At 32.7% G+C, this 57797-nt stretch overlaps 9 protein-coding genes across 12 annotated transcripts; 4 read left to right on the forward strand and 5 right to left on the reverse strand.

Annotated features, from left to right (window-relative positions):
- The first annotated feature begins 4133 nt into the window (after positions 1-4133).
- Positions 4134-9156, forward strand: LOC101207845 (CSC1-like protein At1g32090). The gene is made up of 11 exons (XM_004146060.3): positions 4134-4735; positions 5411-5563; positions 5776-5911; positions 6025-6126; positions 6252-6371; positions 6499-6579; positions 6661-7001; positions 7142-7387; positions 7490-7814; positions 7987-8220; positions 8676-9156. The coding sequence occupies exons 1-11, from the start codon at positions 4422-4424 to the stop codon at positions 9009-9011; spliced, it is 2388 nt and encodes a 795-aa protein (XP_004146108.1). The 5' UTR covers positions 4134-4421; the 3' UTR covers positions 9012-9156.
- A 1599-nt stretch (positions 9157-10755) lies between these two features.
- LOC101207600 (protein LTV1 homolog) lies at positions 10756-15371 on the reverse strand. The gene is made up of 6 exons (XM_011652021.2): positions 15196-15371; positions 13794-14377; positions 13157-13573; positions 11961-12572; positions 11639-11766; positions 10756-11200 (listed from the first exon to the last, which is right to left on the reverse strand). The coding sequence occupies exons 2-6, from the start codon at positions 14253-14255 to the stop codon at positions 11197-11199; spliced, it is 1623 nt and encodes a 540-aa protein (XP_011650323.1). The 5' UTR covers positions 14256-14377; positions 15196-15371; the 3' UTR covers positions 10756-11196.
- A 1240-nt stretch (positions 15372-16611) lies between these two features.
- Positions 16612-20631, reverse strand: LOC101208330 (phosphoribulokinase, chloroplastic). The gene is made up of 5 exons (XM_004146062.3): positions 19752-20631; positions 19140-19224; positions 18951-19035; positions 18595-18839; positions 16612-17243 (listed from the first exon to the last, which is right to left on the reverse strand). The coding sequence occupies exons 1-5, from the start codon at positions 20309-20311 to the stop codon at positions 16992-16994; spliced, it is 1227 nt and encodes a 408-aa protein (XP_004146110.1). The 5' UTR covers positions 20312-20631; the 3' UTR covers positions 16612-16991.
- An 857-nt stretch (positions 20632-21488) lies between these two features.
- LOC101208570 (secretory carrier-associated membrane protein 4) lies at positions 21489-26126 on the reverse strand. Its single transcript, XM_004146063.3, has 12 exons — positions 25883-26126; positions 25115-25228; positions 24972-25034; positions 24601-24634; positions 24383-24505; positions 24038-24100; positions 23851-23944; positions 23585-23630; positions 23414-23481; positions 23186-23234; positions 22580-22645; positions 21489-21731 (listed from the first exon to the last, which is right to left on the reverse strand). Exons 1-12 carry the CDS (start codon positions 25937-25939, stop codon positions 21699-21701), a joined length of 810 nt encoding a protein of 269 aa, XP_004146111.1. The 5' UTR covers positions 25940-26126; the 3' UTR covers positions 21489-21698.
- A 2562-nt stretch (positions 26127-28688) lies between these two features.
- On the forward strand, positions 28689-31182 carry LOC101208810. 2 transcript variants are annotated; one of them, XM_004146064.3, is made up of 3 exons: positions 28689-29340; positions 29960-30136; positions 30837-31182. In XM_004146064.3, the coding sequence occupies exons 1-3, from the start codon at positions 29275-29277 to the stop codon at positions 31008-31010; spliced, it is 417 nt and encodes a 138-aa protein (XP_004146112.1). In that variant the 5' UTR covers positions 28689-29274; the 3' UTR covers positions 31011-31182. The 2 variants fall into 2 exon arrangements, with proteins under 2 accessions (XP_004146112.1, XP_031738534.1); XM_031882674.1 differs by lacking the exon at positions 28689-29340 and adding an exon at positions 29714-29844.
- Positions 31183-34497: 3315 nt separating this feature from the next.
- LOC101208086 (26S proteasome non-ATPase regulatory subunit 13 homolog A) lies at positions 34498-38806 on the forward strand. Its single transcript, XM_004146061.3, has 6 exons — positions 34498-34774; positions 35787-36233; positions 36553-36633; positions 37388-37584; positions 37661-37760; positions 38275-38806. The coding sequence occupies exons 1-6, from the start codon at positions 34625-34627 to the stop codon at positions 38458-38460; spliced, it is 1161 nt and encodes a 386-aa protein (XP_004146109.1). The 5' UTR covers positions 34498-34624; the 3' UTR covers positions 38461-38806.
- Positions 38807-38879: 73 nt separating this feature from the next.
- LOC101207353 (extra-large guanine nucleotide-binding protein 3) lies at positions 38880-45269 on the reverse strand. 3 transcript variants are annotated; one of them, XM_011652023.2, is made up of 9 exons: positions 44984-45269; positions 43383-44476; positions 43133-43270; positions 42352-42456; positions 42074-42259; positions 41348-41528; positions 40728-40966; positions 40397-40569; positions 38880-39683 (listed from the first exon to the last, which is right to left on the reverse strand). In XM_011652023.2, the coding sequence occupies exons 2-9, from the start codon at positions 44358-44360 to the stop codon at positions 39089-39091; spliced, it is 2595 nt and encodes an 864-aa protein (XP_011650325.1). In that variant the 5' UTR covers positions 44361-44476; positions 44984-45269; the 3' UTR covers positions 38880-39088. The 3 variants fall into 3 exon arrangements, with proteins under 3 accessions (XP_011650325.1, XP_011650326.1, XP_031738533.1); XM_011652024.2 differs by having other exon boundaries at positions 43383-44443; positions 44984-45245; XM_031882673.1 differs by lacking the exon at positions 44984-45269 and having other exon boundaries at positions 43383-44955.
- A 3208-nt stretch (positions 45270-48477) lies between these two features.
- LOC101207111 (vacuolar protein sorting-associated protein 25) lies at positions 48478-52503 on the forward strand. Its single transcript, XM_004146057.3, has 7 exons — positions 48478-48657; positions 50011-50129; positions 50400-50539; positions 50670-50723; positions 50828-50916; positions 51369-51444; positions 52110-52503. Exons 2-7 carry the CDS (start codon positions 50071-50073, stop codon positions 52229-52231), a joined length of 540 nt encoding a protein of 179 aa, XP_004146105.1. The 5' UTR covers positions 48478-48657; positions 50011-50070; the 3' UTR covers positions 52232-52503.
- A 1694-nt stretch (positions 52504-54197) lies between these two features.
- LOC101207675 lies at positions 54198-56635 on the reverse strand. Its single transcript, XM_004146142.3, has one exon. The coding sequence runs from the start codon at positions 56465-56467 to the stop codon at positions 54530-54532; it is 1938 nt and encodes a 645-aa protein (XP_004146190.1). The 5' UTR covers positions 56468-56635; the 3' UTR covers positions 54198-54529.
- Positions 56636-57797: the final 1162 nt, after the last annotated feature.

The raw sequence follows: 57797 nt of genomic DNA on the forward strand, positions 1-57797 counted from the left end.
GGTTAAGAATGTTGTTATATTTTAAATTATTTTGAATATAATTTTTACATTTGGAATGGAAATTAAATGCGGTAGCTGGGCCCGTAAAAAGTGAGGGGCAGGGTGAAGCCCAAACAAAGTTGAAGCCCGGCCCAATGTTAGGCATTTATTTGTAAGGAATAAAAGAGAATTGCGCGTGGTCCCAATTGGGGCGGTTATGGAGAATATTTGGAGCAATCACGAGAGCGTTGGACTTTAGCACGCGTAGTGGGACCCACAACTCCACTGGAAACAACTTCTCTTTTCTTCCAAATTTTAATATTTTGCCTAATCAATTAACACTTCTTTTACTTTCTTTGTTTTTCTTTTTGGGTCTATCCATATATAGATAGGTTGGGTCAAGAACCTCTATAATTATACTTAAATTGTTAATATATATATATATATATATATATATATATATATATATATATATATATATATATATATTTCTTTTTAAAGTTTGGATGAATATGTATATTTTGTTGGAGTTTTAAAAATAGATTTTTTTTTCCTTTTTTTCTTTTTGGCTTTTAGGTTCATAAGAATAAAGTCATTTGATTATTGAGTTTTATAAAATTATTTTTTAGTTTTGATTTTCTAAATATAGGTTTAAAAGCATTTTAAATAATTATATATATATTTTAAATTAGAATAATAATTTTTAAAATTCATGTTCACTCTATAACTATTTTTAAAAAATTTAAATATCATATAATTGTTTTCAAAACATCAAACATAAAATATTTTTAGGCTCTCGTAAACTTATTTTTTAGACGAAAAATGTCAATTTTTAAAATTCAGGGACAAAACTCATATTTTCATAACACTTGGGGATTAAAAATATAGTTTTTTTATAAAAAAATCGTCGTACTTTTTAAGTAATCTTGATTAAAATGTTATTTTAACTGGGGCATATTGCATATGTAGACATTTATACTCCTATTTTTATATATTGAACTTCCACACATCGGATGTATCGAAATATCGTTATTTTATAATAATTTTAACTTGATATAAAAATAGGTCCAAGTGTTTGTTTTCGTGACTTAACATTTCTTTGAAGTTAATGTTTTTGTTACTAGTCGAAAATTTATCTATACAAATGGTTTTGGAAGTTAATTTTATTTAAATCTATTTAAAAACAAAATTAAATATCTAAAAGTCTATTATTCAGAATGATTGTAATTATAGAAAAAATAAACCATAATTCAATTCATTTATAGTATTTGTATTTTCAACGTTTAAAGTTAGAAGCTTGATTTTCTCCAATTACATTAAAAAAACACTAACATAATAACATTTTCAATTTATTAAAAAGGTGGACCCTATTGCTTTTGTATATATATGGTTTGAAAGGGGATAAAATCAAATGAAATCATATATATAAAGTGCTTGCTTTGCTTTGCCTAACTTTAATTAATAGTGATCACATTGCAACCACACTTAGCAAACCACTTTCTCTTTTTAATGAAAAGCTACTTTCTTTTTAAACTTTGTTTTCTCTTTTAAATTATAGCATCATGGTTTAAGTAACATGACAACAACAACTCCCACACTAATTATGTTATTTTATTTAAGAATAGTACAAGAGAAAGAAAAAAAAGAGAATAAGGTTGGTTTAGCATTTTCTTTCATTAGTTGACAAATTAGTCAATACATTCAAAAGAAATATACTATACTTGTTATTACTTCATATACGACAAACTCTTTCTTGTTTAGTCGAAAACGTATTGTCTATATCAATTGAATTATATTCAAAAGTTACTTCTCTTTTGATTTTTTTAAATGTAACTTCACGTCTTTTGTTAACGTCAGTTTTCTTAAATAAAATGCATTAACATAAAAGCCTCATCTAACACCAAAATGACTCCAGATAAACAAGGGATTTCATCTTCAAAAAGCATGAGACGAAGCTAATGTACACTTAATTCATTGAAAAATCAAATGTAATAAATTTCGTTCTTCAGTGATTTTTTTTCATGGAGCGTACATTTTTTTTTCTATTTTGAAAAAGAACCCACCATAATGATATTAATCAAATATAACACCATAACCTTAAATTCACATGCCCAACTTTTTTAGGGACATTTTTAAAATAACATTAATTAAAATATTTACAAGTCATAGTAATTTTTTTTATTCTATAAATGATAGTCAATGATAGACTCTGACTGATGGAATGATATCACTAACTATAAAATATTTGTTATTGATAATATCTGAAATTTTGCTATAATTTATAAATATTTGGTCAAATTTGCTATTTTTGACAATTCTTCCATCTATCTTTTTCTTCTAAAAAAGTCAAATAACTAAGTCGATGCGCTTGTAATTTAAGATCAAATAAATCCATATAAAATTAAGTCAAGAAAACATAAATGTAACTTTACACTTACGAAATTTCAAATTTTTTAGAAATTAAATGTTTGAACTTTTATAAAAAATGAATTGCTATATTCTAAAAGGACGAGACAAAAGAAATATATATTTTTAGAAAATACATTTGAAATATTAAGAATAATGGGCCATATTATTTAAAATTATAATTAATTAGTGGTTAATTAATTTAATTATTTCCAAATCCGACGAAAGAGAATCAAAATCATGGACTCGAATTTGGTTGGTGAGGAATTAACAAACCAACAAAAGAAGAAAAAAATAAAATAAAAAAAGAGAATATATTAAAGGTCTAATTTATAATGCTCCAAACATTTATTCTCCTAAGTTTGGGTTCAATTTAGTAAACCAAAATAAGTAATTTTATCCTCAACGATTAAGTTAAGTTTAAATATGATTCATATATTCAGTATTTACCTTTTAATCTTGAATTTATTTATACGTATTATAGAGAAAGAAAAAACTCAATTGAGTTAAGGAAAATTTAATAATTTTATTATGGTTTATAAATATTTTTAATTTTCTTTTACTATATTTGTAAATATAAGAAACAAATAAAGAAAGGAATCTCGACCCTTTGAAAAACCTATGAAAAACAATGTATTTTCCTAATAAAGAAATAAATGCAACGCTAAAATAAAGTAAGAAATAAGAGAAATAAAATAATAAAAAAGAAATTGGCGCTAATTTAGGTTCCGTCACGACGACGCCCAGCTTTCCCGCCGCGAACTAGAGACCAATCCAACGTTGACAGCAACGCCGCCATAGCCATAAAGGCAAATTTTCTTATTTTCTTATTTTCGCTTTATTCTCTTTTTTCTTCTTGTTAACTTAATTTATTTGTTATATTTTTATTTATACTTCATGTCAAAGGTGGTAACAATTTGATCTCTAAATATTGGTATGTAACTCTGTAATTTTGTATTTAAAATTTGGTAACAGTTTAATTTTTATACTTTTCAATTTATAATAATTAAGTATTTAACGTTAAAAAGTAATCAAAATTAGATATCGATTTACACCTTTTGTAAAATTATTGGGTCAAAAAATACATGAATTCTTCTCAAATTATATTAATATCAATAGATAACTCAGTCGTTAAATTATCCTTTTGCATTCTTTAGGGCCAAGCTCAAGTCTCATTATTGACAATATTTTTACATATTAATTTTAAAACTAACTTATACCGTGAGGATTAAATTGTTACAAACTTTAGAATATAAGTATGGAGTTGACTTTTATTAAAAGTGACTATTTTACTAGTTTATCTGTGTCTTTCGTTAATAAAATCTACTATTTTACTAAAGTTGCTCAAAATTAATATTTTATACTTAAATTTTTAAAAAGAAAAAATGTTTTTTTTTAAATAATAAACCATTTAAACTCGGTAAAACAAAATAATTAAGATAAAATTTATTACACTTTTAATATAAAAGTAATATCTCGAAACTAGCCAAATAAATAAAAAATTTAAAGTTATTTCAAAATTTTGGATTATATCTAGACTTTATCTAAATTGCTGTAAATATTTTGTGTTTGATCATTTAAAAAAAAATATTTGTTTTTGCTTTTTCCAATTTCCTTGAAAAATAGTTGAATTCAATAATACCAAAACAAATTAATAAATAAATAAATACAACTTAGTTTTGGAAGTTTGATAAAGACTCTACTAAAAATAAATAAAAAAATTAAGATAAAAGAAGACTGAACAAAATTCCCTGTTCTCTCTGTCTCTCTCTTCTAAGCTTGCACATGGACAGTGAAAACAAGTAGAAAAATGGCGGATTGGTGAAGTCAAAAACCAAATCCCACAAGCAACTATATGCTTTCTTTCTACCACTTCAATCCTTCCATTGTTTATCCATTTCATCATTTCCACTCTGAAATTCCTCTCCATTATTCCTTTCTTCCTCTTCCTCTTCTTCTTCTTCTTCCCAATTTTCCTTTTCACTTCCATTTCAAAACCATTCTCTCTCTCTCTCTAGAATTCTTTCAGTCCTCTAATGGCGACTCTTGGGGATATTGGGGTTTCAGCATTAATCAATATCATTACTGCCTTTGTTTTCCTTCTTGCTTTTGCTATTTTGAGAATTCAGCCCATCAACGATAGAGTTTATTTTCCTAAATGGTATATCAATGGCGGACGAAATAGTCCTCGTAGTTCCAGAAACTTTGTTGGGAAATATGTTAATCTCAACATTTGCACTTATCTCACTTTTTTGAACTGGATGCCTGCGGCTTTGAAGATGAGCGAGACGGAAATTATTTCTCATGCTGGGTTTGATTCAGCTGTTTTTCTCAGAATTTACACTCTCGGGTTTGTTCATATCCTTTTTGTTGACTTCTTGTTTAATTTTTCTGATTCTCCTGAAACGATGATGGTTTATGATTTACAATCTTCTTTCTCTGTTTTTCATGTTGGGTTGATTTTGATTTTGAGCACCTTTATTATTTTTTTTTGCTGTGTTAATCTTTACTGTTTGGGTATTTAGGGCATTCGTATGATTTTATTTGCTGTTTATGGTTTCTCCTCTGTTTCATAATGATTTTGGTTTGTGTATTTGGAGATTTGTCTATTGTGTTCTTCATCTTTGTAAAGAGATTTTTGGTGTTTGATTTTGGGAAAGGAAACAGAGTTTTAGAACCTATGTTTTTTTCTTTGGCAGAATTATAATTTGGTGACTTTGTTTTTTAAAATTGTACTTTCTTGTCTTATTTTTCGTATATTCTCATCAGTGACCTGTATTTTAATTGTATATAGAAAAAAAAAAAGATATCAATGAGTACAGTAACATTTTCATTGAAAAAGTCGGTGTAAAAAAAGTATAAACAGATCTATTTTGAAAATAATTTCTGAAACAAAACTGGAAAAACGTTAGTATAAAATGATTATCATAGGATATATTTTTTTTTTTATGTTAGTTTTATGATTACTCGTAAGGAATAAATAACAATTTATAATGTATTTTTTCCTCCTTATGCTTATTGGCAGGTTGAAGATATTCTTCCCAATAACCATTGTTGCACTACTTGTTCTCATACCAGTCAATGTGTCTAGTGGGACACTATTCTTCTTAAAGAAGGAATTGGTTGTAAGCGACATCGATAAGCTATCGATATCGAACGTTTCTCCTCGATCCATAAGGTAGGTGTTCTTGTCTACATGAAAGAGGAAAAAGTGCACTTTACTATTTATTTTTGTGTTCGAATATGCTCAAATATGTGTGTTTATGTCACATTATTGAGAGGGTGAAGTGATATTTGTTTTATCACTTATTCTCAATACTTCTCTTCTCTACATGTTTGATCTCATATTATGACTTGCTGGGAAAAGTCACACTAACATTTGAGTTTCAGGTTTTTTGCTCATATAGGATTGGAGTACTTGTTCACCATATGGATTTGTTACTTGCTTTACAAAGAATACAACAATGTAGCACAAATGAGATTGAATTTCTTGGCATCGCAGCGCAGACGTGCCGAACAGTTTACTGTAAGTGAAGAATTTACTGCTTAATAGTCATCTTTCCAGGAATGATTTTACAATGCGATTTTCGGTGAGAAAAATTCTTGCACTGATTGCTTAATGTTTTTTCTTTCTGTCAGGTGTTGGTTAGAAATGTACCACATTCATCTGGCCGCTCGACCTCGGATTCGGTTGATCAATTCTTTCATAAAAATCATCCCGAACATTATCTTTCTCATCAGGTAATAATATTACTATATAAAAATATATTCAAAGAAAATTGGGCATGATTCATAGCTCGCCCATACTACCAGGGGACCTTTTATTTAGCTGGTGTTTGTTCTTTAATATCATTTCTTGTTTTTAGGCTGTATACAATGCCAACAAGTTTGCTAAACTAGCAAAAAAGAGAGCAAGGCTCCAGAATTGGTTGGACTATTATCTACTTAAGTTTGAAAGGCATCCAGATAAGAGACCGACTACGAAGGTATCCATCCGACTTCCCGAGCACTTGAATTCGACTATTTAGTATAAGTCAGTCAGTCACATAGGCTGCAAACCCATTGGTTTATCGTTATGGTTAGATATTAAACCAATTGAACTGTTTCTTTCAGACAGGATGTTTTGGAATATGTGGTAGAAGAGTTGATGCTATCGAATACTACAAACAACAAATGAAGGATCTCGACGCCAGAGTAAGTCATCAAACCAGATTCAATAGTTCTCCAGATTTAATGAATTGTTACTGATGTATTTTTGAACCCTCATGTGTACAGATGGGATTGGAGAGACAGAAAATTATCAAAGATCCTAAAGCAATATTACCAGTTGCTTTCGTTTCATTTGATTCTCGTTGGGGTGCTGCGGTTTGTGCACAGACGCAGCAGAGCAAGAATCCCACATTATGGCTCACAAATTGGGCTCCAGAACCTCATGATGTTTATTGGCAGAACCTTGCTATACCATTTGTTTCCTTAAGCATTAGAAAACTAGTTATATCATTATTGGTTTTTGCTCTAGTGTTCTTCTACATGATACCGATTGCTTTTGTACAATCGCTAGCCAATTTGGAAGGTCTCGAACGAGTCGCACCTTTCCTAAGGCCCGTGATAGAATTGTAAGTCAACGTACATTGTTCCCTCTGTATCTACACTCCATCTTTTTCGTACTTATAGTTTGATTGCGATCCATTTGAATGCCTCCTTATGATGAATCTTCAAAGACTGATCTTTTTAAGCATTGTTTTATGCTATACAGGAAGTTCATCAAGTCATTTTTACAAGGTTTTCTCCCGGGTTTGGCTCTCAAAATCTTTTTATATATACTTCCATCAGTTCTCATGGTCATGTCAAAAATTGAGGGGCACGTAGCAGTTTCTGCCCTTGAAAGAAGAGCTGCGGCGAAATACTATTATTTTATGCTTGTAAATGTGTTCTTGGGAAGTATTGTGACTGGTACAGCTTTTGAGCAACTGGATTCCTTCATTCACCAATCTCCTACTCAGTAATGCCTCACATCCTTTCAATTATATGACATTTTCCATATCACTAATATTGTATATGGACTAATGATCAAACTTCAAATGGCCCTTCAACCTGATTGCAGAATTCCTCGGACGATTGGAGTTTCCATACCGATGAAGGCCACTTTCTTCATTACATACATAATGGTCGATGGGTGGGCTGGAATAGCAAGCGAAATTCTTCGATTAAAACCACTGGTCATCTTTCATCTCAAGAATCTCTTTATGGTGAAAACCGAAAGAGATAGAGCAAAGGCAATGGATCCAGGAAGTGTGGAATTTCCTGAAACTTTACCGAGCTTACAATTGTACTTTCTACTGGGAATTGTCTACTCTGTGGTCACCCCCATTCTTCTCCCATTTATACTCGTCTTCTTCGCATTTGCCTACTTGGTTTACCGACATCAGGTTTGTCGCCCTACATTCTGATTATCTGACTACATTTCTGATTACCGACATCAGTATGTATTGTTTTTCTGATTATCAGAAGGAACACAGTTAGCGTTCAAAGATTTATTTGATCCTGTGATTTTTTACGTCTTACTGAATCATGGGTTGTAAATGTGGAATATTTGTGCAGATCATCAATGTATATAATCAGCATTATGAGAGTGTTGGTGCCTTTTGGCCCCATGTTCATAGCCGCATCATAGCAAGCTTGTTGATATCTCAACTACTGTTATTGGGTTTGCTCAGTACAAAAAAAGCTGCCAATTCTACCCCGTTGCTCGTTGCCTTACCAATATTGACTTTATTCTTCCACAAGTACTGCAAGAACCGATTCGAACCTGCATTTCGTAAATATCCTCTCGAGGTAAAATCTTAGTACTTCAAGTCTAGTTGTTGAAAAGAATCTTCACCAACATGTAATCTGATATTTTGATGCATTTCTTCATGACTTGCTGATACACGCACATAAAGTCAAGTGTAAAGGAATAATTATAGCAATTTCTCAAGTGTAATTTTAACAACCTTCACGGGGTGTTTAGGAGTTCCTAAGTCGGGAGTTGTTTAGTCTAGAGTTAGGAAACGTTAGAGAGAGAGAAAGATTGGATAGAAAAATGTGCAAAGTTCTTCTGTGACCACTTTTGAAGTCGGTAGAGTTGACTTGATTAACACCGACTTGTAAAATCGGTGGGTCAAACACTCCTTTAAAAGTTTTACGCAAATTGAATGTTTGAAGATACGACAGTAACAAACACTATAATTCTAAGTGAACTTTTATGGTATTCCTCGGAGTCTTACTTTCTACCGTTTCTTGTTCTCTAGGAAGCAATGGCCAAAGATACACTGGAGCGAAGCACGGAACCCGACCTCAACGTAAAAGCCTTCTTAGCCGATGCTTACTTGCATCCAATTTTCAGATCTTTTGAGGAAGAAGAATTATCAGAGGTTAAAGTTGAGAAACAAAAGTCTCCAGTACATGATGATAGCTCTGTGAGTGAACTCAGTTCTCCTTCCCCACCACACATAGTTGATGAACATCATCATTCTCATCCTCAGTCCCCACCCCATTATATATATCATCCTCAATCCCCTCCTCATTTTGTATATCCTTCATATCCTCCACATCAATATGCCTATAGTTATGATCCTGAGCATTAGAACAATTTAAATCAAACAATGTAGGAATTGACCCCCCCAAGCTGATAGGTTTTTTAACCAAACTTTGTGTTTTATCTTTCATTAATTGTAATTATCTCATTCTCAATGAAAAATGTTCTCAAGTTTCATTCTGTTTTTTGATTGATGAGATTGGCTACGTTCTGTTTTATCTCACTTAGGCAATGCCCAAAGTTTCATTCTGTTTTACCTTTCGTTAATTGTATTGAGTCGTTTGATATAACAATAACCTTTAAATTTAATGATTTGATATATATGTGTGTGTATATATACAAGGGAAAAAAAACATATTTTTAGATTTATGCTTTAATTTTTAATTTTTTAGAAATTCACACCATCAAAATTATCTTTGTTAACATAATTTTAGATTAATTTTGAAGTTTGTCTTTTTTATTAGTTAAAGTTAATAATGAAATATTAGTTCTCACAAGTTGAAATTTGAATGTGTTGTATGATTCTCTCAAATCAATTGTGTATTTTTTTTAGTACTCAAAATTAGTTGCATAATTAATATCTAAAAAACTACCAACACTTATTGTTAATCTTATTATTAGTAATTAATTTAAATTATAATTAAACATAAAAGTAAAAAGAAGAAAAAAAAATACAAATACTATAATTAGGGCCCCTTTATTTTGCTCATGTAATTTACATTATTCTTAGTATCATATTTTTCAATAATAATAGTATTACGCTAAATTTAATTGACCTAATTTCACATTTATACAAACATTTGTTGTGTTTAAATAGTCATACATAATAAAACTTTACATGAACTTTTAATAAATAAGTCACATTTGCGACTTCTTTTCAAACAAGTGCAAGTAGTCAAAACCCGTGCTTATAAATTGAAAAAAAAAAAGTTAAAACATCTTTACTTTTAAATGATTTCACACAATTTAAACTTAGGTCACTGTTTGGTTCTAATGTAAGAAGGAACACATCTCAAAGAAATAAAAAAACTGAGGAAGAAGGGATAAGGAATTCATTTAAAACTGATAGCAAAATAGATATCTCACATCTTCTAAGTTAAAAAAACAAACATGTTTTCAAAAAATTGAGCGAAACTGTTGTTGGCTCGTAAGCATTCCATGTTTAATAAAATACCGTGTGCATGAAAGAAACATGATATGTCATCCGTCTCGTGTGAACAGAAAATCCATTTTACTTCAAACACTAATGATGCTTATTTATAAGTCAATCTCACTTCTAATGAAATATTATGATCTAAATAAACCAATCACAAGAAACCAAGGGGAGGAGTTGATAGCACATAAATATAGCATGACAACATCCACACTTACCTCGGTTGTTCTTCGATATTTATTCTTTGGTGTAATGATGTTTACTATAATAACAACAATATCCGTAACCAATGCACCTTCAACTTATGGCAACTATGAATATCAAGTGAAGGGAGATGATGGTCATTTGAAGGACGATTCGGAAATTGTGACAGACTACGTCGACTGGAGTCCGAACCCAATATTTGGGGGAGGAAGAGCAGGCCTCATTCCCCATTAAGTACTACTTGTTTGTATGGAAGGGTTAGTTTCCCCTATAGAAATTAGTACTACACTATCCTATATATGGTTTCACTGTATTTTCCCTTCACAATCTACACTCCCACGTAGTCATAATATTATGAACCAAAGTTCTACAAAAGCTTGTAATATGCTTTCAAACCCTTTTGTCATGTAAGTTGTGTAAGAAAAGTTATAAAATCTATAAGCTTTCTATAGCTAAAATAAAATTTTATTGTTTGTATATGCTATTTTAGTCCTTAAATTGTCCATTAATTCAAATAATGTCATCTCAACTTAAATGCTAGAAAAGAACAAAAATACGAAGTATGCAAGTTGAAGCAAACTTCAGTTATAAATATGCTTTCGTTCAAACACACATCATCACAAGATGTGTTACGGACGCTCACTTCTTTAGACTAACCGTATAAAGAATCAGATCAGTGAGCAGGTTGGTATGTGGTGGATGATATCAAGAAATCTTTGAACACATTGGCTCTTTTCTTATTTTCCTCTCCTTTCTTCATAGTTTGGATCATTGGCTATTCGTTCTATACAAGTATTGTTCTGCAAACTTCTCCAAGTACTTTGATCCTTGTTACGAATGAAAACCGTGTTCAATTCTGAAGCATTGCGAAACGCTCTCACCTGAAATTAAATATTTATGATCATTATTAAAACAACCAGTAGGCTTTGTTCCTCTCTATACACCTTGCACAGTTGCACTAGATAGTGGTTCGTTTAATATACCGTTATTGTTCTCACTAGGCCAATCATTCCAAAAAACATATTAAGCTGCATAAGTCACACACCTCATTCTAACTTCCAATTAGCATTGACATTTAACACCTAACAACAAACCACTAACTGACGAAAAACAGAAACTGATGAGTAAGATTAAATTTAAGGGGCAATTGCAAATATACCAAATACCAACTATGCCTAAAGTACTAGTCGATGTAGCACAATACAAGATAATTAGTAGATGTAGAAATATTGACAAACAGATAGAGGCATCATCACACATCTTAGACATGCCAATAAAAAATTCTGGAACACCACAACATTTTTTTGGTTGGTACTTACATAAGATGAATAGATGCTGGACCAGAAAAAGCAACTACTTTCTGAGCACGATGAGCTTCCTCCTTGTAAAGGCCCTTCGTTTCTTTTTTCGTGCGGCGTGCTTCACGACGTGCTTCTTTGATAGCAGCCTGCATAAATTAAGGAGAACTTCAATAAATACCGATGAATGGCAGCACAAGCAAACTTATAACTATAATTTAGATTTGGTTTAAAAGTAGCACAAAGATTTCTACCTAAATACTGTACGGATATACATATATCCAATTCTTGGAAAATTACACAAATAAAATAAAACAGAAAAGTATAAGGTAAGCCAGCTTACCTTTCTCTCCTTCTTCTCTTCCTTGGACTCCTGACCATGCGACTTCCTCTTCTGAGGTTCAGTTCTCAAGTTGCTAGTATCTTTCACTTTGTCGACTTTTCGACCATGAGGTAGAAAGTTCACCGGTAGCTTCTCTTTCCCCCGAAGAGTTATCACAGGATTATTGGAATTAAGAGCTCCAGTGACAGTTTCAGCCAACTTCTTCCTTCTGGTCATTTCAGGAGCCATGATCTTCCCAGGATGGTTATTGAGATTAGAACATGTAGAGACAATAGTCTCACAGTCCCAAACTTCAGATTCATCACTGCTCTCATCAAATACAAATTCATCTTCAATGCCATCGTCTTCATTTTGATATTTCTCAGCATATTCCATACACCGGTGAATTACATCACTGGCAGATTGCAAAAGCTCTTTATCTTCTGCTCCTTCTTTACCACTCAATATATCCGCAGGAGCCTTGTATCCTTGCTCAAGTTCCAAATCATCCTTACTATGATTGCCAAGGGCATGATTGAGCTTTTGGGCAAGGGACTCTTCCTCTTCGGCTATACAGGGTTCATCACAATCAGTGCCATCACTGTCGCTAGATGCATAGTCCCGGTTCAACAGCTGCATCCATCAGAAACAGTGAGGTAAATATAAAATCCAAACAGAAAACTGTTGGCAGGAAATATGATAACAAATATCTGAATCAAAGAAGAAAAGGGAATGATTGGTCCCATTACTAGCTCAAAATCATTGAGATGAAAAATTGTAAGAAAGGGTTACTCCTGAAGGCATTCAAGAGCCTTCCACAACCTCCCACTAAAATATACCAGAATACTACACTCACGTTCTCTCTTGTAATTCATTGTTGCTTTATTGTCTATTAGCCCAATAAATGACTGACATACATACAAGATCGTGTGAAAAAGAAAGAGATCCCACAGAGAGTAACTCCAGTTAAAAAAACAGAAGTTTTAGACAAAAATTGCTCAAGACCTAACCTTAAATGTACTAAAAAAAATTTAGATATTAAAAATGTACTAAAAAAGAGTGAAAGTTGGCACTAAAAGTCATTATTAGTAAATTTGAGGGTGTATACTTTAAGTACAAAAAGTCAAACCACAATCTGAAATGTCAGAACAAAACGAAAAAAGTTAATAATCACAAGAATGTGAGAATCATAAGATGCATAACAATTGGGAACTTACAGTGTCGAATTGATCGTCCAAAAGCCGACGAGTTCGTGGCTTATCAACATCGCTGCCATCGACCGCTTCTTCCAAATGTTCCATATCTGCATCCTCAAAAATGTGGTCACCAAAAGATTTGTTGTTAACTAAAAGGCTTCCGGCCGTTCTCTCATCATCCTCAACCACACTAATCTTACTGTTCGTTGTGCCATCCTCCCCATCTTCACACAAGTTTGCCTGAACAACAAAGTCTTCTTCTAAGTCCTCAACATCAGAACCAAATCGCGATAAATCATCGTCATCAAGAAGTGCAGCTATTTCAGGGTCAACAACATTTTGAACCCTGACTCCAACAATCTTGGACGCAACTTTGTAGGCGTTCTCATCAGCATCAACGTTCATTTTAGAAACAATCATTCTGGAGGCATCATAAGCCTGCAAAACAATCAAAGAAATGTATTGGACGAAAGGGAAAAAAACTTATCCAGAGACAACACAAAAGCTTCCCAAACTGTTGCTTATTTTCAGAAATAGGTAACCACAGAATAATCCTGAATGTGCTAACTTATGTATCTAATCCATATAACAAATAACTATGAATACAGCCCAAATGCCAAAAAATAGTTTGCATTCTGAACAAAATAAAACAACCAACCTTCTCATCACGTGGAACCTGATTCAGCTTGGCCTTGGGGTTCTGATAAAATGTTGAACCACCACCAGTATTCTTAATCTCCCGAAGATGCAGCAAATAATTGTAACCATCATCAGGGAACCCAAGCTCCAAAATATCTTTTCTAACATTTTCCGGTAACGACGACGTTCCACCAACATCCCCACTAAACTGCATAGATGACCCAAAACCTCCATTCTCTTCCTCATCGTAATCCTCAGAAGCATCGGCAAATATTGAGTTAGGATCTTCATCATAGCAGGCAGAACCGGAAGCATCGACAGGACCATCATCAAAGGCAGGGAGAGTATAAGAGTGGTTGTCAACACGAACAAAAACACGGTCAGTGGCAGCAGTTCCATCATAATTGGGATCAGATGAGTCACGAGCAAGTAATTGGAAAGTAGCTGATTTCTTCTTGTCAAAAAATTTCTTCTTTCCCATTGCAAGTCAAGTTAAGAATGTCAAGGATCGCTTAGATGTAGAATGGACCAATAGCACCACAAAGTAGAGAGTAAAGAGCAGATGTCAGGACGCAACAAAGCTGGTGTTGCTGAGAATGGAATCTGAAAATTTTGCAGAGTTAGTTAATGCAGTTTAAGATGGCAAGATATAGAGTAGTGTTGGGAATGACTAACCTAGCAAATTAAAACCGTGTTAGAATTATAAACGTTTTAAAAGCAATTCTTCAATTAATTCTAAAACGGAATTTTCAATTATTAATGTTTAAAATATTTCTTACTTTTTCCTTAAAAAGACAACTAATGGTTTTGGAAAAAATATAGATTTTTTTTCATTGTTGTTCTTCACGTTTTTTCTGAGCAATTTTCTATCGATTCCATTCCTTTCTCCGGCGAGTGCACACTGAGTAGGGACGTTGTGTTAACTTGGGAGCTAAGAAGTATGGACACGCAACACTACACCCAATTTCTAGAAAATTAATTGACATCGTAAATTTTTTATTTTTTCAAACTAATATGTGATAATACTTGTAAATAAATTCCTCATATATGTTAGAACATAACAATACTTCTTTAAAACATAAATAAAGAACATATGAGTACTCTTTATTTATTTAAAACATAGATAAATAGTACATTAACATACAAATTTGATTAAACCATACCAAAAATTTAAGATGATATTCCAAAAAGTCATGTACACATTCCAAATTAAATAAATACAAAAAAATATTTTTTTTTTCAAAAAATGCAATACAAATGCCCAAGGCCAAAACCATGTTTTATATAAATTTCAACATCTCGGTTGGGATTAATATGAAGTAACCAATAAAAAAAGCATATACATACGCGTGCGTTCTGTCAAACCAGATGAAACATTACTCAAACATTGATACACAAAAAAGAAAGAAAAAAGTAAAAACCTTTAAACCAAAACCAAAAGGAGGGCGAGTGCGGCTGCTCTGATCGGAGTTACAGTCGCCGGCGTCGTCTGGTCGGAGTAGATGTACCGAACGTTGAAGATTGGAGAGAAGTCGAAGAGAGTGTGCACTTAGGGTTTGTTTTCTATCAAAGAGGGCGCAAGTTAAACAATAAAAGGGATGTGATTTATTTTTAAATAAAATATTTTTTTAATGATATTAAAAAATAAATAAATAAAGTAAAAAAAAATTAAAAGTAGCGAGATAAATTAAAATATTTATAAGCTATAGCAAAATTTTGGATTTTATCACTCATAGTCTTCTATCACGATAGTATATCAATTACTATTTATAATAAAATCGGCTATAAGTTGTAAATATTTTGTAAAATTTACTATTTTAAAAATTCTCTTAATGTAGATGTGTTTCATAGATTCAATAGCCTAAGTGAGTTTTTCAACAAAATTTATTAAATATAGATCAATTTAAAAACATATTGTAATAGTGATGATCTATAGCTGGTACATTTTTTAATAGTATATATTGTAGTCTGATACTTTAAAATTAATATTAAAATACAAAAACTGATAATGTGAAAAGGAAATGTGTCTCTACAGATCCATCAAAAATTCATCGATGATTGTACAAGCTTCTCAAGTATTCATTAAAACTATGATGTATTGAAATTATTATTTTTATTTTCTACATGAATTGAAATAGGCTATCGATAAAAATGGTTGTAAAAACGATCTAATGCAACAAAATATTTTCATTTTTCATTTTATTTTGATGTTTAACTAATTCAACTATGGTTTGTTTTCTCTTTTTCTCTCTTTAGATATATAAATTTATACGAGAAATTATTTTAAAAAAATATAACATTTGACAAAATATTTACATTTCATAGGAAAATCACAAATCGAGTTCAAAACGCTCAATCTAAATTAAGCGTGAGTTTTGGGTGTCTAATCTCATTATTGTACCCAAATACTCCTTAGAAGACGTTTGAAGAACTAAAATGTTAAAAAGTAATCATAATTACTGGAAATCAAAATGAGACTGAAAAGCGTGAGTAATTGAAGACAGAACGAAAATGAAAGCACGAAGGGTGGAGAGTGAAAATAGTGAGAAAGATGACTGAATTAAAAAGTGTCATGATGAAATGAGTTTTGTATTAAAAATCAAGTTCAAAATGTTCAATCCAAACATAATTATGGATTACATTACATTATAAACTCATACCACTATCGCTACCAAGTAAGAAGAAATCCTCCTGCTTTTGTCAAAGGTAATTAGCATTAGTTCATATTGAAAGTTTAATATTTCATTCCATAATGGATGTACTAAAAAATTTTCGAGCTTTACCTATTGTTAGATAAATAAACAAGTGAAAAGAACAAAAACAAATAAACATAGTTGTTATCTCAAGAGAAGAAAATTTATTGAGATAGAGAGGCAATATATCTCTTCCTAGAATGTCTTTTCTTTTAAATAATAATAATTCTCCAATATCATTACATATTTTAACAACATTTTCAATTCCCTAAATATCACAAAACTACAACTAATACCAACTAATTAACCAAACCGAATTGATAAGTTACCAATTACGTACCATTCTAAAAGTCGATATGTTCAATCTCTCAATTAACAACTTTGGAGCATAAAACCCAAAGAGACTTTTAGGCACTAAAGTGAACTTAGGCTAACAAAAACTGACACAGTCTTTCAATTTAGAAGTCGAAGATTCGATTTTTCGCCTGGTTATTGTTGTTGTACCAAGAAAACGAAGGTGAATTTTAGGTTTTTGCGGATTGAATGTTGGAGAGTTGTTTGGTGGCTATAATTTGGTGATAAAGGTGTCTAATTTTCAAGCCAATAATGGTTTGAAAAAGGCCTGTTCCATTATTACTTCCTGGGAAATCAGAGTGCATCAATATTTGTTGAGTAATTTCACCATAATATTTGGTGGAAATGTTGCTTAGATGACTTTCTACATAGATAAGCTCATCCAATTTATCAAATTGCCCATCCATCTCCATTACGGTTACCTGAAATTACCACAAAACAAATTATTGTCAGCAATGAATCTAAGAAGTTAGGGAGCCGACAAATAAAGAAAAGAGAAGAATTAGTAGAATGATTCACGTGGTTTGCCAACAGTGCGTTAGCTACATCGAGATAGAAGAGAAATAATTTTATTAACAATAGTTATTCATAATATAAATGTAACTTTAAAGTTAGAGAGTTTATAATATGCATTTCTCTAAACTCTAGGGTCATAAACATAAATAATTTAGGTTTCGAAACATCACATATCAAGTTCAACGCATTTCAAATATAAGAGATTGATTTGTAAAGACAAATTGTAATGTTTGATAAATGTGAGTTAAAAATTCAAGATTAAATTAATCTCATATAATTCAGAGTGATTTTCGCAAGTTCCATTTGAAAATTTAGAAATAAAATAGACTAAAGTGTGCTTATAATCTTTATAATATAGATTAGAACTTTGTGTCGAAACTCTAAAATTTTCATGTAATGGTTTGTCTATTTATAATTTTATTTCTTTAGAAGGAAAACTCTTAAATAGGTTAATTACATATTAGTCACAAACTTGAAACTTCGAGCATTTAGTGGATGCAAAATTAAAAATCTAAGGATTTATTGGACATCTTTTAGAATTCAAAAATCAAAGAATCACATTTGTTAGCGATTTTGTTTTTAGTTTTGTATTTTCGTATGTTTTCTCTTAAATTAGATACTAATCTATGATTCTCGCATATAGATTGAATTCTTTGTTCGATTTTACAAATAAAAATTACTTTTGTTAGTTTCTAAAATTGAACAACGATGGAGAGTGAATAAAACAATAGGGCAATTATTATCTAAGTCTGTAATAACCATATTTTGCTTCAGTAAATAATATTTAAAAGTCTTGTTATACTAAACACTATTTCAAAACTACAATATTTACTATTTAACATGCATCCTTTTTTATTCTTTACTACAATATTTACTATTTTTTTATTAAACTAAAATAATCTATACACAAAACACATACAATTATAACTCAAATTAAAACAATATGCATTCCAAACACAAATTATTCTAATCTAGCAACGATAACTTATGACTATATAATAACTCACTATTTAGCTCAAATGTTCACTAAACTTTTATCTACTAATTTAAAATATTTTTTTTCAAATATAAGAAAGTGAACTAAAATATTTACAAATATAACAAAGTTAAAATAATCTATAGGTATTTTCAGATATTTTTAATAATTTTGTATTTTAAATGGTAATATCAAATTAAAACTAATGATTTATACTAAAACAAGAAGAAGAAAAGGTGAAAGTGTTTGCATGAAATGCATGAGTGTTGAGAAGAGAATACCTCATGACCAAAGTAAGTTTGAGGGCCACAAGAGAGCCTAATTCCAGGATAAGAACATGAAAGCTTTCTTCCACAAGGAATCCATGAGATTGTTGATCCTTCGTCAAACAGGTAAACTGGACTGAAATTCTCTATTCCTTCTTTCATTATCAATCTAACTCTAAGAATTTTGCCTTCATCGTCATTTGGAATCAATCTCGTTGGCAGTACTTCCATCACCGCATCCGCGTATTGCTTTTGTGGATCTAAATCCAAATCAAAACAATCATCGCATTCAGATTATTCAAGTATGTTTTTCTTTGAATCTTGTCATTTATCTATGCCGGATTTTGGAATTTTTGTAGCTTAATTTTTACCGATATATGCGTCGAAATCTGGTTTTCGCGCTTCGATGCTTGCTTTGATACTCTCAAGGCTATGGCCTCTCTCTGCCATGTCTCTCTGCAATTGTTTTGATTTCAATTTCTAATTCGAAATTTAGAGAAAGTAGAATATTACTCTATCCTAATTTTTAATTTCGTATGTAATATTTGATTAATGTATACCTGAATCTTCCAAGCAAATTTGACCTCGTTGCTGATATCTAAGTAAATGCTGAAGTCTAGAAGATCCCTAACTCGTGAATCGTACCTGCATAAATGTAGATCCATGTATGAAATCTCATAAAAATTACTTGGCCTGCGAATATTTCCCCTCTGCTGTGGAAATGGAATGATTAGACTTTGATTGATCAGTTATCACAGAGAATATGAAAACATATGAAAATGCAAAGGGAAATGGACTATTTATTTCAAGTGATTCATTCATAACGAAGTGGAAAGCTACGTTTGGTTGATCAGTGAGATATAGAAAATAAGAAAAACACTCAAAACTTCTTTATCTCCGGTGATCTTTTAATAAGAATCAAATGCAGGAGGAAGGGTGAGGAAGTTGTAAAATTGAAGATATCTATTCAATCCCTTGGGCCCGTTTTTCTCAAGGTTGGAGAAGTTTATTTCTCAAAATGTATATGAACACAGAGATATTGATGTCACACCTAGAGAGTTTTGGTATTTCGTAACTAATTGATTAAGCAGCGGCTCAGAGATGACCAAAAAAGGAATGTTCATTATTGGACTCATATTCTAACAGGAGAAGTTGGGGATACAATAACTTACATCGGGTGCAGGCCTTCAATGACAAGGATCTTAGGAGGCTTGATAAGCTCAGGTGGATCTAGAAGGCCTGTGACATGATTATAAATAGGCTTCTCAACTGCAATTCCACTTTTGAGAGCCTTAACTTGCTCATACATGAGATCAAAATCATTAGCTCTTGGGTCAAGTGCAGTAACTCCCTTCTGTTTTCTTCCAGTTCTATCCAATGAATGATAATCATCTAAACATATCACAGTTGTAGTGTCACTTATGAGTGTGTTGGAGTCTGGATTTCCACCTCTTGGTGGCTTTGCTGCACCTCCAAATACACTAGTTAGCCTTCTCATGAAAGTGCTTTTCCCACACCCCGAATCTGCTGCTAGACCAATCACAACTGTCTGTTGGTCACCTGCTGAGCAGGTTATCAGCCATGGATTCGTGTTGGCTTTGCCACTCTTGGATTTTTTGCCACTTGCGAAGAAAACTATATGTTCTTGGTGATGTCCTAAGCTTGTTTTTGACGATGAATAGACTGAATAATGTGTGTAGATAAGGGACTTGGCTGTAGAGACTGTTGCCATGGTCTGAAGTTTAGATCTTTGGTTACTCTAATTTGGTTTTCTGAAGCGTAAGACAGTTTGGCCTTCACTTTTCCTTTCTTCTTTTCATTGAACGGGAAGTATTTAGATAGGATCAAGAAAACAGACAACAGTTTGGAAAGGAACCAAAAAAGACTTCGATGCTTACTGCTAAGTTTCTTCAATTACCCTTGTTATCTTTGTAAAATATAGATTGGAAAGAGGGATTTTGTGTGAGTTTTTGACATTGGACATTGGTAAAACTGTCATTTCCTAAGAGAAGTTGAAATGTTGGATTCCTGATTGAAGATGAAGTTCTTGATGAGTTGATGACAAACAGTGACGAGAGGAACTTTGTGGTGGATCTCATTCAGTTTTGGATATTTCTGATGCCACGTGGCAATGGTGGATTGGATGGTTATGGATGATAAGTGAGAGGTGTAGAATGAAGAAGAGATGAAAACTCTGAAATCAAAATTACTCAATCGTTGGCTCTTTGAATTGTACAGTTTCTCAACGTCCTCCATCAAAATTGAACCACAAGTTCAATGAATAGAAGGGAAGGTTTGAGAGAGAAAAACACACATATTGGACAATTTTAGATTTATATTAACATTTTAGATTGTAATTAATTAAAAGTAACTCATGCGATTGGATCTTGACTGTTATTAATTCATCAACAATGGTAGAAAAAGAAGTAAATAGAGTAACGTTGTTATATATATAACAAGTCTTTACTCACATATATCGTAGCATTTATAAAAGATATCAAAACTAGTCGTAGATATTTAAGATCGATATCGAACCTTTCTATTTATGGACATATTGATGAATATTTTCATCTTTAACTCCCACAGGTTGTGAAAGTTAGTATTTCTTGTTTTTCATTTTGTTTCACACAATCATTTTAAACATGGAATGAAATTTATTGAGAGGCAGAAAAATTGGGAAGAAATCAGAATTGATCAAGTTTACACAATCCTGACATCATCTTTGTTGCCAAAGAGAATTAGAAAATAAATTTCACCCAACTCGGTCCATGAACGCCCATCATAGCTGTTGTTTATATGAGCATAAAGATTAAACCTATATTTGTCAATTAACTATAAGACTTATGAAAGCTACGTTAAATAAAGTGTGATTTGAACGAGCATACCAAAAAAAAAAAAAAAAATAGCAATTTTCGCACAAAATTATATATTTATATCAACATCAATAATATCAATCATCAACATTAGAATCCACATCTTTCTCTTGGCTCATTAAAAAAAAAAAAACATCCTAAAATACAATAGCCATACTAACCCTATAAACCCCATCACAAGAAATGACAAACCAAAGATTTTTCCGCTGCAACATCACAACCGTTGCTTAATAATCTCCTCTTCACTCATTTGTTTCCCCTAAAATACAAATAGATTTTCTGCAAAAAAAAAATTACATAAATCAAGAGGAAAAATAATAGGAAGATGAGTGGTTAGAATATAAATATATACACACACATATATAACGAAAATTTTGCATGTTAACGATAAAAGCAAGGGCAAGACCCAAAAAAAAAAAACTTTGGATACTTTTTTAAAAAATGCACCTAATCATTGTCAAATTTGATTGACAAATTCTACCAAGCCAACTCTAAAGTTTGTTAACTTTATTTTTGGGTTTTTATTTTTGAAAATTAAATCTCACATACGAGTTTTTTTCTATTTACTTTGTCAAATTTTATTAGTTTTTTTTTTCCTACTCACTTTGGTTAAATTTAAAACAAAAACAAGCTTTTAAAAACTGCTTTGTTTAGTACTCAAAATTTGGCTGAAAATATTGATAAAAAAAATATTTAACAATGCAAGAAATTTAAGAGCAAGAAACTCAAAAGAAAAAGAAACAAAAAAAAAAAAGTGGTTACCAAATGGAGCCATAGGTTATAAAAAATGACTGAATGTAAGAGAACAAACATAAATATTAAAAACAAAAAACATTGTTACCAAATGAAGGTAAAAATTAGATGGGTTTCTTGCGTCTCACTTTCTCTGAACACAGTCCATTCTAAACTCTCAATCAAAAACAAACTAAGTTTTTTTTAAAAGTTTTTTTATTCTTTTTCTAAATGCTTTTAAAATGTTGGTGATAAATCAAGAGAACTATAACTAGAACATGGAAGTAGTATTTATAAGTTTGATTTTTGAAAACAGAAAATTTAATGGTAATCAGATGGGCCAAGAAAAAAAAAGTAATAATAAGCAAATCAGGATAAAGATAACCATGTCTTACCTGAAGGACCCACAGACTAAGAAGTGATTCCAAGCAAAAAAAGCCAAAACCAATAAGGTAAAATATCTGTGCAAAGAAAATCCCAATTATTAGTCAAACTCGGAATAGCAGGAAGCACCAACAAATAATAGGGAGAATCTGATCTTCAATTATATTTATGCTTGTATTCAACGTTTCATACAGGTAAACTTACAACAGTTCAAAATAATCATGTCACTCAATCATGTAATACTAACGAAAAAGTAACCAATTGTTATTCTGTGACAGTCCTAAAAATAACCACCAGAAGCATGTTCAAACATTTTCGTGGTTCGCTCATAGGTCTAATGGTGTAAAATCAGCAGCGACCAGTACAAAACCACACTATTGATATTGTTAAGAAACCTAGAATGACAAGCACGAGAGCCAAGACAAAGTTAAATAGTTTAAACTCAATTTTAAACATGAAACAGAACCTAAAAAGATGAATAATGAGGCGACAAAGACAGTCCAATTCGTATGTTTGCCATTTTAAAATGGATCCTCCATTCCTCTTTATAAATAAATAAAGAGAGAGGGTATGCAAGGTTTATAGTTGTTTTTTTTTTTTGTCTATTTGAAACTTACCCCAACCAAGACATGTTCAGAGAAGACGTCGATTGCTGCTAAGATACCCCTGAAAACGTTTGGAGGATATATTCAGTAATCCATGCAGCATGGAGAAAGCCACAAGCAACAATGATAAAAATAGGAGCAGCTATTATATAGGCGAAAGAATGAAACTTCATTCATTCATTCATGAACATTTTGAAGGCAAAGCATATTAAAAGGCTGAAATGAAAGCCATAAACTTACGTCAATGACTGTCCGTGAAACACAACAGGAGGCGCAATGGCAGCAAAAATGCAAAATGCAATGTGAAGCTGTACGGTGGTAGAAACTCAATTAATTAACTACTACATAAAAATAAGGGGTAAAAAATCTTTATTTTGAGGGAAAAAGATTAATAGTATTTAGAGTTCATACCAAGTAAAACATGAAGAACCAACCAAATTTCAAAGCACTATCTGTCCTGCAAAGTTGAATAAAATGAGAAATACAAAATAGTGTCAGCGATCAGAAGTTTAAAGCATACAAAATGAGCAAATATAACAATAACATCTTAGGAAATTATTAAACAAGAATATAACAAGAGAGCAGCAAAGACAAAAGCAGGAGGCCGAGGGAAGAAACCCAGTAAAGGAATTCCTCTTAACACATTTGAATGAAATATAAAGATTATCCAATCTCACCTCATAGCTCGGTATAGAGGCCTGTACCATAGCACATAGGAAAGTGGAATCCCAAGTATCGCATATATTACAGCAAGGAAAAAAATTTTGACTCCTGCCAAGTGGTGTCAACAGTCAACAAATCCATTTGTAGTAGCTTAAGGTAACCCATTGCACAAATAAAGAAAATTGAGAGTGAAGTAATTACCCCCGCCTCTAATCCAGCAGACAGTTATTGCAATAACATTGAAGACTAAGCACAAAACAATACCTGTGATAAAATGTAGAGTTAAAAATAAATATGTTGCATAATACATGCTTAGAAATGAATATGTCAAGGATGATATGGTAGGTGAGGCAAGAACCCAAGTAAGGTGAAGAGCATTATACACACATAGGAGAGAAACTCTATCAAAATGCTTAACTCAAATATTTGTATAAAGTTTATACAATTAAAAATATTTTGGGGGGTTCAAATACAACGCACCATAAGTGAATTTTCTTTGTTCTTTTTAACATTTAAAAAGGAATTGAGACAATTAACTTTGCATACCTAGCCAGCTAGCAAAAGCCAAGTACTGCAACTTCTGAGCATGTACTGGTATTTCATTAGCTATATCATGATGAATAATAGGGAAAAATGGAGGCCAGTTTCTATCATCAGCAGGGACACCAGCTGTGCAACATTGAAAAGGTTATAGACTGTCAATAGCTTCATAAAAACAAGAGCAAACAACATTCTATGTCATTTCTTGTAGCAATATCAACAACCTTTAGAAACAGCTTCTTCCCTTTTTTTGATTTCCTGGTAAAAATGAGACATAAGAACAGTTAGTTAACCACTCCACAATAACAAATACCTTTTTTGTTGGTTGGTTGGATGAGGGTTATGAATTATGATAAAGTGTGTGTATGTATAATATAAATATATATAGATATAAATCAAATAGTAAAAAACTAACGTCTAAAATTAGAATACAGAATAGAATCGAAAAAAACAAAATCAACTTGCATAAAACAAATGAGCGGGTGAACAACTACCAAAATGTATTCACATATAGTCGAGTTATGGACAGCTGTAGGTGTAGGTAGTATCAATCAGTCTTACACAGACACAAAATCATTGATGTCAAACAAATCACCTTTTCTTTCCTACTAAGTTCAGCTTCCCAGGCAGCAAGCTCTCTCTCCTTCTTCTTCGGATCCTACATGAACCAAATAAAACATTACTTCTTCAAAGTAAAAAGAATCCAAGCAAGAAAGTACAGAGTATGATAATCATTACATTCATCGTATCCAGTGGAATATCCACTGTAGCATCATGCTTCTGTCCAAAGCCCAGAGTTTCTGATACCATTTGCGGGATTCGAAACTTTGATCCAGGAGCACCACCACCTTTCTGCAAATGTTGAAATTAGTAATGACAAGCCGTACTGTTACCATTTCCATCCTCTTAAGAACAAACTTGATTTGCTTACTTCTTATAGTTTCAAATATCAGATGTTACAGATAAATAATAAGCTACAGCCAACAAGAAGAGCATTGTCAATAAACAACAAATGGCTGCTTTCAATTTATGCATATCCAAATAACAATTCCACACAGATTGTAATGACGCTCATTTTCAATCCCAAATGATGATATGAAATCATCTTCCTAAGTACTCCAAAACAACAACAACTAGTACCATTAAGTCTACGTTTAGTATAATTCAAATTCCAAATTTGAATACCTACTTCATCCTTCAACTACTTCACATCACTCCCATAATTCTCCAAAGATATTTCTCAGCGGCTATAAAATCAACCCTACTCCACCAAATTTAGCAAAATTTCCCTTAGATCCAGCTTAAAGAACAATCCAACAACCTCACTCTCACCCCCTCAAACTCAAAAATAGAAAACAAAAAAAACCCGATCGAAACACTCGCCGAATATAAATCGTATAAAACAAGAAACGAAAATGCGAAAAAAAAGTAACGAGATGCACAGATCTGAAGAAAAGTGAGATTAAGCCACAAGAGAAAGAGAAAATGGAAAAAAGAAAAGATTACCGAAAATGGATTGACCCCTTCTTCATCGAAGGGATTGGGATCGTTGTGGCGATTCATGGCGAATTTTCAGATCCCTAAAATCGAGCAATTTTGTTTGTTTGGAGAAGGCGGTGGGTGGTAGCGAACAGCAAATAGCGATAGAGTAGAGTGAAGGTTTGTTCTTGAAGTGCCTTTTTATTATCGGTGCTTGTTTGTTACGCGGGATCTGCCTTGCAAATTTTAGCCAATATTTCTTTTTTGAATTTATATTATATTCTCTCTCTCTTTTCTTTTCTTTTTCTCTTTTTTTTTTCTTTAATCAATTCAAACTTTATTTAAATTTGTTTGAATTTTTGAATTTGAAATTAGGAGTTAGGGCACTTCCAAAAAAGTTTTCTTCAACTTTTGTTGTTTTGTTTACACTTTCTCAATTATTTTTTTGTCTTTTGGTTTAACTTTTTAGTTTTTAGTTCTTTTATATTGGAAAAATGAGAAGAATTATGGTTGAAGTATCGTAACAGTTGCAATTAAATCATTGAATTTTTCGATCGTAAAAAACGAGTCTTAAAACTTGTATAAGAGTGTGTTTGTCATTTTTAAATTACATATATGATATTTGTAATCGATTAAAATCAATTTTCATTAGACGAAGAGTGTGCTTAAAAGTGTAAAATTATGAATGTATAATCCTCGAGTTTACAGAGAATATGAATGAAACGATATCGTCATAACGAGATAAATTTTGATGATATTAAAGTATATGGTTAAAAGTGCTTATAAATTTTGAAATTTAATATCTATATTAATAATGTGTTTTTTTTGGCTTAATTCTAAAAAATTTAAATTATGTGTGCTTGTGTAATTCTATGTCGAGAGGTATCTTGGAAAGTTTTATATAAGAAGCATGTGAGTAAGACAAAATATTATGAAATAATTGTTGTTGGTTTGTGAGTCACCCTTTATTAAAACATTCAAAATGAACAAAGATAATGGATAGCAAGGACATTCCGAGACTATAAGTGTAGAATTTGTCTTATAAGTTTTAGTTTTAAATTTTAGGCTTGAGGCATTAGGGTATGTTTGGATTGACTTTTCAACTGCTATTACACATTTTTTATAAAAAGATAAAAATTAAAAATGATTCAAAATAATTTTTTTCTAGTCAATCTAAACACATGGTGAGCATTAAATTCATATCTGGTGATTAAAGGTGTAAAGTATCTTTTAAAATTGAGTCTCGGCTATTTTAAAAGCCCATTTTAAAAGATTTGAGTTTTATCATTGTAATTTGATAAAACCATGGCAATTAAAATCAACCTTAAAAGTTCAAGTTTCTATAATTTAACATGTAGTTCTAAACTTGCAATTATTGCCATAAAAAAAATGGATTGTTTTAAATTTTACTTCTTTTGACGTCATTTTTACTTGAACTTACAATTTAGTGTTTAGGTCTAGAATTATGGATTCGAGTTTTGTTTATCGAGGTTGTAATAATTCATACGTTTACTACTTTTCACTTGTAATTCTTATTCTTTTGGTGCGCTTGACCAATGACTCTTCTGATTGGTTATCTCATGTTGTTGCACCTAAGAAGGTTATGATTCGAGATTTTGTTTGGTTTTCTTAATGAAATTTGTTTTAAAATAAATTAAATTTTATAAGACGTACAATCATTTAATACAAAGTTCTTTAAAATGTTTTTAAACAACTAATCAAAACATGTTGTACTAATTAAAGTTTAAGTTTGTTTTGAAATAGTTTATATATATTTTCATTTCATAGACGCTCGAACGACTATTAACCTATTTTGTATTTTGGAATGGTTTCACCTTGAAAAAATATATATTTTAGAAATACCTTTTAATAGATGAAAAAATATTGTTGTGACAAATTACATTACAAATTGATGGTGTAAATGAAGATGTTACAAATTTCTAGATTTAGTTCATATGTTAAGTTCTAAAACCTCAAGATCTTAGGTGCTACACCGGAAATGTTGTAACCAAAAAGGTAATCTTTTTTGTTTCTTTTTAAGATTTGTTATCATTTAATTAATAATATGTCATAATTAATTAAACTGCATACTCAATACATTCATACATTCCTATATGTTTATGATAGACAATATTCCCTAAAAACATTTTCATTATTTAACTTTATCGCAATTATATAAAACAATTGTTCAGTACAACGATATTATAGAATTTATTTAATATGGATACATCTAAAACTATGATAGCATCCTTATATACAGACAAGCACATTGCTTTAAGAGAATTTCTTATGAATAACAAACAAACAAAATTGTTTATGAAATATAACAATCTTACAACATCAAACCATCTATCGTTACTTTTTTAAAATCTTATTTATAAGAAAATATAACTTGGGTTATTATTTTAATCCAAATTATTTATATAAATTTTATTTTTCAAGCATCTACAAGGTTGTGTATAACTTTGATTTTAAATAGTCTTTAATGGATTAAGTGTGAAGTTACTTGAGCCGAAGAAAGTTCTTTTGTATACACCTTTTTGCCTCTCAATCTAAATCTTCAAAATACAAAGCCAGTAGCCCATTATTATGGTGTATAGTTAACACTTGTTTTTAAAAAATTTGCTAACGTCCTAAGGATTTGTAGCTCAAACATTCATTTTTTTAATAGTTTAAAATGAACATAACTTAGCTAAAGTTTATAGTTCGAAATATCACTGTTTTTCTTTATCAAACTTTAGATTATCACATAGCTCCAAATCGTCTAAAGAAGATGATAAAAAGATAATAATAAAAAAAGTTAAAGATTTCAAGTTACAATCCAATAAGAAATCACCAATGGGTTATCTCTTTTAATATAGTTTTCTATGCCTTTTGCCTTGAATGAATGTACTTCTTTGGGTGTTCCATACCTTCTGTCAAACCGATCTTTCCATATTCTTCACAGCTTTATCAATTCACTGTTAATTTTGTTAACAATTCTACGAACCCTTTCCGTTCAATCCTACTACAAAAAGATACCAAAGAATCAAATCCAAAATCCCAAAACCCCATTCGTCAAGCAAAGCTACAATAGAACTTCGCTTTCAATCTATACCAAACCTATCCTTTCATTTTCCATAACCCAATTTCCCCTCTCTCTTTTTTTTCTTCTTCTTCTTCTTCTTCTTTGATTCAAGAGAGAGAAAACGACTTCTGTTTCTCTTTCGAACCAGTCGAGATCCGATCCTTATTGGGTTTTTAATTTTTTGGACTCTTTTATTTGTCTATGGCGTTTGGACTATTATAGAGAGAGAAATTGAGAGACCCTTTGAAGTAGATAGAGTGAGAGAGGAGTTTATAGGGCAAAAGGCGGCGAGATCTCAATACCCATTTCATTTGTTGTGAGTAACTTTTGTTTTGGGTCTTTTATCGAACAGATGGTAGGCATTTTTTCAAGATTTTCTTCTAGCAGAACAGGGCATCGACGAGCGCAAAGTGCCCTTGTAAGTAGGCGAATTAAGTTGATTTTTATTTGCTTGTACTATCTCGAATCTGTGTATTGCCATGAATCTGTGGCTGTTTGTTTCCCTTTTGAGGTTTCGAAGTGATGGGTTATCCACTGATTGTTATATATCTTGCGCTTGAGATTATCGGTTCTGTTTTTGAAGAATCTGAACTTAATTTTCATTTCCTGGTTTTTTCGTGGCTGCTAGATTGGTTGACTTTTGATAAATTGGATTCTTACTTGCGTTGTTGTGGTGGAGAATACGATTCTATGAGGCATTTTTGTAGAATTCTTTGACTTGGGTCATCTGAAACTCGAATCTAGTGCTGATTTTTGGTCTTTTTTTTTTTATAAAAAAAATAATATTAATCATAATAAAGGTTGTTTATTCCGTAGTAATGGATCAGTTAAGCTTTTATGCTTCTGATTTCCATGGTTGTTTCAAGATTTCATCATATTTTCTATTTTACTTGTCCTGTTTTACTTTGAAACTTTAATGGAGGTAAGGAAATTACCATCTGGGTTCATGTTTTCTTTTACTCTTTTAGGTTTGTTAAACATTTATTTGGATATTTTGGGTATTTTTTATGTTAATAAAGTGTGTTCATATGGTGCAGGATGGGAGAGAAGGACTGCCTCCAAATCCAGAGAGCACTGGTGTTAGTGCTACTTCTGCTACTGCTTCTCATGGAATTGAAGTAGCAGTGGAGTTCAAGCCTGTTGAGCATCCAATTGAGCCTCTGGACAACGATCAGCCAATTCAGTGCCCATTGCCTGAACCTTCTATTCTGAATGTAAGCTGCATAGTTGATCTTGAACAATTTTGTTCAGTTTAATGTCCATCTGATCAATTATATATCTAGTTGCTTTATTGCATATATTATGTATATATGTCCAAGGGTGAAAGAGGCAGCAATTGATGGGTATCAATCCCTGAAGTCGTTTATTCATAGATTCATTTCGGGAAGTCTATTCGTGATTTTAAAGATGATATCTAGAAACTGTATAAGAAAAAGAAACCGGTATGGTAAGCATCATAAAGTAGAGTTGTCCTGTATAATAATCATAAACTTATTGCACAAAATGATCAGTTCCACCTGAAGTAACCTTTTCTTACCCCACCCCAATCATAGGATTCATATGACTACACGGTCTTGAATTATGCTTATTGCTGAATAATCTGTATCAAACACGTTGGAATGCTAGATTCTAGTAATTTTCCTTCCAGACTAGTATGTGGACAAATTGTTGTGATCTTGTAAATGTGAAATTTCAAATCTTTGTTGCCCCTCTTGAAACCATTGAAAACTCTGATTGAATATAATATTTATGATAGATGAAATTTGAAAGCCATGAAGCTGATTTTGGTTGAACTAATTGTTAGAGAATTGTGATGTTGTTGGCTTCCTTATTGATTTATCAAACCTATCACTACTAAAAGTTGTAGGTTTGTGTTATATTTTGAGATCTGATTTTGAACTCCTAACCCACTAGGATGGAAGAATATGGAAGGAACGTGTATCAAGTATGCGAAAACTGCCAGATTTACCCGTCATGAAAGAAGCTGAAGTCGGCGAGACAAGACCACGACCAACACGCACAATCTTACCATCTATCAGTGCTCCTGAACATAACATCCTAAACCTACTTGAGGAATCCGGGATATAGCACAACTAATTACTCTTCTCATCTGGAATTTAGAGTTCCCTATACAATATTTTTTAAAGTTTTCATCCCCTCCCCCTAAAATTTTTACCTTTATTGTTATTTCATGTACAATGTCATGTCACGGGTTCAGTGTTTACATAATATATCAGAAATTTAGTGTTCAAATCTTCAACTTTCTGTGTTATCTCTGTTAGTTTTGTTGTCCATTTGTCATCGAGGTCCCGAAAGCCAAGGGAAAACATTCGAGCAGTCGAGAGTCTGAGATTATTGGTTTGGCACTGCAGACTTGATTATTGGTGGAAGAGGAAGATGAATGATGTTAGGTAAATACAACCTGCCTGCACATGGCTCAAAAAGTTTGAGACAATTTAGAGTTGCAAATTATGAATGGAAATATAGGTAGATTAGCTGGATATCAAAAGGACCTTTACAGCTTCTCATTTTCTAAAAATATTGGCTTTAGGACTTTCTAGGAGACCTAAAAATATGGGGATAGGAATTGGGACAACTAGGGGCCATTTAAGCCCTTTCTTGGTTTTTTCCCCACTCTTTTTTCTTAGTAACTGTTTCTTGTTCTTTATTCTATGGTTAAAAAGATAAATCATAAACATGTTTAGTAATCCTTGTTTGAATCTTACCCTAAAATTTATTTTCAATAGGAACAGGAATAGGAATAGGACGTTTGGTAAGAATTTCTGTTTTCTTTATTTAAATACGGTGAAATGTCACTATTTATTAGTCATAAACATTAATAGATAATTGTTTTCTTTTCCTAACATTTGAAGTATGTAAAGTTTGGTAGTGTTCTCTAATGCTTATAATTCAATTGTTTTCTTTAAATAACATTTATTTGTCCTACAATTTATTCTTCTTTAAAAAATAAATAAAAAGAAGGACCAATACAACCACAACATTTTATTCTATTTAAGTAACCTAATATAGTACCAGACAATTCTTGATATAATGATCTTCAAAAGGATCTAACTGTGAATACCTAACGTTTGAGACTTTGATTATTTAATTATTGGTATGATATTAAATTGAATTAAAAGCCTTAATAATTAATTGTATGGAACAAAGTTGTTTAATATAATATTAATAATATATGTTTTCAATTAGTTTGACTTTAAATGCTTTTATGACACCAATTACAAAAAAATTATTATTTTCTTTTTTCTTAAAAAACAAACTTCAACTTAGCGGTAGACTGAGTTCAGCTCAAAGGACACATATATGTATTCGAAGAAACAACTACTCATAATCAAATTGGACAAAAATATGTCAAAATTGGTATACAAAAAAAATGATAAAATAATAAAGAATTTGAAATATTTTGGTATAGGTTACGCTTTTTTAAATGAACAAACTTAAATCGTATTTAAAAAATAATTATTGTTGTTACTGTAATATCACATCTAATAAGGGATAGGATAAATGTTTTCTAAGTTCTAACATTTGTCTCCCAAAATATGTTGTCAAGATGAGGATCCTAAATGAAGTCCAAACCAACTTCCTCATCGAGTTAAAATACACGTGTTTCCTCTTTGCCCACAGCGAGAATAGGCATAATAGGTTTGAAGCAATGTATATGTGAATTTAAGGTGTGTTACACGCCTCTCTCATTTAGTAAATCCAATTTAACTTATGATAACTAATGAATTTTAGATTTATTATGATATGATCTCTACCAAAATATAACCATACACTGACCACTAGCTATGTTAACCATAGCCACCACCACCGACAAGATGTTTTATAGTAATTTGAAACGTAATGGATATGGTAGACATGAGAGCATAAAACATGATTAAATTTAACTATAGTTGCATCTGATCCTATTATAAATTAACATACATTTACCTAATTAAAAATTAATTAAGATTTTAAGAAACCATACCTCCATATCTCCTGTTCATTTGTAATCTTTCCACAATCTCGAACCAGACCACTACTAGAGTTGACCCGCTATTAACTGAACTTAGAACCATGTCGTAGGACTCAATGGGTGAAGGATTTGTGAGAGAGGGAGAGATGAAAACTTGGGAGAGAAGTAATCAAAACTACTTAGGAGGTGTGGTTTTTTTTATAACAAAAAACTTTTGTGAATTTTTAAAGTGGAAATTTACAAGAACCACCAAAAGTTTTCGACACTTGAAAGATAAGTCTTTAAATAAATTAATAACATGAAAAATGTATGTAATCAAAACTCAATACCTCACATCACACTGATGGTGAGCTAGATGTTTACATCTCATGTAGCCACTTATCCCACTTAGAGTTAGTGGGATTATCTAACAAAATGTTAGATTTTTTCACTGAGTCAAAAGGCAACTTAGTCATTCGATCATTCAAGTTAAAATTCAACATGAATCTGCATTAATTTTTTTAAAATTCAAATCATATTTTGATATATTGTTAGTCAAAAGTGAACTATTGAAATTTTCTCAACTTTGACTATTTTCGTCATCTTCGAACTTCTAAATATAATCAACATTCATATTTTTTTATATTTAAATCGTACTTAAGTATAAAGTTTATGTGAAACTAACTTAGAACATTCATATTGTTTTAAATCAAATTTCAATTGGAACTTAGAATAATGGCAACATTATCTAAATTTGAGGTATAATCTCATGAATAGTAAAGTTTGGAGTAAAATTTGAGAACAACTTTAGAATAGCTATGTTTTTTTTGGATTATTTCTAAATACCACCAAATGAATTAAAATATTTATAAAATATAACAAACTATCATAGTCTGTTTATGATAGATATTGATACACTACTATATGTATCTATTTGTATTATGATAGATACAAATAATAATTTATTTTGATTCATCAAAGATAAAATATGATAATTTGCTCTATTTATAAATATTTTTTAAAAATATATGTTATGAATCGAAAAAAAAACTATTTACAAAATATAACAAAAAAACTTAAATTTATTAAAAAAATCGTAAAATACAACAAATTTGACAAAATATTTATCAAAAATTTTAAATTCTATTAATAATAAACATTGATATCCACCTATATGTTTGTATCAGTAATATTAATAGAAGTTTATGAGTAGTTATGATCGATCAAATCCAAAATTTTATTATAGTTTATAAATATTTTAATTTATTTTTTTATTTTAAAAAACACTCAAATTTATTAGAGAGTTCCACGGAACTTGCCATATTTTGTAAATAGTTTATTTTTTAAAAAACAAATTATTTAACAAAACTACACAAAATTCATTCCACTTCTTTTTTCTCTGTTCTATTTTTTACATTTTCACAACTTTCAAATTTTTTATCGTTCAGCATTATTTTTTTATATGTTTTTTAACAAATATAATAATTAAAAATCTGTCCAAAATTACGAGGAATTTGGCAAACCCGACCCGACGACCCATTACATATTCAGTTCGGATTATTCCCAATCCGACTCCATAGACGACCACGCGAAATGACCATAAAGCCCATCTTATGTAAATCTTCCTCTGCTTTTCTATTCTTTTCTTTGAGAACAAGAAAAAGAACAGAGGAAGAGGCAGAAATTATATAAATTGGATTTCTCTTTTTTCTTTCTTTTCCCTCTTCGTGAATCCATAGCCGGAGCAGCCATGGCCGCTTTACAGTACCTCGATACCCTTCGTAACTCGCACCCTGAGCTCGCTGAATGGTACAATACCCTTGCAGATCTGTACCAGAAGAAGCTTTGGCATCAGCTCACACTCAAGCTTGAGCAATTCGTCGCTCTGACCGTCTTCCAGGTTGGTTTTTTCCAACTTCCCACGTTTTGGATGAATTTGTCGACATTTTGATTTTGTGAGTGCTGGTAGTTTTGAGCTTTTAGATGCTTTGGTTGTTAGGTGGACACTGTTAGGGTTTTGGGTCTGGGAGTGTCGAGATTGAATTTTTGATAGCGAAATGGATTGAGAACTTAGGGTTTTTAGATGGAGAAGATTGTGGGGTTTGAAACTTTGGGGGTCTTTGCTGAAGGGGTTGTTTGAGCTAACTGGATTTTGTATTTAACTCTTTGTTGGATTCAGAGTAGTTGAAATGTGAAGTACGGTAGAATTTCCCCCCTCTTTATATCTGTAGTACGAGCGAACAAGTTGAACGGATCGATGGAATGTGGGCTGGGGTGAGGTGGATTTGTTGGAGATTAATGATTTGTTTGAGGTGACTCGTGTCCAATTTACTCATTTGTAAAAACTGGATTGAGTAGATTAAGATTTTCTTACACTGTAGTAGAGCAACAAGTTTTGCAGTTCAATCTTTACATTGTAATTTTTTCTCTCTTTCATGTTTATAACCTGCACGTTAGGTCTATTGGGGAGAGAAGAGTTGAGGCATTAATCAAAATATCAAAGTCACCTTAGCCCACCGTCAACGTCTTAAGCTTTGGGGCTCGGATTCTAACTTGCCCTATCTAGATTTAAAGTTGACATTGTAGTAGATTGGAGAATAAAATAGTAAGCACGAACTGGGGTCTTTGTTAATACCTGAGTTTGACATCACTGACTTCACCCTTTTCTTAAAGAATACGATCTTTAGATGTTTAGACTAAGGAGTGGATAGCCATTCATTGGGTACTGATTTTGGTCTAGTAGAGCTGAAATAGTTTAAATTAGTTTGAGCAAGCTATTAGATGTTTTATTTGGTGAGCCCTTGTATAATTTAATTCTTGGTTGAGTTGTACTGTAATGTCATGCTTTATCCACATGTCTTTATGTAGAAACCTCAAATTCAATTGACAATTTTTTATGCTTAAATGTTCAGGCTGGTGATGCACTGATTCAGTTGTATCATAACTTCATCACTGATTTTGAGACCAAAATCAATCTTCTCAAGCTTGCTCATTTTGCTGTGATTGTCTCTCGTCAATATGCGGAGAAAGAAGCCGCCATTAGTTATCTTGAAGGGATAATTGAGAAACTAAGGAGTACTAAAGAGCTGCGCATAGAGGAGCCTATCCTCTATATTAAGATGCAAATAGCTATTTTTAAACTTGAGCAAGGTGACCAAAAAGAGTGCAAGAAACTATTGGAAGATGGAAAGAGCACTCTTGACAGCATGACGGACATTGATCCATCTGTTTATGCTAGCTATTATTGGGTTTCATCTCAATTTTACAAGTCCCGCAAAGAATTTGCTGAGTTCTATAAAAGTGCTCTTCTTTATCTAGCATACACTTCAGTGGAATCACTGTCAGACTCATTTAAATTGGTATGATGAATTGTTTCTTGTTTTTACATACTGATTTACTTTTATTTCTGTAATTTTTTTTTCCTTTTCAAATAAGAAATAAGCAAGCTCATTTCATGATAGCCAATGCATGATCAATACTTATCCTGTATCCGTACATGGTTCATGTTCTTTTTTTCATTATCAAAATTATTGTCCATTGTGGTGCCTGTAGGGTTTCGCATTTGATTTGTCTATATTTGCACTTCTGGGAGATAAACATCTACAACTTATCCTCTATCTATACTTGGTTCTTGTTTATTTTTTCACTTGTCAAAATTATTGTATGTTGTGCCTGTAGGATTTGGCATTTGATTTATCTCTTTCTGCACTTCTGGGAGACAACATCTACAACTTTGGAGAGCTTCTAGGGCATCCTATTGTAAGAATTTGCACCCTAGTTCCTTTTTTCTTTCTGCTTTCTGCCTGTGTAATATTTTATGTTGCTTTTGAGAGCTTATATTTTTCCTTCCATTTTTCTCAAAAATCACCTCATTTGTTTTTTCTCCCTGAGATGGAGCAACATAAATATCACTCAGCCTTTTCAATATAATTTAGATTTAGTGCTAACAATGTTTTTACAAGCTATTGAGGCTCGCTCAAGGCAAGACTTTTTCTTTTAGCCTCTAGACTTGTGCCTCTGCTGAACCACTAGAGAAATTTATGCCTTTATGAAGATACACTGCGGCTTAAAGTCTCTATGCCTCATCTAATGATTGGAAAACTAACAGTGATTTGCCTCATTCTTCAAAGATATAAAGATATAAAGTTTTGAGTTGGGACAATTGCGATGTTAAAGATCTCTAAAATTCTTTTATTATGTGGAAATTGTCAGGGTAGTTTTTTTTTTACACTTTTATATGACTATCGTGTTTAGTAATACTTGGTCATGTCACACCGATTTAGAACTTGTAAAATGTTTTTAATTCAATTGGAAACTTATACTGCCTCACCTCTTCAAGAGAAAAAGTCCCAATGCTGCATTACTCTTTTAAAACAATGAAGTGGTCTTCATATTTATAACAGGCTGCAACATTTGGTATCTGTGTAGACATTGTGGTCAGTGTTTAATCTTTTCATGCCTCTATTTATTTTGGACTTCAAACCTGATGTGTCCGTAATTTCTTGCAATTCAGATCAAAAGTCTGTCGGGCACAAAGGTCGAGTGGCTTTACTACATTCTTCAGGCATTCAATTCTGGTGATTTAGTTCGCTATCAAGAGCTATGCCAAGTCCATAACGCAGCTTTAAGGGCCCAACCAGCTTTAGTTGATAATGAGAAGAAACTATTAGAGAAAATCAACATTCTTTGCCTCATGGAAATTATCTTCAGGCATGCAGGCTTAGCTCCTTTGTCTCAATAACTGAATTTTCTATACCATTTTGGTGCTGATTTGGTTTTGTTGCAGCCGGCCGTCTGAAGACCGAACCATTCCATTGAAAGTTATAGAAGAGCGGACAAAACTTTCTACAGAGGATGTGGAGCATCTACTAATGAAGAGTCTCTCTGTAAGTTTCACTTGTAGTTATATTCACGAAAAGATCTGTTTCAAGTTTGGCCATGGACTTGGTCACCTCAAATTAATATAGTGTCAATAGAAATTGTGATGCTGGAAGAATACGGTTGTAACCTATAGGAAAAGCAGCGGTGATGTAAAAAAAGTAGCAAGTTGGATGAATGAAACAAAGTTGGATGCTGAAATAAATAAATTATCTTATCACTACTTTCACGGCACTTGAGAAAAACCAGTTCCATTCATTCGTTTGATTATCGGTTTCTAGGTTAACTTCATAAGCAGGTCTGTATCTTTCATGTTTTTTTTCATCTTTTGGGTAGTCTTAAATCTTAACCTGATCTGACGATATTCTTATCTACCGCAGTTTGTTTCACTTCCTTTAGCACATTCAGCTGACCTTTCTGACTGACTTGAAAATTTCCATGATCGAATTATTCTGCCAATGCGCTAGACTTACTTTTTCTCCCAACCATCTATAACAGAAAATTGGTTGTTTTCTGTTGCAGGTCCACCTTATAGAAGGTATAATCGATCAAGTCGAGGGAACGGTACATGTTTCCTGGGTGCAACCTAGGGTTCTGGGCATTCAACAGATCAAATCCCTGCGAGACCGGCTGGACAATTGGGTGGAAAAAGTGCACACGGCTTTACTTTCGGTCGAGGCCGAGACCCCTGATCTAGTTGCATCATAATCCTCTTCATTTCATCTCTAAACAATTTAGCCAAGGGACGAAACAAAAGCCAGGAGAAACTACTGCCGATCCTTTATATGATGATTTTCATGTGCTGGCTGGCTGGCTGTTTTCCAAGCTGTCTTTTCATCTTGCCTACTGCTATCTTGAACTATTTTCTAGGAAGCAGAAGCCTCTACTTCAGTCTAGTTAGTTTTAAAAGTGAGCATGGATTGGAGGAGTTGAAATGGACTTAATTTGACTTCTGTATTTGTTTTACTTTTGTTGCATACAATTGAGTTTTGATGTGCTCCATGGAAATCCATTTTATGATATGTTTAAATCTTATAAACCAGACTTCATATAACACACATAATCTCATTTCTTCATGCCTAATATGGGAAGCCTAATGAGCTATACAAAATTACAAGACATCCTTCTACAACATAAATCCAACATTTCACTTCCTTTTGAACATGAATATGGAGAACATTGGGATTTAAGCTTGCTATTGCCCAAGTACAAATCAAAACTTGAAAAAAAAATTGCAAGAATCGCCTTATTCAAGGAGGAAAGTAGATGTAAGGGAAGCATATTTTCTCTTTTGGGCTTCCTTTTGATATTATCTATGAAAGTAGTACTAGAAATATCATTGTTGTCTAACAAATGGAGATGAGCTCACATCTGTGCTGTAAAAGGAATCTTCGGGTCCTCCATAGTAGTTCTCCTCTTTCTCCTCATCCCACTTGACAACTTCTCTTATATACTTGAATGCCTCGTCAATAGTCACTCGGTCCCTTGCTCTAGCTTGCCACACGAATAGCTTACGACCCGTAATGGATTGATAAAGATCTTTGAATTTCATAGCTACATAGTAGTAAGCTTGATGAGATAGTGACTGGTTGCTATGCAATGGTCGCACGGGGCTGAAATCGTTAAACCATTCACAAACATTCAATGAGCCCCGATTTACTTTCTCCTCAAAGAGATCGTACTTGTTGAGTATCAATACAAATGGGGTATCTTTGAAGCAAGGGTGTCGGACCATCGTCTCAAAAAGCTCCTTGCTCTGCATCATCTTGTTTTGTAATAGGTTTCCGCTGCCACTACCTTCTGGGGCAAGAGACATCTGATCAAAATCACTAAGAGCAACACAAAAGACGACGACTCGAACATCTTCAAACATCTCAACCCACTTGCACCCTTCATTCATCCCCTTGGCACTTACTCTTATAAGCTGATATCTGTACAATAGATAGAAACCAAGATTCAGATTGCTGAAAAAGAAACACACACATTGAAGGGAAACAAAATCCACCAATCAATAAGATATCTGTACAATAGATAGAAACCAAGTCAACGACCTAGTGCAAGCTTGAGAATCATTTTGAAAGAGTTAAAAACCACTTTTCTCAAAATTAATTCATGATTATTTTATTTTATTTTTAATTTCTAAATGCATTTTTCATACGGTTAGAATTGATTTTGAATAATAATTTTTTTTTGGAGTGATTATGAAAATCACTACCAAACATGCCTTTAGAGGATTAAAAATTTAAAAGTACTTTTTAACTGAAGTATTTAAATGAGGCTATGAATTTAGAAGCCTTTTCCAGGAGTCAAAACACTCCCAAGTACTTACAAAACAAGGAGTTGATAGATGCTTTCAGAAACACTTCTATAGACAATTCTAGGCTTAGACATTTCATTCATTCCCTAATTCCGCTCTATACACAATTTCTTTCACTAACTTCTCTCTCTATGAACCTCTCTCACTAACTTCTCTCGATAATTTATCAGCTTGCCTCATGAAGAAACTCTATTGAAGGCATGCAACTTTCCTCCCAAAAACAGACAAAAAAAACAACTTATAGTTATTATTCAAGTATTTATCCTAAAGTTAAGAGCTTTTATCTCACATCCACAAATCAATATGCAGAACGAGAAAATATATTACCTAGTGAGAGGTGGGGGTGGAGCTTCGAGATTGTCGGTATAGGTCTCGGACATTGGACTCCGATCATCAAGTGAAAATTCCATGAAAGCCAATCCATTCCCTTGGGTTACCCCTTCTGCATACAGGATATCTCTATCCGAAGGTTCGTATTCGTTACTTGAAACCTCCACTGCCTGCAAACAATCACAAATTCTAAGCAATCTCCCCAGATAATTCAATCAAAAAAGTTGACACATGATGGCAGATGGCGTTCTCTCCAATAGAACCATTCTGATTTTTTTTAAAAATCGAGTATAACAGTTAAGAAATTGATTAGGGTGTGATGGATTACCCTGCTTAAGAAGTACTCCGCAACATCGGGAAGAAAGTGTAGCTCACTTTTTCTCTTGTAAGTTTCCTGGATTGCAGGGTCCTTCCATAACTCTTCAACTAATGGAGCATACTCACGAGTTGCAGCAGGGAAAAATGCATCCAAATCTCCAGTGGCAATGATATCGAGGAGCCAATCGGAAAAATGTTTCAACTTCGGATTGATGGAATATATGCTTTCACTAGCTTCCTTCTCTCCATCTGTGGAAATAAAATTTTGTAATTGGAGAAGAATGAATAAAATTTAATCAAAAGTGACAATGAAAGAGGGTGGAAAAACTTTTCACAACTCAAACTAAGAGACCATATTGCATACACCACTCATCATTAATTTCAACCATCAACTCAAAATCGTAAAATTTAGACCTTCAAACTTTCATAGAATTGGGTATCTGTTAGATGGGAGATAAAGACTCTTTTAAAGAGTGAAAAATACATTTTTTTAAGGAGAGATTTCTCTCTTATCTAAAGGAATTTTTTTAAATAGTTCGCAGTTTTGCAATTTTCCCAAATTCAACCCTTTCCAGACCCTCTAGGCTTATCTAACCATAAATCCAATGAATTTGGCATTGAAAAAATTACCAGTTTCAAGAGCTTGATCCCCCTGTGAAATTGAAGCCTTTTTCCGGTTTATGATCTCCTCCTCAAAGCGTTCTCGACCATCTAGTAAGATGCTAAGATATTTGTACATATTACTCTGAATCATTAGTTTGATGTCTTGCAGTTCTTCTTCATTAAATCTGTTCCCATACAAAAATTTTCCCTGAACAAAAGAGGTAAACATTGAAGATAGTGGATCGGAATGTTTCATTTCTAATAAACACGATTGAGGCCATTTCCTTTGCAACAACCACAACCTTCACAGAGATAAATTCCCTCCCAGTGACAACCTTATAATTGCAAGATAAAATCTTTCGTCCCCCAACCACGAACAAAAAAGGCCTCTCGCCTTCTAGGCGGCCCATGCATTTATATATATTCCATCCACATTCGTAGATCAATTGACACAGGAAGACTTCAACTCTATTGTATGTATCCCAAAATTTAAAAAAAGTAAAACTTAGAATTTTCTGAGAACTCTTTAAAAAAGCACTGATATAAGTAATTTTCTTTCTTGGGACACACTTACAAGTTACAACAACCCTCCCCCCAAGTCCCCCCCCCCACCCACACAAACACCAAGGACGTTCCAAGCCTATATTAAGTTATGGTACATGGTTTCAAACTTGCGGTATAAAACGGGAAAGATTGAAAGGTCTAAGGAAGAGATAAACTGATTTATAACAACACTAATGATGACGTGTTTACCTGCTTAAAGATAGTGCTAGTTCCAGAGCCTTCAATCCCAATGAGAAGAAGTTTCTGAATCCTCTTTTGTTGCTCAAAGAAATTGGGGACTGTTGTATAATTGCTAGCCTCTTCTCTCACTCCATGAGGTGGTTGACCATGTAGCACGGGCAATGAGAACAAAGCACAAACAAAGCGTGTTGAAGCCTGCCTCAATCAAAGCATAAATAAGGTTCTTTATATCAAAAGGATAAACTTGGCGTGTAGGTTAGACTTCATTCAAAGGATTTTATGTTCACCTTCTCCCAAATATTTCCTCTGATATTGTTTTGACCTTCTTCCTCATAGCGACCGTCGTCGTAGACCCAAAAATGTGTGTCACGTGGGCATTGTACGTTTGCCAACTGAAAAAACAACAGATTGAATATGTCTAGTTGTAGCAGAAACCACAAGCCATTTAACATCTAAAGAAAATCAAGTTCGTAGTTTTTCTTTCTTTCTTTTTTTGTATGTGAGTAGACATCAAGATGCTTTTAGTTTAGCAAGGAAGCCAATGAAACAAAATCAATTTTACTTAATAAGAGGAGCTTTTCCAGGAGGAAAAAAAAAGAGGAACTAATCGGTTGAATTGACCACAATGTAGCTCTTACTTTTATGACCATTGGATGCATGAGAGGAAAAAAAATCATTTTTCACCATGGCTTTGACAGTCATGAAAATGACAGCTACATTATGGTAGTTCCAAAATTTTCTCCTTTCAGAGGCTTTTGTTGGGCACGGATCCCCAAACTATTAGGTTGGAGAGGGGCTAATGAACTCTTCCAGACTTTTTGCATCACCACGTAAAACTCTTTAGAGAATCATTTTTCCCTCCCATAATGACATACACTCTCTATGGGGATTTTGGTAACTTTTATTTACCCTATATTGGTGGGCAAGCTCTGATGTGGCCACTCTATGTGATATGAAAAAGTCATTAGTTAAAGCCTCAAAAGCAAAAAAAACAAAAAAAAAACAAAAAACCAAAAACAAAGAGAATTAGAATGTCTACGTTCTGGTTTACAAAGCCAAAAGGTGTACCTTAAGCACCCTTAATTCGAGTCTAGTGATTTCTCGACCATTGATGTAAACTTCAGTGTTTCCATTGCTTGCATGGGGGCTAAGTTTTCCAGTGAAACTTAAGTTTGAACTAATGATTCTATCTGGCTTTTCTCCTTCCTGTCAGACCAACACAAAAATACTTCATAAAGTTCTAGTTCCGGAGACAAAGGTCAAATGGCCATTCACTAAATACACATAAAAAAAGCTAACACCAGTAAATTATAGTTACCTTTCCCCAGAGACCAGACTCTTTGTCGTACCAATATCTCCCAGGTTTCAATTTCTGTGGAGGAAGAGGGCATCCAAGTAATTCTGCCATCTCTTCGGACCTTAGGGGTAATCCATTTACAATCAGCTGCTCTGGGCGAAGTTGATTAGCAGGACATTCTTTCTCAGCTTTCATAATTTGCTTCACTTCCAAAGGACTAAGTAGTCGAGACAAGACCCTCGAATGCTTGCCCAATTTTGACCTCTTAGATTCGTCTATGGGATCACCGATGCAAGTGACACATTTACGCCCTTCAGGCATTGATCCCATAGCCCTAAGCACACAATTGCTGCAATACTTGGCATCACAAACTAGACATGACTCCTTTGTTTCCCACTTTCCTTTCCCACACCTATAACAGACCCTACTTTTCTTTTTCTTTTTCTCTTTTGAAACTCCTACATATTCTGGATACACTTGCTTCTCGACGCTAAGTTCTTTACGATTGGAGTTGTCAGTATTGAAAGTGACAACAGGTGCTCTCCTCGCATCAATAACTACTTGTTTAGGCTGATTATTAGTAGGGTTGTGAACTGAAGCTGGGGAGGCAGAAGGTGAAGCTGAAGAAAAATCATGGTTTTGCAAGACAGATACTACAGATTCTGAACTTCCTGATACTCTTGGACTCTGAGTAGGTGGACTTGTGACTCCAACGATTCGAGAGACTGGCAAAGGAATTGGTTCGATTGTTGGGGGGCCGTTATTTGCAATTGACCTTTGGGATTCAGATAAAGGTTCAGCAACTGGAATTGAATGAGGATGTACATCAAGGGGTTCAACTCTTGGAACATCATAGACTACTGGTGGACCCTCGTATTCCATAGCTATAGAGTAATCCAGATCGCTAGCACTTTCAGGGAGAGATGCTCCAGGTGGGAGCATCTTCTTCACCAACTCCCTCCAGTTCTCTTCCTCCCTTCTTTCTGATTCAACCGACATATTGCTAGATTTACAACCAGAGCACTAAATCCAGAAGCTGGACACTTTTGAGACAGAAGAACTCTCGTTTTACGTATAGTCCCCTAGAACAGCATCCATAAGTAAAGCTGAATCATCTTCGTAATCAACAAAGACAATCGCAGAAATTGTCAGCAAGAGATACAAACACAAAGAAAACAAAAAAAAAACACTCGTCAGAGCCCTGGATTGTTGGCTCTTAGTTCAACCAAATTACATCAATGGCAGACATCAAACTCAAAATTTTGAATAAGAAAAACTTGACCGAACTTTTAGGATACTAAGAAAGGTTCAAAATCAGAAAACCCCTTTAATCAAAGTTTTCGATCAAAAGGTTTACAGTCAAAATCAGGACACCCAGAACGCAAATCAAACAATATTTTTCAAAAGCTTGAAAAGGCAAACAAACCCACCTCTAGAATCCAATTAGAGTTGAAAAAATCAGAGTCAAACAAACTATAAACAAACAAAAAGATAAAAAGAAGCACGGGCAAACAAAACCACTACAAGAATCAAATATTCAAAGCGAAGACTATTTTAGCAGATAAACATAGGAAATGAAAAAAAAGGGGGGAAAAGAGATAGAGAGAGAAAGAGAGAAATACCCTTTTGAAGAGTAAACGAGTTTCACTTTTAGAGAGAGTCAAATGGCAAGTAGATAGGGAAAGTGACAAAATGAAAGCGAATCGTGGAGATTGTAAAGCACCAGAAGCGGCTTTTTGAGGTTTGATTGAGGCTTTTGGAACCCAAAAGGCAAAGCCTCTGCGAAACCCACCACCATGGACGAGAGAAAAGACGAATGCTATTGAAGAGAGAGAGAAATAGAGTACAGAGAAAAGAAAGATAACAAAAATGGTGAAATCCAAGCAGAGAGCAATGGGAGTAAGACGAGTCAGAAATTTTAGGCTCTTTACCAATTTTCGCCAGATGTCTTAATCAAGGTTTTTACACTAATGTCCAAAACTCTAATCTTAAACAAATATTTTCATTTTACGTATATATTAATACAATCTTCATTCATTATAGAATTGCTTTTTTTTTTCTTACCTATAGATCTAATAATATCTTGAGATTAATACATTGTTTTTCTACTTCTGTTTATGAGAGATATTTTAATATATTGATTAAGTTTTATTGTTGATATCAAACATTCTAATTTATGTACACATTAACATATGGATGGGTATTTGTTTATTTGATTATTTATAGATAAATTAATTAATATATGTATACATATTTATATAATAAATTATGTTGACGTTGACACTAATCTTTTAAATATAATAATTATCGACTTTAGGACAGAAGATGGTGTCAACTATCATTGAATTAAACTTACTATTGTAACCATACGTAAATCTATAACCTAAAATTAATTCCATTGCATTTAATTACCTTGCTTTTATTATACTCTCTTAATAGAGATATGTTTAATTCTTAACAATATACTCTCAAACTATATCTATTATCGTAATGTTTATTGTAATCTTAATTACGATTGCTAATTATTTTAATCATATATAATTTTTAGTGAAAGAAATAATTCATAGAACTATGTTAATTAAAGCGTATTCTAACATTGATTATATATTTTATAGTATATAAATTGGAGAAATTAAACTAAAGTTGATAACCATAACTTATACTAACTAAGACACATTTGTGTTGGCATTATGTTGTACGATTTAGTCTAAGCATTTCAAGCAAATTTTAAAATAGCATACTTTTCTTTTTTTACCATATTTCCATCCATACATTCAATGGTGACATTATCTACAAAAAGAAAAAAAAAAATAGATGGATTAAAAAGAGAGGTAGTGGAAATTTTTATTATGTCTACATAAAGATATAGAGTGTGGGTCCCATACATAAGTCATCCAAATTTTTAATCTATTATTGTAAAAAAAATAAAAAACAAAACTAATCTATTGGTTTTTAAATAATAATAATAATAATATTGAGTTGGTGATGGGATGATGAAGTTTTTTTATCCACGCGCCTCTGAAGAGCGTGTAAATAAATGCGGACACGACCAAGATATTTGTAAGTTACGTGGAATTGCTGTTTCAAAAGCACTTCGAAGAGCGTGGCCAATCATCTCCATTCTCACGGTAACGGTAACGTTAAACTTTCACGCCAATATTTTTTTAAAGAATTTTAAAAAGTAAACAATATTATAAGTTGTAATAGAAATAAAATTCAAATTTTTGGGATAGCTTATAAATACTCTAATTTATTTTTCTATTTTAAAAAAGGTTTCATACTTTTTTTTTTTAATTTCCAACCTCACTATTTGTTTTATTTTGATAAATTTTGCATCATGAAAAGAAAATTAGAAAAAATGATGCTATCAATATCAACCATAATTGTGAATGGCAAACTTATAATTTTTTTAAAAAATAAGTGATTAATAATTTTTATATTGAAAATTTTTAAAAGAATATTAGATTTTACAAAATATCTACTATCACTGATATGTTATAGATAGAAGACGGTTGACGATAGAATTCAAAATTTTGTTATAACTATAAATATTTTAATTTATCTTACTATTTTTAAAAACGCTCCTATTATATTTATACTATATTTGCTGTAATTTTTCTTTATTTATTAGTTAATAGTTGAGAGTCGTAAATTTGAATGTTTGCTAACATTTTTAATAATGAAGGGTGAGGTGGGAGCCCCCGAGGAGGTGATTTTAATGATAACCACGTGGAGGGCAGTAATTAAGTGTGGAGGTGGGACCCTTCACGTCTGAGGTTCTTTTTCCCTTTTAATCAGAGTTAAAAAGCAAAAATACATAAATAATATTTTGTTAATTTAAGTAACAAAATACAAAAATATTTATGGCTAACAAAAATTATCAGGTCTTTTAAATATTTTCATTTATCTATTTAAAAGAGTTCATTAAAATGTTTTTTTATTTATATTTCTAAAATAAAAATTTTTTTAAATATCATTTTAAATAATATGTCGTTTATACTATTGTTTAAATTTAAAGTTTTTTTTCCTATCGTTTAAAACGAATTAAATGATGATGTGACATAATATAAACAATCAATTACCATAGTTAATACGATCGTTTACCATAATTAATACGATTGCTTGTCATGGTTGACATGTTTAAAGTTTAAGCATTTTTTTCGACATTTAAAAAGAACAACGCTATCAAGTATCATAACCTAAACGATCATAGATGATTCATTTAAATTGTAATATACAATCGTTTAGAAGAATATAACTAATGTGTATGTATTCAGTGGGATAATTTTCATCCCAAATCTATGAGTTTTTTTTAAAAAAAAAAAAATTGTTTTTTATGGTGCAAATGTTTTTTAAAAATTTCATAATATTGTTTTTGTTGTATTATTCATTTCATATAAAAGGAAGAAGGGAGTGCAGAAAATAATTATTGGATTTGGTTTAAAACTTATTGACTTATTTATTTATTGCCAATTGGCCCCTCTCTATTTTATTGTATTAAACTTTCTGTCCTTTCCTCTATGCCAAATCCTCTCTCTTTCTTTCTTTCTTTTTGTTTTTTCATTTCATTTATGTCCTCCATTTCTTCTAAATTTAAGCACATTGCCTAAAGCCAACTTTTGTAGCTAAATGCCAAAAAAGTATATCACTAAAAATTATACTTTTTTTTTTTATCATGAATTTTGACATTGAAATTTTTTTCTATACCTTTTGTAACAAAAGGTTGAGTTTAGCCTTTTGGATATTTTTATTTAAATAAACATTCAAAACTTGACATGTCACGGATGAATGGATTCTACACAAGCAAATGAGCATGCAGATTAATTCAATGCAAAGTGAAGAACATTAGCATGAATCCTATTAGGTAGGTATTCAAAAACTTTAACACAAGTGGTGCATGGACATCATGAGCTTGCGCTATAAGGTATTAGGTTAAGTCCCACAACTAACACATCCTTCATGTTTAGTTGCTAATGGGTGAGGTTAGAATCCTAAGCAAACGGTCGAGGATAAACATGTATCGAAATTTGAATTTTATGAATTTATGGATAAAATATCTAACATCCACAAATTTTTTTTAAAGTCACAAAATTGCTTCTATAATGAGAGTTTAGATAAAAGCTTTGAAAAACGAATATTTTCTTCCTTCGTTAATGTTCGTTGTCTACCCGGCAAAAAGAAAACCCTCACCTTAGTCTCCTTCTTCCTCACTCTCGCAACGTTCACTCCCCGCGAATACCGAGTGGCACGAACTCCGGTTGACGGCAATCGAACGGCGGCGACAAACACGATTTAGGTATTATTCATTTGTTCCTTTACCCTCTCTTCACTTCCATCTACGATCGCTCAGCGTTGTTTGATCTGAATATCGAAACACGCCATTTGAAGATTGTGATCACACGGGAACTCTGGAACTTCAGCGTTTTCGACATTCAGCTGAATCAAGATCCTGTGAAGGATTTGGAAGTCGATTCTTGAGTTTTGATTTCTCAGTTTATCGTTTTCTCTTACCCTGAAATCAGGCGGTCAATCATTTCGAACACGGCTGGATTTGATTACTGCACTTTTTTAACTTTGAAAATTTGAGTCACTAAATCTCGTTTTCTCTGCGCATCGTTGGTTCTGTGTCTTAATTTTTCATTTTCAATCATTAGATCGATGATTATGATTTTCTTACAGATGTAATAATGAGATTGGGATGACTTTCGAATCATGGAGTGTGTTTTGTTTGTAGTGTTTTGATTAGAGGATTTAAAGTGATCATGGATATTCTAAAACATTTGAGTAGTTTAGGAGTAGTTGTTCAATTTCTTCCAAAAATGTTCTTTACAGCACTTTTTTCAATTTCAAATCCTCCTGAAGTTCTGTGAAATCTTGCCTCGATTAATTTCACAAGCCATTTTACTGTAGGCAATAGCATGCTAGTCATGAAGTTGTTCAGTGTTTCTTCAACAATTTTGCATGTTTAAGTAGTTCCTCAGCCCCTATTTGATAGCCAGTTCAATCTCTTGGTTTGGTTTTTTATCATTGAAAATTAAACTTATAGTCACTTCTTTTACTTTTGGATTTCTTTGGTTTGTTATATTCCTTTTACAAATGTTTTCAAACCCAAGTCAAAGCAAACACTTGGTTTTGTTTTTTGAATTGAACTACCATGTAAAGAAATGGGGGAGAAATTAGGCGCAATTTTCAAGAACCAAATGGATCAAATGGGGTTCTTTTACATGTTAACTATATAGACCCCAAGAGGTGGTGCTCAATCATGGATCTCTTGTCTTCCAACAAAGTCAGACTTGATATTATGGTCTTTTTCAGTCTTGTATCCTGTTACTGTGAAGTTTTCATGCCATTTGATGTTTTTTAGAAATAGCTTCATCAGATGAAATTTATTGTTCGGTTCTCACCACTGATCTGATTCATAGAACACGAAAACTTGATTCTATTTTGACGTGTTCGTTTGCTATCATAATCGGGTACAGGATAAAATTAGAAGAGGAAAGCAACTTGCAGTTCATAACAAGTTTATATAGTTCTTTAATGACAAGGTTTTATTAGTTTGCAAGTCTCTAGTGTCATCGTATCATTTATGAATCTCTGCGTTCTTTTGTCTCTTCATTTTATCTTTAAATTTCTTTCTGAAATTTCTCAGTTCTAGAGATAAGATGCTTCCATAGAACTCAACTCACTTCCAGAGGACACAATAGAGAAGATGCAGAAATTGGGAGATTTCAAGCTACCGCATTTCTTCAATTATCCTCCATATTTCACGTAATGTTCACCATCTGTTTCATTTATTATTCTTTTTACATCATTATTAGCAACTTGTAAGCTGTGTGAGTCAATTTCTGATGATGTTGATATCTTGGTTTTGTCGACAATTTCCTAAGTGAAGAAAACTAACAGGATACAGTATTTACAACCTATAATTTTCCCACCAGCCTCATATATACGAATGTGCTAGTTGTACCTTACCGGAATGTTGATTGTTTCACTTGTCTTCAGTTGCATATATAACCTTTTTATTGCATGTCATCTCAGTTTGCAACCAGTGAGGGACACCCGTGAGAAGCAAATTCAACTTTGGAAGGAACTTATCCTTGATTACTGCCGAACGCAAAAGATATTTGTCATTGGACTTGAAGAGGACTTTCCTCTATTTTCAAATTCTGTGATTGAAAGTAAATTTCATGGCCTTTTTTGGTCCTAATTGGGTGTTAAAACCTTTTTGTGTTTTAGACTCAGTTGCATAGCTTTGTATTACTGTTTCAGTTGTTTGATGTATTTTATAGCGTGGTTGTGATGCTACAGGATCTCTCAGTCATGAAGCTAGACAAGCTTTTATCTCAGCTTTAGTTTCAGATGGTTAGGGCCTGCTTGTTTAGTTCGATAATTCTATCTGTTTACAGTTCCCATTCTCTTTCATGGGGAAAAAAACTGATACGTGTTCATTTTAATGGTCCTTATAGGTCGTGCAGAATGGCTGGATAAAGGACATAGGAAATGCCTTATTTTATGGCACCGGATTCAAGATTGGGCTGACATCATTTTGCACTTTGTAAGACTAATTACTTTGGTTAAATTAGTCTCAAATTTTTGGTCTATTTGTCCTTGAACTTTAAAAAATGTCCAATAGGTCTTAGTTCAATTCTAAGTTTCATAGATCCTTGAAAATTTTGAAAATGTTAAAAATTATGCGATCCATTAGGTGTAAATTTGGATTTATGCTAATGGAACTCTAAATCAAAGGTTCGGAGTCTAAATTTGTAAATTTGAAAGTTCAAGGTCCAAATAGGCACAAGTTTCAAAAGTTAAATTAAGAGACTGAATTTATTACTTAACCAAATACCATTTTAACTGCCATAGTTATCAGTAAGTTTGAAATGATTTTGAAAGAGTAAAAGTTGCTTAATTCCATTGAAAGAAGTAGGTAAAATTCCACAAGTTTTTTGATAGAAATCAGAAGTGCTTTGAAAATTCGTTATGCTTAAATTGTTTCTTAATAAATAGGTGAAAAATAATGGACTTGAAGATAGTGTTATGACAGTCGAGGAAATACGTTCAGGAGTTGAATCTAGAGGAACAGGTACTTTCTTTGCTTATGTTCTCAAGGTACTAAATGCCCACCTTTCGATGATAATTAATGGAATGAAATAATGAGATTAAACTGCTGATCATTTCACTTTTTAAATATGTTAATATATTTTATTTATTTTATGTTCTCGTTAGTGCCATTTTATATGTTTCTGAATGTGTTCCCAAAGGTGATATTAAAACATTTATTGCACACTGTATAGCTTTTGATAGAATAAGGACATTCTTGAAACAAGGGACAGTTCATAGTTTATCTTTTTTAGCCAATTTGTGTATACAAATTCATTAGCTCAGCCTTAATTGACATGTAATATCTTCATACCTCACATTTGTTGCGTTAAACGTTGTTAGAAACGTATAAGTAGAGTGATGATGTATATTTGTTATTTGCCATGAGCACAGCGTAGCTATAGTTGACATGTACTTCTCTTTGAGCCCCCCAGGCCATACCTTACTTTTTGTTGAACTAAAACTTAATGTAAAAGATTTTACGTAAACATTTCCTCACCAGATCTGTTGTAGAGACAATATATGCTTGCTTTCTGCAAAACTACGTAGCTGTTTTGTGCTTAAACATTACCATATCTTGAAACAGCAATTTTGCTTCATTATAATTTGTAAGAAAAGAGTTATTTGGTTTTGTGTTTTATAAATCAGAGCTTGAAGGGATTGATCGTACGATATTAATGAGAGCATTGAAGCTACTTGAACAAAAGGGGAAGCTTGCAATTTTCAAAGGTTCTTCGACAGATGATGAAGGCATTAAATTCTCTGTATAAACTACCAATGTTTATTATTCACATTGACTGCCAATCTTTCTTTTTTCAACACTTCTAAATGCAACTTTTCATTTAGTTTCCCCCCAATTCCAACTGGGATTGATGGGATTATAGGTTCTTGGTGCAGTTCATTGAATGTAACCAAGTGGACCTCCCAATTGAACTTAAAAGGACCTAAGCTTGGGAGTGAGGATTAAAATATTGATGTCGATATTGATATTAAGGTCTTAAACTTACAGATATATCGACCCAGCGACATATATTTTCATCCTTTTTTCGCGAGTGCTTTGGAAAATATTTGTTGTGCATTGTTGAAAAAAGAACTAAAAACAATCATATAATCCTCCTGTTATTTGGATTGGTTTATGAGATGTGTTTAATTTTTTTAAAAATAAAATTATAGAAATTTTAGGGTAAAATTTACCTTTTCAACTTTCAAGTCTTGACGAATATGTATGAGTTTTAAAAGTGCACTAGACTTATATTGACATGCAATTTGACGTGTTTGCTTTTATGCTGATGTATATAGCAAGAGATAAGACATACTTGTTTTAATGTTGACCTATTTAAATTAAAAGATGAGTAACTCATCTAATAAATAAAAAACCCCAAATCTTAGAATGATATGATCATTATCATCACTTTTGAGTTCCCGCCAAAGCTCGTAAAAATATAACCCTATGCATTCTATTGGTTATTATACTCCGATATTTTGTATCGCACCTCAATGTTTGGTACCAGTGTCATTAATTTGACATTTTACGACTGCACCTCAATGTTTGGTACCAGTGTCATTAATTCGACATTTTACGACTTTTCATGGATTAATGAATTGCGTCTAGTATATTTATGTTAAATTCATCTATATCCTAAATACACTTTAAACATATAGTATCTTAGTATTTTAGAAATGACTTATCCTATCCATATATATTTTCATACATCCCCTTCAATTAGAAATAATAATAATAATCATAGTAACAAATAAATAATACAAAATTATTTTCTTTTCTTTTCTAAAAAGAAAATTTTGCTACACATACAAAAAAAAAAAAAAGTGAATATCACCCACACACGGCCTTCCCTCCCTACTTCCACCACTGTTCCTGCAGCCACAAGACCACAACCCCTACCAAATGCTCTGATCCTCCAACACTCTAATTTCCCCCTTACTACCTTTAACCTCACCGGAAAGAGAGACATCTATGAAAAAAATTCCAAATCCACTCCAAGGCAGCAAGGTGAGGTGACAAAATTCGAAGATTGATAGGTTCTAGGCAGGTTCTAGGCTGTCGGTAGCACGAAATGACGCTAATCTGAGAACAAGTTTTTCGAAACTAAACTAAAGGGAATGGTTACTTTACAAACATGCTTGTTTCAAGGAAAGAGAGAAGGTCTATACTCCCACAAATTTCAGACACTTAAAACTAACAAGATTTTCCTCGAAGTGATAGAGAGAGATTTTTTCTAGCTAGTTAGAATTCTAGAGTTCCATCGATGCATCAAAGAACTATTTTTTTTTTCTTTTACCCTCCATTTTTAGTTTTTCCTGTAAGATAAAAAGAAAACGAAACCTTAAAGGGCCATTCTTTACCATTCTACCGAGTAGCAAGAACGATCACACAAAGGGCAAGGAGAAGATTTTTCAGACAAAAATGAAACTAGACTAGAAACCTTTTTTTACTGGGTGAAAGAAACAATTTCATTGATGGTACAGAAACTAGAGTAAGAACTTGAAATCTGGTAAATGAATAGAAATTAGACTCAAAACTAGAAGTCAAATAAAAACTAGACTCAAAAACTTGTGGGTCTAAAATAGTGTTTCTTTCCGGTTCTAATATTTAGATTGGACTTACTTTTATTAGAGCAAACAACCTGTAAGCACTTACGAAGTCACTCCAAAGAGGCCTTTGTTACATAACCAAACTGTGTTTTTTCAGAAGACTACTAACCAAACAGTGTTAAATATATCAAATACGTTATCCTTAGAAATTGATGATACCTTCTCAATTCAAATTGTGTCCTAAGCATAAATTCTGTGGGAGAGAGAGACTACAGATATTTGTCAAACAATATTAGAAATAGTAAGAGACTACTGCCATGGCCAAAAACTGCTGTCTTGATTTATATACCACAATGCCTCTTATGCTACAAATCATAATGCATTGTTTATCTAAACTTACATGGGTAGTGAGTACATACCAGATAGTCAGTTCGCCTAAAACCAGCCGGCTATCAAGAATAAGATAGCAACGAACACAAGCAGGGAGGGAATTTTTCACTCAGATTCTATTTGTTTCAGCAGGTGGTTAGCAAATCCGAGGGAAGAGAAGCTGGATCAAGTTCCCAACAGTCCTTCAGTTTCCCAAGAGCATCATCTATAGAAAGCTTCCGAGCAGGAATTTGATGCGAAAATAATCGGATATTGTCCTTTTCGAACCATCTAATAGCATGATAACCAATCTCCCTTCTCTTGAATATGGTCTTGTAACCATTAACCTTCTCAAGATAAGCCATACTTAAACCATGCATCTCACTGTAAGTTGTTAAAAACACCGCGATATCGTAAGTCCGTTTCTCTTTATTTGAAAGGTTTCTTCTCTTCTCAGCATCCAAACCTTCTTCTTCTTCTTTGTAAAGTGCCCATACTGATCCCTTTTTAGGATAAATCCTATGGACTTCCTTTGCTGCTCTTTCACAATCCACAACATGAGAAAAAATGTTCAATGAATGAATGGTTGTTTTTTTAGTGACCTTAAATCTACCACAAGATACATGAAATCCCATCTTCTCCCAACAAAGTAGTCTTTCATCTCCATTGTTTTGAACATCCAACCAACTCATTTTCACTTCAAAAGGATTTACAGTAACTTTTTCAATTAAGCCATAATGCCTTGGCATTCCATCATCATCATCATATACAGCCCACACTTGCCCTTTTTTGAAACTTCTCTCCATTCTGTCCTTGTCAAAATCATAAAAATCTGAATCTTCCACAACCATCATATCCAAATCAACACCATTACATGAAGGTCCTTGTTGCTTCTTCTGAGCTTCAAGATTCACATTCTTCTTGGAACTCCTTTGTTTTGCATTCTCCAAAAACCCAGCACTCTTTGATGTTTCTTGCCGACGAATCCGTAGTAGACCTTCGATCTCTTTTAAAGTTAATCTCTCATCGTCATTGTCATTCTCCTCAACCAGTTTCTTTCTCTTGTTCACTCCTTCTGCTTCCTCCTCCTCTTTTAACTTCAGTTTCATCTTCTCTTTTCGAGATTTCTGAATCACTTGAGACTGCAACTCAGCCAAAGTCATTTCCTCCTCCATTTTTACAGGCTTTAGCTTAGACCTCTCCAAAACCTCACCAACACTACTCATCTTCTTCCTCATAATCCCACTTCTTAATCTTCTTCTACAAATCCCATCATCATCATCAAATCCCTCCTCCAAATCGCCATTTCTAACTTCACCTTCTACGGAACTAGCCTTTCCATTTGACTCCAGACCTTTCTTCTTCTCACCATACATCTTACTCACTGCAGCATTTCTCTTCCATTGAACAGTATTTAAAGATACGTTTAATCCTTTGAAACTGCCAAAATTTTGCCTAGAACTCAAATTCCTCAACCTTCTACCCCCAACCATGACCCCAATTTCCCTAATCTCAGGTTCGTTACACACAACTTCAACAGCTTTAAAACTTTTTCTACAGCTAGGGCAGACTAGAGTATGCTCTACATACCTCTTCTCGAATTGATGCAGAAGCCGGCACGTTGAGCAAGCAGTCCAAAACGTCTCGCTCTCCACAGCCGCATCTCCAATCTTCTCGTCCTGAATCCGAATCCGAAGCTTCAAATCATACTCCTTCCTCCTAACCTTATCGGATAAAAAGTGAAACGCCTCGCCGACGATCTTAAACGCCTCCTCGGAGCCGGAATAGGGATTCTTATCCGGATGCAAAAGTAGAGCGAGCTTCTTGTACTGTTTTTTTATTGTGTTGATGTGAGCGAATGGCTCCACCTGAAGAATCCGGTACCAGTCGTCCGGAGACTCAGCGGCGACTCGGAGAATCTGAAAGGAAGTGAGAATTTCGGCGGCGCCGTCAAGGTTTGGATCGAGGCGATGAGCTCGCTTGGCGTACTTGAGAGCAGACTTGAGATTAGAATCTCCAAACCTCTTCTCTGCCAGTTCTCTGAGACGCCGAGCCTCCGATTTCTCCTCGGTTACTCCATTCATATTCACAGAACGGCGGCAGCGGAGGCGGAGGCAGAGGAGGGAGTTCCGATCGAATTTCGCCGCCTTCGGAAATCAGAATAGAACCGAGGAAGAAGAAAAAGGTAATATTTTCTGTTTTATTAAAAGATAAAAATCAGTTGGCTTTTAATTTTGAAATTTGTCTCCTTAAATATCACTTTTAAATGAACAATAAAGTAAAGTTGTCCAATTTTCGCTCACACCCTTTCCAATTCTCTTTCTCGTATCATAACAACAATGGGTAATCCAATTTTTATATATTTTCCCCTTCGTCCTTGGAAGATTTTTTATATATTTTCCCTTTCGTCCTTGGAATCTTTGGAATTGCTTATCTCAACTAACATAAGGTTGAATTACCGATCTCGACGTTAGAGTTTGATTCCTTCCCTTCATATATACTTACTTCATATATATCAAAATAAAACTTACCGATAATAAAAGTTATAACATCATTCTAATTTTATATATTTGAAATTTGTTCAATTTTAATATATATTTTCAATTCCTCGATTTTAGTCTTGTGTAAACTTAATAAATCTTAAAAGTTAATTTTACTAAAATTGATTAAACGATAACAATATCATAAAATGTTACCGATATAAGAGATTTTTTAATAAAATAATAACTAGATTGAAGAGTTATTAAAAGTAGACTAAAATTGAATAAACTTCGAAGTATAAAATCAAGTTAGTGCGATAATCTAATATAAACTATCTTGTTTAAGAATGTTAGTATTTGAACTAGTAATTGACAGGATTCCTCGAGTTTATTTTTGAATCTATACAATTATTAGTTTCTCTTTATTATTAGTTTCTCTTGATGATTCCATAAACTTAAAAGGTCAAGTTGGTCTACAATCCAACATAATATAATTAGTCAACTTATATGACCATGTTGTACTTTGTGGAGATATGATTGGATTTGAAGGTCGAGAGAGATCGATGAACTCACCTATGGTAAATCGACTTCAGTAAAAAGAGAAGAACACGAGTTTCATCAACTTCAGTAAAACAAAATAATAATAAAAAGAAGCTAAAAGAATTAATGGGGAAAATCCAAAATCAGAAAGAGTTTCTTTCAAAATCACCAATCTTTTAATCACCTCCCAAATTCAGAGATCTGATGAATGATTTGGTATGGCATTTAAAAGTCACAATCATGGACCAGCAGTGAACACAAAGAACAAATTGAGGAGACCCAAACGGAAGAGAATAAGCTAGTAGGAACAATCAAAATCCTCTTTATATATCGAACAAGCTTAATTGACACCTGTATGTACTGAGAACCCAGATGATCCAGATTCAAATTTCTC

The sequence above is a fragment of the Cucumis sativus genome, chromosome 3 (genome assembly GCF_000004075.3).
Source record: "Cucumis sativus cultivar 9930 chromosome 3, Cucumber_9930_V3, whole genome shotgun sequence".
Lineage (NCBI taxonomy): Eukaryota > Viridiplantae > Streptophyta > Magnoliopsida > Cucurbitales > Cucurbitaceae > Cucumis > Cucumis sativus.

What these genes read in the sequence shown, in the direction of transcription:
- LOC101207845 (XM_004146060.3), top strand. Translation starts at nt 4,422, where the DNA reads ATGGCGACTCTTGGGGATATTGGGGTTTCAGCATTAATCAATATCATT. An exon ending in CTCAGAATTTACACTCTCGG is followed by an intron (nt 4,736 to 5,410) that starts GTTTGTTCATAT and finishes GCTTATTGGCAG; the next exon opens with GTTGAAGATATTCTTCCCAA. An exon ending in GACGTGCCGAACAGTTTACT is followed by an intron (nt 5,912 to 6,024) that starts GTAAGTGAAGAA and finishes TCTTTCTGTCAG; the next exon opens with GTGTTGGTTAGAAATGTACC.
- LOC101207600 (XM_011652021.2), bottom strand. Translation starts at nt 14,255, where the DNA reads ATGGGAAAGAAGAAATTTTTTGACAAGAAGAAATCAGCTACTTTCCAA. An exon ending in AGGTTCCACGTGATGAGAAG is followed by an intron (nt 13,574 to 13,793) that starts GTTGGTTGTTTT and finishes ATTGTTTTGCAG; the next exon opens with GCTTATGATGCCTCCAGAAT. An exon ending in TGGACGATCAATTCGACACT is followed by an intron (nt 12,573 to 13,156) that starts GTAAGTTCCCAA and finishes TGATGGATGCAG; the next exon opens with CTGTTGAACCGGGACTATGC.
- LOC101208330 (XM_004146062.3), bottom strand. Translation starts at nt 20,311, where the DNA reads ATGGCAACAGTCTCTACAGCCAAGTCCCTTATCTACACACATTATTCA. An exon ending in AATTTGCTTGGAAGATTCAG is followed by an intron (nt 19,036 to 19,139) that starts GTATACATTAAT and finishes AAACAATTGCAG; the next exon opens with AGAGACATGGCAGAGAGAGG. An exon ending in AGATTTCGACGCATATATCG is followed by an intron (nt 18,840 to 18,950) that starts GTAAAAATTAAG and finishes ATTTGGATTTAG; the next exon opens with ATCCACAAAAGCAATACGCG.
- LOC101208570 (XM_004146063.3), bottom strand. Translation starts at nt 25,939, where the DNA reads ATGAATCGCCACAACGATCCCAATCCCTTCGATGAAGAAGGGGTCAAT. An exon ending in TTCCACTGGATACGATGAAT is followed by an intron (nt 25,035 to 25,114) that starts GTAATGATTATC and finishes TGGTTCATGTAG; the next exon opens with GATCCGAAGAAGAAGGAGAG. An exon ending in AACTTAGTAGGAAAGAAAAG is followed by an intron (nt 24,635 to 24,971) that starts GTGATTTGTTTG and finishes CATTTTTACCAG; the next exon opens with GAAATCAAAAAAAGGGAAGA.
- LOC101208810 (XM_004146064.3), top strand. Translation starts at nt 29,275, where the DNA reads ATGGTAGGCATTTTTTCAAGATTTTCTTCTAGCAGAACAGGGCATCGA. An exon ending in GACGAGCGCAAAGTGCCCTT is followed by an intron (nt 29,341 to 29,959) that starts GTAAGTAGGCGA and finishes CATATGGTGCAG; the next exon opens with GATGGGAGAGAAGGACTGCC. An exon ending in CTGAACCTTCTATTCTGAAT is followed by an intron (nt 30,137 to 30,836) that starts GTAAGCTGCATA and finishes CTAACCCACTAG; the next exon opens with GATGGAAGAATATGGAAGGA.
- LOC101208086 (XM_004146061.3), top strand. Translation starts at nt 34,625, where the DNA reads ATGGCCGCTTTACAGTACCTCGATACCCTTCGTAACTCGCACCCTGAG. An exon ending in TCGCTCTGACCGTCTTCCAG is followed by an intron (nt 34,775 to 35,786) that starts GTTGGTTTTTTC and finishes TTAAATGTTCAG; the next exon opens with GCTGGTGATGCACTGATTCA. An exon ending in TGTCAGACTCATTTAAATTG is followed by an intron (nt 36,234 to 36,552) that starts GTATGATGAATT and finishes TTGTGCCTGTAG; the next exon opens with GATTTGGCATTTGATTTATC.
- LOC101207353 (XM_011652023.2), bottom strand. Translation starts at nt 44,360, where the DNA reads ATGTCGGTTGAATCAGAAAGAAGGGAGGAAGAGAACTGGAGGGAGTTG. An exon ending in TCGAATTAAGGGTGCTTAAG is followed by an intron (nt 42,457 to 43,132) that starts GTACACCTTTTG and finishes TTGTTTTTTCAG; the next exon opens with TTGGCAAACGTACAATGCCC. An exon ending in GAGGAAATATTTGGGAGAAG is followed by an intron (nt 42,260 to 42,351) that starts GTGAACATAAAA and finishes TGATTGAGGCAG; the next exon opens with GCTTCAACACGCTTTGTTTG.
- LOC101207111 (XM_004146057.3), top strand. Translation starts at nt 50,071, where the DNA reads ATGCAGAAATTGGGAGATTTCAAGCTACCGCATTTCTTCAATTATCCT. An exon ending in TTCAAATTCTGTGATTGAAA is followed by an intron (nt 50,540 to 50,669) that starts GTAAATTTCATG and finishes GTGATGCTACAG; the next exon opens with GATCTCTCAGTCATGAAGCT. An exon ending in CTCAGCTTTAGTTTCAGATG is followed by an intron (nt 50,724 to 50,827) that starts GTTAGGGCCTGC and finishes TGGTCCTTATAG; the next exon opens with GTCGTGCAGAATGGCTGGAT.
- LOC101207675 (XM_004146142.3), bottom strand. Translation starts at nt 56,467, where the DNA reads ATGAATGGAGTAACCGAGGAGAAATCGGAGGCTCGGCGTCTCAGAGAA.